This window comes from Miscanthus floridulus, chromosome 2 (assembly GCF_019320115.1).
Source record: "Miscanthus floridulus cultivar M001 chromosome 2, ASM1932011v1, whole genome shotgun sequence".
Taxonomy (NCBI): domain Eukaryota; kingdom Viridiplantae; phylum Streptophyta; class Magnoliopsida; order Poales; family Poaceae; genus Miscanthus; species Miscanthus floridulus.
In genome coordinates this window covers 26,849,055-26,920,754 of record NC_089581.1, presented here as the reverse complement: position 1 = coordinate 26,920,754, position 71,700 = coordinate 26,849,055, and the positions used below count along the sequence as shown (strand labels likewise).

The window sequence follows — 71,700 nt, the reverse complement described above, 5'->3', positions numbered from 1 at the left end:
GCTCAGCCTAGGAAGACAACATATAGTTCATGGGCTGGCCCAAGAGTCTAAAAACAATGGGCCGGAAGGGCAGTCTGGTCACCGACCGGAAGCTCTACCCATAAGAACAAGTGTCTGTTCATCAACTTCTTCGGCCCACCTCTCCGACCAGAGCACTCGCTTCAGGCACCAGCTGTCTCCAAGCGGTCTCTCCAATTGAAAGGGCTGGCCCAAAATGCTACTTCCTACTCCGACCCCATGACTCCGACCTCATGACCGGGGCTCATGGGAACACTGCTCACCACTCTTCTCCGACCAACGCACTAAAAGCTGACCGAAGTCATCCGATCGGGGGCACCCTGTTCGGAAGGAACCAGAAGACGTGCGGAGAAAGGCAAGGCATGGCTCACAAGTCAAAACCACCAGGGACCATACCCTACATGAAACAGTGCTCTGTAGCCACCCTGACACAAAGTATTATAGGGGCCGCTAAAAACTCCCATATGGTAAGCCCCCGCGTGTCTCTGGACATCGATCGCAGTATGGGTTCTAGGATTTGCCATACCAGGTGAACATAGCGCGGCTCCTCACATGCCGCTAGGCATCAAGAAGTATTTGCAGGTACCGACGTCCATCCTTCCTGAAGAAGATAGCTTGACCTCCCTTGCACATCTGACATTCTACAGTGACATCAACAGTGTTGAGGGCGCCTACCATTATCCAGTCTTCATCAACGTCGGCAACAAGGCTTAGAAACATCCATACTCTCTCCCTCTCACCTGTAAAGACATCCCCTTCATCTATAAAAGGGGATACGCTCCCTCCTACAAAAGGATAGAGTTCTTCAAGTTCAGACTCACTAGATCGACATCAACACCTCCAACCACAAGACCACCAAGTTCCGATCACAACCCTTCCAGTCGGAGCCAACCGGACCTCTTGAACACCCCTCCTTTCTCCTTCTTGTTTGTAACCCCACTACAGACTTTGAGCACCTAGGCTCAGGAACAAAGTCACCAACCGACCCCGACTAGATGTAGGGCACGTTGCCCGAACCTATATACATCCTATGTCATCGAGTGCTAGGCCACCTCCGATCATAACGTACAGCAAAACTACAAATATTCATTAGTTGGTCATTTTCTGCACCGACAGTTGGCATCGTCCATGGGGAAGACATTGTATGTTCAACACTTTTTGTCATCGGATGGCCCACCTTTCTGCTAACCGCACCGTGGCGGGCTCAGATGATACGATTCACTTCGGCTCGCTGGAGTTTCCCGCGCTCTCATCCACTGGGATACGGGTTCCACCCGTCTTCGAGCCATCCCAGGCCTTCTGCTTTGGGAGCCTGGACTTTGTCGCCGATCGCCTCGGCGTACTCCACCTCTGTGAGGAGACTCGCAACCCGGCACCTGTCGGAGGGACATCCTCCACTGACTCTGGGACGCATGACTTCAATGGCGCGGTGGTTGCGCTTCATTCCGAGCAAACTCTCAGCTCAAACCCCACTGTGAGTAATATACATGTTGTTGTTTACTTACTACGCTCTATCTTCCACCAAATACCCAGTGGGTTACTGTTGTCCCCATCACAGCCGTCATACGGCCGGTTCCCCTATGGCCTCACGTCTTCCACGGACGCATATGCCCAGGGACTCCAAAAGGTGCTGGTGCCGCACCCTCTCATGTCTGAGTTCGTGGGGATGGTGAGCTATGCTCCCACCTATTTCCTTGACATCATGGATGATGACGTCGGGAGTGACGGCTCTAGCATCAGAGACGTGGCACCTAGCCACCGTTGGTCCTGGGAGTACACTATAGCAGACGCCCTAGAACAGTCACTAGGGGTAATGGAGTCCTTCCGGACCCACGCACCGTCAGGCCCTCATGCGGAGACCCCTGAGCTCACACGTGAGCATGGGGAGGATCTACGACGACAGTGGCCGCATCAGCCACCAACTACACCAACACGCTCAGCATACCACACTGCACCCCGTGTGCATAGACTGGCGAGTGGCGCTCGGGGTCACACCCATCAGCCCCAGCGCAACGCCCTAGTTCGGGAGACCGACCCCCCATAGTTCACTCAGGCCAGTCAGAACATTGCCATAGCGGCAATGCTCCTACGTAGTTTGTCCGAGCCAAACGACCCTCGCGAACAGGCGATCCACCGGAACCTCCGGGCACTGGTGGAAACCGTCGCCGTTCAACAAGCGGAGTGCTCCGTATCCCGACACCGACTCGCGACCTTGCTCCCCATCCGAGGAACAGGGACATAGTAGATGGGGCACTACACCCTGTCACCATCACAACCATCGAGTGCAGCATAGGAAGCCGCAACCGCACCTCATCTTGACTTGACGACCGCCCCGTGTCGACCGCCTATCTACGCGTGGCTTGGGCTGAACCGAGACGCGCACAGTGTCGACCGAAGTCCTAGCCCCGACTGCCTGGGACCACGGACCTTTGTCCAACTGCTCCAACAAGCGTCGCTCCTACCGCGCTTCAACAGAGGCCACAACAAAGGTAAGGCCAAGCGCTAGGATCAAGACGAGGGCCCCTCCACACAGAGAGGAAAAAGAACAGAAAGGATCGCCGCCGACCGGCCAACTCCGCGTTGGCCACCGCGATAGATTATGCAGGCACTCAGCCCCAGCAAGACCCTCTAGGCCACTTTCACGAGCTCATGGAGAGCTCGTGCACCAACCACAACTATCCCATCAACCATCTCTACAAGGACTGCCAGCTCCTCAAGAGCCTGCTGAGGTAGGCTGGCAGGCCCAAGGGAAGAAGAAGGCGAGGAACCAGCAACCAAAGGTAGAGGTGTAGCGGGCAAGGATCCAGATGACTAGAGCATGAAGTGATCCGACCAAAAGCCTACCGACTAAAGGACAACGACGACGACGCTCTCTTTGAGGAACTTGGAACAACTATGTCTTTTCTTCTTTTCCTAAGTTTTAGTCTTACCTTTACTTAGTGAACGCTCCTATAAGAGCACCCGACCCGAACACTTTTCGGCTCAGGGCACTCGGGGGCTCCACTAGGGGGCTCTACTACCCCTCTAGTTTTCTTTTTACCTTAAGTACTCTTTTACTTTTGTATGGAGAAAACTCCTTCCTACCCGAATGAAAGGGCAGTTCGTTCCTTTGATTTACCTTACGTAACTTTGCTTTAGAACATTCCAACTGATCGCACCCCGCCTTTTCCTACGGCTACAACCAACCGAGCCTCATGGGTCATGCCCCGGGCTTGCAAAGTTGCAGCCTACAGAACAAACGGGTAGGTATGAGAAAGAAAGAAATTTAAAACAAAATTATGCTAAGGGAGGACTAAGGAATGAAAGGGAACAAGCTTTCCTGAACGGAGCAACTCCATCACAAAAACAAAAACCGATTGCAGTCATTAAAACACACACAAACATTTTACACAGGGGTTTCCCCCCCATGAACTTAAACTTCTTACATTTACTAACTACTTATATTTAAAAAATGTATTAAACTGTCTCGGCGGCATCTGCTGACGGCGCAACCGACGAAGGTGTGGGCTGCTCGCTCCCCGGCAGCATGACATTTGGCTCGATCAGGGCCGAGGCAATGTTCCCCCCCCTAAACTAGGCTCCGTGCTATCTACAGGCTCGGAGGCATCCTCTCCATGCATGCTTCGGTCCATGTCTTGACGGCGAACATTCATCACCCACTCGGCGGAGACTTGCTCTGACACTAACTGCGCGTGCGGCAGCAAGCTCACCCTGATTGACTGGATGTCCTCCATGCTCAGGCCTTTGGCATACCCACCGTAGATAGTGGCAAAGTCTAGATTCAGGTGGTACATCGCCACCAAGGTCAGCACCCCCGATGCTCCATAAAATAGCCCGCTCTTGACAAGGTCCTTGACCACATCCGGAACATCCGCCAGCTGAAAAGTGGGCGCGCTGGTACTTGGCGCCGAACCAAAGACTTCTGAGATGACGAGCTGGGCAGCATTGTGGATCTAGCCAAGCTCCCCTTCGAGAGCACATCGCTCTTCATGGGACTTGGCCAGCTCCTCAACATTCCAGCTGAAGTTTGCCTTGGTCATCTCCAGGTCTCGCTCCAGCACCTTCACCTTTTCACCCAGCTCTGCAAGAGGGGCGACAAGCTCAGAAACAGGCTGGGTGAAAAATCAACACCACGAGAAAACAAAAAGGTATGCACCGATGCAAGAGGCCTCAAGGGTGGAGAGATCCTCTGCCTGCCGAGCTGCCTGATCATGCAACCGAGCACTCACATCCTCCATCCCCATCACCTGGTCCCAGAGCGTGAGCACTTCTCGATCCGCTTCTGACCAGACCCTCTGCTCCACCTCCAAGGCCTTCTGAGCTGACTCCAGGGTGGCTCGCTCTAGCTCAAGGGCTGCCAATACCTCTTGGAGCATCGCCTCGATGTTTGCCAGGGACATCCACAGCCCCGCCTTAGTCTCTGCCTAGCGGACCTTTGCTGCCTTGAGCCCTCGCTCGGCAGCAGTCACCTGCTCTGCCGCACGCTGCTCCTCCACCCATGCCATAGCCACCTCGGCCACCTGGGCTTCGGACTTGTGGCAAGTAGACTCCACCCGACACTCAAGCTCGGCCATCCGGGCGTGTTCTGCCTGGAGGAAGTGAGACTTACGGTACGACACCTTCCTTATTTCCTGTGGAAAACAGGCATTATAAAAACAACGGACGAAAGATTCAAAAAGCAAGGAGAAGTACCAGAAACTCACCTCTACGGCAAGCTACAGGTTGACCTCAACTAGCTGACGGGCAAACTGAGCCTGCTTCCGGGTGCTCTCCAGCTTCATGGACAACTCGGTGAGCTCGGACACTGTGGCATGCCCTTGCCCCCCAAAAATGTCCCAGAGCTGGTGCTCCTAGGAATCCCGGAGGACAAACCTCGCCTTCGATGGGTCCTCAGGGAAGGGCCACTCTAGGTCACCCTTTGATGAACCGCCGGAGGGCCCAGCCTCCAACCGGACCACCGCCAGCTCCCACAGCAACACCGCCAGCTCCCACGGCAACACTGGCAGATCTGCCACAGTATTCGCCCCATCGTTAGACGGGATCTCCACCACCATGTTCGCATGGGATGCCACCTGGCATCCCAACTCTGTTCTAGCCGTGCTTCCCTCCCACGACTTCGGCTTCGACAGCAAGGATGGGTCGTGCAGCCCTCCACTCGGTGAGGTGGGGAGCTCGCCCACCTCATCTCCTCCACCGTGACCGGTGGAGGAAGGGCCGCAAGAGTTACCTCCGACGCCACCTCCTCCATCGGCATTGGGATCACCGCCAACAACGTTGTCGCCACTATCATGTTACCAGCAGCTGCCCCGGGGGACACCACCCCTAGGAGGGAAAGCTTCGCCGCCGCCACCCTGCTACACCCCTCGCTCACCGCAACGCGCTATAGAGTGGGCCTCCAAACCTCCTGCACAGAGGCTAGGGCGATGCTCAACTCTAGCGTCCCTCGGTTGCTAACAAAAATTGTGGGTAAGCCACACTCCAAAAAGACTCGACCACCAAAAGTCAAAGAAGCAACAAAAGGAAACATACCGGGTGGCGAGCGGCACTACTCTGAAGATAGGCTCTGATGATGACAGGCCCATAGGATGAGGACCACTCCCGGACTGTGACCTGTGCCTCCTCACTTCAAACAAGGTCGGAGTCGACCCAACCCGCTCTTGCCCGGCCTATGGGTCGCTACGACCTCCGGCTTGGGGCTCCCTGGCCAGAGCAGCGGGTGGGGCATCCCCCGACTACGAGTCGCGCATCGATCGGGTGCTAGTCTGCCCCTCAGACCGTGTTTGGCCACACCCACGGCAGGCAGGGCCTCCTCCGGCTACAAGTTCGGCGTTGACACTAGCCCCGTCGCCGCACAGTCACCTGGCCGCTCCTTGGACCACCCGGCTTGTCCAACCGCATCCGCCATAGGCGATGATAGAGCTAGCAACGCCGCCAAGGGGTGTAGTGACCACATCCGCTTCACCGCTCGCTCACCAACAGCATTCGCGCTAGCTGCACGCTTCCTCGATGCAGGAACCTACGCGCGCCATGTGGCCTCCTGCTCCTCACCAGCATACATCGTCGTAGGGTTGTGACGCACCGCCGAGGTCACAACGACCTCCCAACTCTCCTCCTCATCGGAGAAGATCGTGTCATCTAGATCTGTAGGATCATCCAATGCGAGTTCCGACTCGATGTCGCTCGCACGTTCCCTGGCACTCACGTACCGGGCGACCTCCTTCTTCTTCTCTTCTTTTTGATAAACCTCCTTGGTTTTCTTCTTCTTTCGGGCGTCTACCTCCTCCTTCTGGGCTACCTATCGGGCCCAGCCCATTGGCCCCTTGGGAAGGTGTGGTCGGGACTTGTACCTCCCAAGCCCTTACAGAACGAATGAACCGAAATCAAAAAAAAAGAGGGGCAGAGGAAAAAGCACGAGCAAAGTAAGGGAGCATACCAGCGAGGGCACGATCAAGGCATTAAACGGTATGGGTTTTCCCACCACTGTCTCTTTGGGCCTCAGCTGCAGCACTCGGCTGACGTGACTCCAGATCTCATCGTCCAATAGCTCCTTAGGCGACGCATGGTCTGGGTCCGACCGGCCGTCAAACTTCCACATCGGGTGCGTCCTCTTCGCCAACGGTGCGACCCGGCGGCGGTAAAGGGTGTGGAACACCCGCACCCCGTCGAGGCCACCCCTTACAAGCTTCCAGAGCTCCTCCTCGATGGATCCACCTTGTGCTTCTCCACGTGGGTGCCGCCCCACGACCAACTCTTCTGCTTCACCAGCCTCCCGCTGGTAAATGCTAGAAATGGCGCCCTCGCCAGATTCCTAATGTAGAACCACTCCCTATGCCATCCCTGGTTGGAGTCACATAGGGAGTACGTGGGATACGAGCCTCCCACACATGGCTTCCTCTACAGGGCAAAGCCTCTGACCAGAGTGATCTTGGCCGAACTTTAGTCCGCCATAGCTCTCCTAGAGAAGAAGAGCTAGAAGGGGTCCACGTGCAGCTCCATCCTGAGGAAAGCCTCGCAGACGGTGACGAAGCCAGCGATGTGCAGCACCCCCATCGGATTGAGGTGCTATAGTTCTAGACCCCACTCGTTGAGGAGCCCACGTAGGAACCAGTGCACGGGGTATCCTAATCCATGCTCGTGGAAGCTAAGGAAAGAAACCACCTCGTCAGGACGAGGTTGTGGGAACAACTCCTCCTCCCCGGGGACCCTCCAGTGTGCCACCTCCTGTGGCGGCAGCAACCCCTTCGCGACGAATGCCTCTAGCACCGACGCCCTCATGGTGGACGACCTCTAGTTTGACATTTTGGTGAGTTCCTCTCTTCTCCCTTGCTCTCTCCCCTTCTTTCCTAGAAACCTTCGTGGCTCTCAGGAACGCTCACGACAAAGAGGAGTAGAGAAGGCGGCGGTAGACGAAGAATAGGCAAAAGAGCGGAACGAAAACCCTCTCTCCTCTCCTACTTAAGGAAAAGGGAGCAGTGGTTACGGAGGGACACGCCGATCGGGGAAGCCAGAACGACGGAGCGAGATTTTCTCTTTCTTTCATTTAATGCAGATAAGATGCACCCTGCTTGATGGAACGGCTCCTGATCGGACAGGACATGGCCTGGCCATGGCCCACCACTACCGCATGATCAACCACTACCACACGATGGGCACAGGAACTAAAGCGCCACCGCACACGGGTGGCTCCCCACTTCCCCAGGCTAGACCTAAAGGAACCTAAATGATAGGTAAGGATAGACACTAGATGGTAGGTAAGGAAGCCAAGGGGCACCTCATGTAGGCCACACCGACTCCATCGTGGACGATGAGCACAGGTCCCGGTTAGACGTTTCTGACTGAAGCTCTCTAAACCCCATCACTCAGGTCATCAAGGTCCCAATCGGACTTTTCCGACTAAGGCTCTCTGAGCCCCATCACTCTAGTCATCAAGGTAAATACTATCAAAACCCCTCTATTTCATTACAAATCATTCATACATCCATATGTGCATTCATCTCATATGCCTGAACCCCCTAGACGATTAGGGCATGAACCGCCCAAGGGCTCGGGAACTAAGCATCGCACGTGCAGCGAAATGCACCAGAACAAAGCGGCGGCTTGCCTCATTCGACATGAGCAACCAAACAGAGCTAGGGGAGAAAACCATAGATGAGCACCGTGTGGCCCTTGCCTGGTCTGGCAAACCGGGTCACCTCAACCTTCTCGTTTAATCCTGAACCTCTCGCCAGACCCATAGAATCTCCATCGAGGGGAGGCCGTTAGGCCACCCGGTTCGGTCTCTGGAACGACCTAGGCATCTACTGAGTTGTAGGTAAAGGAGTAGTGGAATGCCACAAGAGGGCTATGCTGACCTTGTCACGAACAATGGACCCAGATTCCACTCGATCACACCCGTTAGCGAGCTCACTGAGCTAGTCTTCGAGCCCGAGCGATCAGGATAGGCGACGAAACTCAGCCCCTCTAGTTGTGAGGAACCAGATGGGGTAGCGCAAAACAACTCACATCGACCCCCATGAAGGCCCGATAAGGCTCGGGGGCTTAAATGCCATGGGACCGTGACTTCGAACTCGCGTCGACACGATTGGCGACATCCGGTTATGGCTCTTGGGACCGTGACTCCAAACTCGCATCGATAGGATCGGTGACATCTGGCTATGTCTCTTGGGACCGTGACTCCAAACTCGCATCGACAGGATCGGTGACATCCGGCTACGGCCCTTGGGACCGTGACTCCAAACTCGCATCGACAGGATCGGCGACATCCAGCTATGGCTCTTGGGACCACAACTCCAAACTCACGTAATGGCTTCACTAACTGAAACTAACTAAAACAAACTCTCTCGATCCATGGTGAGCACCGACGCCTAGGTCTACTCACGACTCCACCTTGCCCGATCCCACGGCGTGCATTGACGCCAAAGATCAAACTCTATTGTATCCAAACTAAGCTATCTCCGTTCATGGTGCACACCAACACCAGGGCTTGTCTCAAACTAAACTTCCTCGCCCGATCCTCGGCGCGCACCGACACCGGGATCAGTAAGTTTTGTCTCAATCCAATCCCCGCGCTTAAAAACACCTCTACTGCACAATGACGCCATGGTTAAACAAAATTCCATCTCAAAACTAAAAACACGCACACCCACGGGTATGCTCGCGCGCACCCTCTGACACAACACAAAAAAAAAACCCAGCCGGTTCTGCCCGAACCACCCGAGGGCTTGGGGGCTACACCCGTGGGTGCGCTCACGTGCACCCGCTAGCAAGACAAAAAATCCCCTAGGCGATTCATCTCAGATCGCCTGGGGGCTTGGGGGCTCCTGTCGGGTTCATGAACCCGGGGTCCCTCGAGGACCGGCTTCCATGCCCGGGCTTGGCCTAGAAAGACAACATATAGTTCATGGGCCGACCCAAGAGTCTAAAAAACAACGGGCTAGAAGGGCAGTCTGGTCACCGACCGGAAGGTCTACCCATAAGAACAAGTGTTTGTTCATCAGCTTCTTCGGCCCACCTCTCCGACCAAAGCACTCACTTCAGGCACCAGCCATCTCCAAGCGGTCTCTCCAATCAGAAGGCCTGGCCCAAAATATTGCTTCCTACTCCGACCCCACGACCAGGGCTCGTGGGAACCCTGCTCACCGCTCTTCTCTGACTGGCGCACTGAGAGCCGACTGGAGTCATCCGACTGGGGGCACCTCATTCGAAAGGAACTAGAAGACGTGCGGAGAAAGGCAAGGCATGGCTCATAAGTCAAAACCACTGTACCAGGGACCATACCCTGCATAAAATAGTGCTCTGCAGCCACCCTGACACAAAGTATTATAGGGTCCGCTAAAAACTCCCATACGGTAAGCCCCCCGCGTGTCTCTAGACATTGATCGCAGTATGGGCTCTAGGATTTGCCACACCGGGTGAACATAGCATGGCTCCTCACATGCCGCTAGGCATCAAGAAGTATTTGCAGGTACTGGTGTCCATCCTTCCTGAAGAAGATAGCTCGACCTCCCGTGCGTATCTGACATTCTATAGCGACATCAATAGTGTTGAGGGCGCCTACCATGATCTAGCTTCATCAGCGTGGGCAACAAGGCTTAGAAACATCTATACTCTCTCTCTCACCTGTAAAGCCATCCCCTTCATCTATAAAAGGGGATGCACTCCCTCCTACAAAAGGACGGACTTCTTCAAGTTTAGACTCACTAGATCGACATCAACACCTCTAACCGCAAGACCACCAAGTTTCGACCGCAACCCTTCTGGTCGAAGCCAATCGGACCTCTTGAACACCCCTTCTTTCTCCTTCTCGTTTGTAACCCCACTATAGACTTTGAGCACCTAGGCTCAGGGATAAAGTCACCGACCGACCCCAACTTGACATAGGGCACGTTGCCCGAACTAGTATACATCCTGTGTCATCGAGTGCTAGGCCACCTCCGATCACAACGTACAGCAAAACTACAAATATTCACTAGTTGGTCATTTTCTGCACCGACCGTTTCTTACTTGGTTACTCCACTACTAGCAAGGCTTATAGAGTTTGGAATTTAGCTAGTGGTGCTCTTGAGGAGGTTTATGATATGGAATTTGATGAAACCAATAGTTCCCAAGAGAAAGATGAGAATCTAAATGATGTGAGAGGCACTCAATTGATCAATGCAATGAAGAACATAGACATTAGTGATATAAGGCCTAGAGAGATGATTAAAGTTGAAAATGACAAGAATCAAGTGCTCTCTAACTCAAACGTGCAAGCTAGTGGTTCTCATAATCAAAATCAAGCAAGTGCAAGTGATGACAAAGTGCAAGATCAACAACAAGTGGCTAGTTTATCATCTCAATCAAATGATTAATCAAATACAAGCAATAAAGTGTAAGTGCTTCAACCAACCAATGTTGCAAGAGATCATCCTTTGGACTCCATAACTATTGATATCTTAAGAGATGTGTAAACAAGATCAAGATTGGCATTATTTTATGAACATTTCTCATTTATATCATCTATTGAACCAAAGAAGATAGATGAAGCTTTGAAGGATGTTGATTGGGTCAATGTTATGCATGAAGAACTAAACAACTTCATAAAAATCAAGTATGTGAGTTAGTTGAGAGGCCTAAGGACCATAATATGATTGGAACAAAGTGGGTCTTTCAGAACAAGTAAGATCAAGATGGGATAGTTATAAGGAACAAAGCAAGATTAGTGGCTCAAGGTTACACTCAAGTTAAAAGTCTTGACTTTGGAGAGACATATACCTCGGCTGCAAGATTGGAAGCAATTAGGATCTTGTTAGCCTATGCTTGTGCCCACAACATCAAGTTGTACCAAATGGATGTCAAGAGTGTATTTCTCAATGGGTACATCAATGAGCTAGTGTATGTTGAGCAACCTCCTAGTTTTGAAGATGAGAAGAAGCATAACCATGTTTACAAGCTAAGAAAGGCATTGTATGGTTTGAAGCAAGCACCTAGAGCATGGTATGAGAGATTAAGAGATTTCTTGCTCTCTAAAGGGTTCAAGATGGGTAAGGTTGACATCACTCTCTTCACCAAGAAGCTAGGCATTGACTTGTTTATGTTGCAAATCTATGTTGATGACATCATATTTGGATCAACCAATCAAGATTTTTGTGAGGAGTTTGGAAAGATGATGGCAAGTGAGTTTGAGATGTCCATGATTAGAGAGCTTAGTTACTTCCTTGGTCTTCAAATCAAGCAAATGAAGAATGAAACATTTGTGAGTCAAGGCAAGTATATCAAAGACATACTCAAGAAGTTTGGCATGGATAAAAGCAAAGCTATTAGTACACCAATGGGAACAAATGAAAGCTTGGATAGAGATACTAGTGGCAACATGGTGGATCAAAAAATATATCGGTCTGTGATTAGAAGCCAACTCTATGTGACCGTATCAAGATCGGATGTGATGTTTAGTGTATTCATGTGTGCTAGATTTCAAGCCTCACTAAGAGAGAGTCACTTGAAGGCAATAAAGAGAATATTAAGGTATTTAAAGCATACATAAAATGTTAGATTGTGGTATCCCAAAGGAGCTAGATTTGAGTTGATTAGATATTCGGACTCCGATTATGCGGGATGCAAAGTTGAGAGAAAAGAGCACATCGGGCACATGTCAACTATTGGAAAGATCACTTGTGTCTTGGTCATCAAAGAAGCAAAATAGTGTAGCACTTTCAACCGCTGAAGCAGAGTACATTTCGACCGCTAGCTGTTGTGCTCAATTACTTGGATGAGGGCTACTTTAAGTGGCTTTGGAATCAAGTTCAAACAAGTGTCATTGCTATGTGACAATGAGAGTGCCATGAAGCTCACCAATAATCTGGTTCAACATTCAAGAACAAAGCACATAGATGTCCGTCGTCATTTCATAAGAGATCACCAACAAAAGGGGGATATTTGTATTGAGAGTGTGGGCACCGATAATTAACTTGCCGATATCTTCACCAAACCACTTGATGAGAAGAGTTTTTACAAGCTAAGGAATGAATTGAACATACTTGACTTCTCCAATATGTGTTGATGCAACCCCATTATATGACATGCCTCTCCTTTGAGCAAAGCAAGGTAAAGTTGATTGACATGTCATTCATCAATTGTTAAGGACTTGTTTAGTGTATCCAGTCACTCTTCATGATTAAATAGGCTCATTCATGAAAATCAAATAAATTTGATGATTGTATGGTACCACTATTTCTTGTATGCTTAAAATGATCTAGTGATAGCATATGACATGTTTGTGGGCTTGTAAACCTAATGTTTGATCTAGAAAATGAGGTACAAGTGTTTAACTCAACATGGTGCATGATAACCCTTATTTGGAGGTGTGAAGAAGCTTGCTCTTGGATCAAACCGAGTTAATATCTTTTGCAAATGATCTAGATTGAACCAAATTGAAAAAAATGGTCCACACTTATCATGGTTTCACACAACCTATCTAAAATTTAAGCTCACCTTTTGTGGTCATTGATGACAAAGGGGGAGAAGTTATTCCCAAATATAAGCAAAAGGGGGAGAGAAACCAAAGATAGTAAAGGAAGGGGATCAATTAAAATTTTGAAGCACACAAGTAGGGGGAGCAAGCTCATAAACTTATATGTTGTATTTGAATGTGCATTACATATGTTTGCTTGCATAGCACAAGTTTTTAAAATTCCCTATCCATGCTTGTATGGTGTATGCTAGATCATAGAAAATGATTGATGAAATAAAAACTAGCATGCATAGGAAGAGTAACTAGACTTGTGCTTATCATGTAAAAACTAGACTCTTTCATATAATGTTGATCTCACGGGGATTTCTAGTTTTTATGAATGTCTAGTTACTAATGGTGCTAAAAATGATGTATATTGGCAACTTTGATTGGTATCACGCTTCAAAGGTCCATTCTTTACACCTTAGTATAATTTGGTACCTATTGCTCTCCCAAACTTCTAATCCATGCATATGTGCAAGCTTTCAAATCCAAACTCTTAGCACATATGTAGGGGAGCTAATACTACCAATTTCGGGTTTATGAAACTTGTCCATAATCTTTACACATGGTAATATGCTTGGGCAACCAATATAAATCCAAAAAGATTTTATTAAATATCTTTGTAAATAGGTTGTCATCAATTACTAAAAAAGGGGGAGATTGAAAGCCCTAGTTTGGTTTTAGATAATTGATGAAACCTAAGCACTAACCTTTGTCATGAGTGATGATATGAGCTAAGTTGGTGCAATCCAAGTGAGGAGCATGGTGACACTCAAATGGTGATATTGATCACATGAAATGATGAGATGGCCACATGTGATGATGATCAAGTGCTCAACTTGGAAAAGAAAAAAAAGAGAAAAATAAAATCCTATGGAGATCAAGGCAAAGGTATAATTAGGAATTTTGTTTTAGTGATCAAGACACTATAGAGAGTGTGATCACATTTAGGATAGATGGCCATACTATTAAGAGAGGTTCTTAACTAGACAATTTGGTCATCTAGTGCCACTAGGTGTTGGACTTCATGCATTGCATTTAGGCCTAGTGTATATCGGAGAGCAAGCAAAAATATTTATGGAAATTTTTTAAAGAAATGTTAACTTGGCTCTAACATGTTTTTAGAAAACACTTTGAGAGTTAGCATCGCTTGCAAAGTAGTGTTAGACTGCTTATGGATCGAATCAAGAATCGAAAACGCAGCTAATAGAGGTTTTTGCCTCGGGGTGGTCACCGCCATGGGTGCGGTGGTGCACCGCCCTAGCCTGTCTAGTGACTGGCTGACCAAGGGAAAGAGCAGCTGGTTTGGAGTGGTCAACGCCTTGGCCTACTCGGTGACAGGCTGGACATGGCAGAGAGCAGCAGCGCTGGGGTGGTCACTGAACGTGACTATGTGCACTGCCCCTGGCATGGCAATGCATTGTCATTAGCTGTCCGGTGCCACCACCGCTTTTTAACTAAGGCTGGGACTTGCTGGAGTTAGGGCCAAGAGGGCACCGCCCTGGTCACCGCCATGGGGTGGCGGTACACCGCCCTAATTATCTAGGGAGGGGTGTTTTTGGGCTCAGCCAGGGTGGCACCGCCACCCCCTGTCCGGTGCCACCATCACCCCTGTTCGGTGACTAACTAGTCGTTGGTCAACTATTGGGGCACCGTCACCACTTGTCCGGTGATCGCCCACCCTGTCCGGTGCCCTCGCAGAAAGCAGCTCCAAGGGGTAACGGCTCTATTTGCTTGTGTGGCTATAAATAGAGGGTGCGGCCAGCCTTGGCCACTCTCTCGGTACCTCATACACTTGTGCACACCCTTTGGAAGCTCATCAACACACTCCACTCACTTATTCACTTAATTTTCTCATCTTGAGTGAGATTAGAGAGCCTCTAGTGCATTGCATTGCGTTGTATCATCTTGTGGCACTAGGTAGGTGATTTGGGCTGGTTGTGAGCTTGTTACTCTTGGTGTTTGCTGACACCTAGATGACCCGATGATTGGAGGATCATTGAGCGGAGTTGGTGATTGTCTTCGGCCTCGATCGGTTGCTTGTGAGGGGTCTTGTACCTTCCCCGATGGAGCGCCAAAGGCAACTTTAGTAAATTACTCGTGTCATTGAGCTACCTCACTTGTGGGTAGGTTCTTGTGGCGCCTCTTGTGGTGGGCTAGGTGTGTGATACCTATTTGCCACCGAACCACCAAGTGTTGGTCGACACAACTGGGATTAGCGTGCCAGCAAGCACGTGAACCTCGGGAGAAAAATCTTGTATCTCTTGTGTGATTGGATTGTCTTTATCTTGTGATTGGTTCATTCTTCGACGCGACCATTAATCATCATACTCACTCTTTTATATTTCTTGCATACTAGTTGCCAAACTCTTTAGTGTAATTAGTTTTGAGAGCTTGTTTTGCTTGCTAGTTTAGTATCACCTAGTAGAGCTCTTCAGTGTAGACTTGTTGAGAGCTTTTAGTGAGTAGTGACATAGCCATTGTTTGTGCTTAGTGATCATAGCAACTAGAATTATTGGATAGATAATTTGCAACTCTTATAGAGCTAGAGCAAAGTTGTATATCGCTATTTATGTTACTAACAACTTGCTCTAGCATGTTTGTAGAAATTTTTTATAGGCTATTCATCTCCTCTAGCCATTTAGGACCTTTTACAAAGTACTAGTGCATAGGTTTGTATGACTTTACTCTAGAATTAATTAGGTGAGCTCTAACCAGCCCGTCACATTTGTTGTTTAATTAGGATATTTATAAGGTGCTTGTGAACTTAGATAGAGGGGTGTAGTCTTAACTAGACTGATAGTTTTAATTCCATATTTATTTCAACTATTCGATGCGATTAATTTTATAAAAGACTATTCATCCTCCTCTGGTCCGCCATCTTAACCTACAGCGGCGAGGCTCCGAGGCAGCCGTAAGCCACGCCTCCTACCGACCGATCGAGGATCTCCCTCTACCCATCAGCATCGGGGCGAGGAGACCTCATCGTGATATTGTACTTTCTCTACACGATTAACAAAAATGTGTATACGGTAGACTAATCTTCTGAAACTTCACAGCACACAGCATACACATAGCCCGAACCTTTCCATCTTTTTCAACAACTTCCGCTTCAACTCTTCCAGCTTCTCCTAGAAGACACATATAATGATATATTTTAACGTAGCATTGTTCTAGAATTTTTTTTTTAACCAAGGAAGTATTTATTTTAGAAAAAAAAAAGATAGTTAGCATGGAGTAGTACGTTGTACGTACTAGAGCCCAGGCACGTCGCATAGCAGGCTAGCGTAAGTAGGTTAGGTCAAGAAAAGAGATCGATCGGCAATTCGGCGTCGCACTGCGAGTGTTTCATTTCATCTACCCTGGTAGCCTGGTGCGTCCGTCCACCCTCGTACCAGCAGTCCAATGCAACTATGCAAGTCCATCCAATACTGCCGCTGTTCTGCTGCTGTATGTGTATGTGCATGCACACAGCTAGAGCTAGCCATGTACCAAGCGTACGTGACCACTGACCGCCCCTCCAACTCCAGTGCATCAGATTAATTCATTCTATATTTAGTCTCAAAAAAAATCGTCCTATATCAGGATGCATATAGATATATGTATGAGTGTGGATTTTTTAGGAAGGGGTGTAGCTGTGCTACCTTTACAATATTCCGATAAAACACTTGTAACATCCGGTTGAAAAATACCTAAAATACTTGCAATATCCAATTAAAACATTTACAATATCCACTTTGAAACAGCTGAAACACTTGAAACATGTCAGAACAGAAACATGCATTATTACTATTCAAACATATGGTTCGTAGCTACACCCCGTTAGGCACTGTTCTCTGCACGATGTTCGTTACGATATATCGACACATGCCTGCCCGCCCCCGTGTAGAATTGGACGTTAAGTTGGGGATCCCTTGCTACAGTACCCACCCAGTTGCTGATATCTTCTCGTCTTTAACCATTTTCATTCCCACACTGCTGCTACTGAATATGAATAGTGAACGGTACCCCCCATGCTACCTCGTCTCTAGATCTGAAGACAAGAAGTATCATGGAGGGAATACTTACCAACTCCAGTCAGGTTTAATTTGCTTGATCTTTCAGACAATAACATTATTCCGATTCAGTTGAAACCCTAGAGGGGAGTGTTTTTTCTACTTGATTTTGTTGTCTGAAAACCTCAAATTAATTCAGTTGACTACACAGGGGGAGTGTTTTTTCCTCGCATGCAATGCATTATTCCGATTCATCCGTCTTTGGCGCTCGTATATCGTATGACAGTACGTCATGCTCTGAGTTAGCATTACCCATCCTTTCGGTCAGCAATCACATGGCATGGCAGCTAGGAGTAGAGTAGAGGTAGAGCTGTACTGGATCTCATGCATCTAGATGTGCAGGGGGTCGTACGTACGTGATTATTTTCCCACTGACAGCTTGCATTGTGCAGTAGTAGATCGACACGATCCAGTAACTGGCGATCGATGCTAAGGCCTTTTAGATGTCATCTAAATTCCAAGTTTTTTTATTCTCTCTTCGTCACATTAATTTTTAGCCACTTGCATAAAGTATTAAATGTAGATAAAAAAAATAATTAATTACACAGTTTAGTTGGAAATCACGAGATGAATCTTTTGAGCCTAGTTGGTCCACAATTGGACAATATTTGTCAAATAAGACGAAAATGATACTATTCATCGGGTTCAAAAAAAAAAAAATTTGCAAAGTGAACGAGGCCTAAATGAATCCGGCCGCCGGTGATTAATATCAGGATTTTCCCAAGCTTATATATTAACTATACAGCCCGTGCATCTGGATCCATCGGAACATCTCATCAGTAGGAGACTAGTACATTTGAAAAGCTCACATGTACACGTCCTTCCCTAGGAGTAATGACTAGCTAGGTTACCTTGTGGTGATTAATAAGATCGTATTTCTGTCACTAGATTCTCATTGATAGCAATACACTTTTGACCCACCGGCCCCCAGATGCAACTGAGTAACTGGCCACTTCCCCAAGTCCCCATTGTTAGTTTTTGTTTCTCAGATCAACATGTGATGCACAGAATTTGGAAGAAATTGAAGGTTCAGGGATTGCATTTTATATTAATGTACTTGCATTACTATAAAATTGATTTCCGGAGACATGTTTTTTTATTTAATTAAAGAGGTGGTTGTCAGAAAGTACTGTCTCTGAAGCTCATTGGGGCACTTGCCACCCACACCCACTTATGAAAATATACAATTTATTCGGATATTACCCCGATATGTCTCTATAGCTCATTGGGGGCACTGAACACCTGCTAGAACAACTGGATACCACTCGGATTAACCTGTTATTAGCTCAATGAGGGCTTGTTTGATACCCATGTATCCATTTAAGGCCCTGTTTGGATGTTATCGGATTCACCTTAATCCACATGTGTTTGGTGGATTGGGGTGTAATTTAGTTTAAATTTTACTCCAATCCACCTCAACACATGTGGTTGATGCGAATCCGACTACATCCAAACAAGGTCCAAATCCATTTGTGTTGGACTAGTTATTTATAGTGTGGAATTTAGTTTAAATTACATACCAAATCATTTTAACACATGAATTGAGCTGGATACATGCATAGGTACGCAAACAAGGGCTTACAGGATATGCTTCCCCAAGATGCATATTACTCTCGGTCAAGTCTTTTTTTTCCCGGTACTCACTGAGTCCTTCGTGACCTTCCTACAAGCAACGAAGAGGAGCACCCATTAGGACATAACTTGATACACTTGTTCAACGGAGGAAGCTAAAGCATTCGGCCTAGGTCGAGACGACATCAAGGCTATAACAGTTCGATCGCGAAGGACTTGAGTTCTCTACTGGTGGATGATACTTAGCAAGTAATGGATAATATTTGCAGTCTACAGAAAAGTTTAACACTATTAGCCCCCTCTTGAATTCCCTTCACGCTCCAAGTACGACCTTCGGGTATCATCATTGTAGACATATCCGGCCCTTTAGACATAGGGTGACTAAGCTAACTACTCAAAGTTGTACATCTACACGGGGGTTCTCCATCGACTTGTTACACAAGGCATAGGCATGTACCTTTCCTGATCTATTGCAATCCTTACTGTAATAGGACTAGGAAACCAATCTTAGGCCTTGTTTAGTTTACATCAAAATTCCAAGTTTTTTCACTCTCTCTCCATCACATCAATTTTTGGACGCTTGCATGGAGTATTAAATATAGGTAAAAAAAATAACTAATTACACAGTTTAGTTGAAAATCACGAGATGAATCTTTTGAGCCTAGTTGGTCCACGATTGGACAATATTTACCAAATAAGACGAAAGTGCTACTATTCATCGGGTTGAAATTATTCACAATCTAAACAAGGCCTTAATAGAAAAGAAAGCCAAGCAACCTTATAACTCTACACATAGCCTATATAAAGAGAGGTAGCGGTCCCTAGATCTGATCGATAACCCCAACAACCATCATGGCGACGTCCCCCAAAGCCTCAACACTCCATCGTACAACCCGCACATAGCGGACAAGCAATACAACTATATACATTGGAAGTAGCGCACCATTTGCTAAACTAGCTAGTATAACTCTGTATCCTGTGTGTGCTACCATCTAGATTTGCGAATCGCATAATGCTCGATAATCATAGTCGGTAACAAAAGCACCAACAAGTTAGAAAATAAACGGAGGGTGACCGAGCAAAAACTAAATAATTTTGATTGGTTTAATTAGTTGTAGGCACTAAACACGAACTTCACTACTTGTGCTTTTATAAGGTTCTAGCCCTTGCAGGAGCATGGGTTCATGGATTAGTACAACGTTAATTAATTAATGCTTGGCCAATGCATTCAAAACAACCATGAATGAATAGCAAAGTAGAACGGCCCTAACTTTGTTCTCGATCTCTTGGAGTTAAAATTGATTTATTCTATAGTCCGGTGCAATCTTGTATGGTTCCCACAAATTGCTAATGCAAAGTAGTCACCGTAGGAACTGGGGAAAAAACTAAAATTCCCACGTTCGAATCGGAGCGCTACAGATGTTGAAATTTCAATGTTACGCTAGACGTGGACGCTGATATAGGTCAGACTCCGGTGATGTCTTTGTCTACTAGGCAGCCCTGATTTTCTTCGAGTCTCCTTTCAACTTTTGGGGATAGCTGGATAGGCTTTGCCTAATCGCTAGTAGTATCCTATCATGGACCGGACCTACACGAATGAGAGGAGGATATGGGCAAGTGGTACACACTAGCACAAGAAACATACATAGCCCGTGCTTGGCAGCATCAAGAAGTTGATGGTTGTTAACTACTCTCGGGGATGATGACAGGTGGTGGTAAAGGAGGAGATATGCTACAAAAAAGGCGGTTGAGATTACCCTCTCACTGACTACCTTTATATACATAAGCTACTCTGTATGAATACTTTTATACACCTCATAGTTAATTTGTATGTGGCAGCATGGTCTTTCGGAGGTGCTCATATATAGGGTTAGAGTTTGCGAACATATGTTCATAGAGGTGAGTGTGCGCATGTATTGAGCGTTTGCGTATGTACTTGTGTAATTAGCAAAAAAAAAACGTGTAAAATAATGGAAGGACCTATTTTAGAACTCCCAATTGTATACAAAATGCACAACTTGGCACTATCCATATGGAAGTAACCAAAACCTTCAGTAATTCACATAGCCAAAATGGAATATCTCATGAACCATTATTCATCGACTTCACTTAACAAACAATTCCACGCGACAAAAAAAAAACATCCAGTGAATGTGAAGATATCCTTGGTTCTGAGAGGAGCTGCACTGCACTGCACATCATTGGACTTTGAACCTGCTGGACCACAATTTCGAGCAGTACCTCCCCCCAAGTCAGAGAAGTGCAGAGGCGGACATGGACCTGGCTGGCACCGTCCGGTCAAGCCCGGTGATTGGAGCTCAGAACTTCGAGCCCCATCGCCATCTGCCCACTAGGGCGCCTGCCTGCCGTAGTCGAGCTTTTACGAGGCTACCAAAATCTTCTAAAAAAAAAGTGTTTGGTTTTATCTCTTAAAATTAACTAAAAACAATAAATACACTAGCAAATAGATCATACAACTCTCTTCTTCAGAAGCTTTTAGTGGATAGAACAATAAAGGAGGGATAATGGGGATCTAGGATGGACTTTAGGAGCTTCTAGGAGGAAGTGGAACTCCTAAAGTTTTTTATGCTAAAGTTTTTAGAAGCTTTTAGGAGGAGGTGTTTGGTTTTTTAGACAAATTCTATTCAGATTTTAGCTCCTAAAACTTTTAGAATGAGTAACCAAACAGAACCTAAGCACAAGTCTAATTAAGTTTAATAAATTCGTTTCGTAAATTAATTTTAATCTATATAATTAATTTTATAATTAATCTATATTTAATACTCTATACATGCGTCAAATATTTGATGTAACCGGAACTAAATTTTAGCCGGCGGAACCAAACACCCTAGATATACTAATCCCTCGTCCCTGCCACCCTCACGACATCACGAATTCAGTCGAAGCGTAACCAGCGGTATCTTGACCAACAACACGCCGAGGTCATTCAGAAAAACAATAACCAAGTACAGTACACTTGTACTAGTAGAGTGATTAGCAGACGCACTCCTACAGGAATAGGAATACCTTTCTTGACCAACAGCAAGCCGAGGTCATTCAGAAAAAAACAATATTAACCAAGTACAGTACAGTATACTCCTAGTATAGATGCACTCTGTTGGCTCGATTGTATTCGCTTTATAAGCCATGACTCATCAGCTAACGAACAATATTTTTCTCTCACATCAAATCAACCAATAGTATTTTCAACTATAAGTTATAAGTCAAATAATTCCAAACAAACAGAAGGTAGAGTGATTAGCAGTCGAGTGAAAGTGTGAAACGAGAGAATCTCACTCTCTGTGTCGGTGTGTGAGCGAGACTGGGCAGAAAATTGCATATAAACAATGCGCTTCGCAGATTCAACGTTGTACTCTTGATTTCCTTGCTATTCGGTGTATTTCGTCTCTTTTTTATTCCAAATACGTGTATTTTCCGTCGTTTCGTCTGCACGCCGCCGCCCGCCCGATCCCTTCCTCGACGCGCCGCCCATGGAGGACTTCGACTCGCCGCCGCCGGATCCTGAAGGGCCGCCGGCGTCTTGCCTACCCGGGCCGGCCGCGTCAGCCGTCCTCTGGCCTCGCCCCGCCGCCCTCAGGCCTGGCCGCGCCGTGCCAGTGCTGCCGCGACACGCGAAGACGAAGACAACGGCGGGGTTGCCTGTGCCTGTGCCTGAGAGTAAGAACTCGTTCTTATCTGCCGCGATGCCGACCTCTGCGAGAGACGAGACGATGAGCCTCTCCTTGGGCAACGCGAGCCTTGCCGTTCCGGCCGCTGGCGCCGGAGCCTTTGTCGCGCTCAGCGACCTCCTACTCATCCACGCGCGGAACGAGCCAAAGTGCCAAACGGCACCGACGACGAGCGCAACCTTGACCGCCTGCTGTTGGCGTCCTGCTGCCCGCGCCTGCGACGCCTCCATCTCCAGCACATCGCGGGGCTCTCCGCGCTCCGCTGCGCTGCCCTGTTATTTATTCTAATTAATCAAATAAACTTTAAAGTCCTTATAATTATTGTTAAGTGGAAAAGTGATTAGTATCATATGGAAAATTCACTAAAAAGATTATCAACTTAAATAGTGAGTCTTAGGACTCTCACATAAACAAGTTGAGAGGGAGAACCGGGAGGCCACACGCGCCGCCGCCGCCGAGCCGCCCGCCCGCGCACGCGCCGGGCCGGGCCGTGGGCGTGGGCGTGGGCCATGGGGGGGGCGCCCCTGTTCCGGTGCACCAGACCCGACTCTTCCTCTTCCTCCTCTCCGCAACATCTGAGCGCTGAGCTGTTCGTTTGCATCTCCGACCAGAGTTTCCTGCGCGCACAGGGAGCTTCGGTAGCAGGCCTCCGGAACTTCCCCCGTCAAGCGTACCTGCACGGGTAGGCGGGGAATCAAGTTTTTGTGGAGCGTCGGCTTCCCGGTGCGACTGCTGCCCCGTCTGTATTTTCCTGTTCGGGGGCTTCTGCTTTCTGACGGGAGAATCTCGTTCTACTGCTACGACACCGCACCTGCAGGAGCTTCCCGTGCTACTGCTTCGACACCGCACCTGCAGGAGTCTCCCGCGCGCGACCTCCTCGGAGCTTCCCGTGCCACTGTGCAGGAGTCTCCCGGCGCGACCTCCTCTGCAACATGGTGGACACGAGGAGGACTGGTGGCCGCACCAACACCAACGACGGAGAAGATGGTGGCTCACTGTCCGCGGGTACCGGCAGTCCCACCCTAGGGTATAAATTTAATCCCACTGTGCGCTATTGTTCATATGCTATTCTGTTAGCATTTTTAGCATACTTGGTTGCTGCACTATTAAATACTATCTGCAGTAGTGGTGGTGTTATAGTATGGTTAGTTGTACTGTTACTATTGTTTAAGTCGTATTTATGGATTAATGTAAGTCGTAAATTGACCAAATGTTCAACAATCCAAAAACTTGATAGGTCATTTTCGGCTGCTAGTTTTGCTGCGTCACTAAAACCACCACCATTGAAAGATGATGGATCCAACTATAAAGTGTGGCGTATCCGCTCCAAGCTGTGGTTCACTAGTATACGTTGTGAGCACGTGATCAAGGGAAAACGTATTGAACCTCCTTTCTCTCACGAGGAGATTAAGTTCAATGAGACAGATAACTTGTTCAAGGGGGGTCTCATCAGCATATTAGCTAAAAGCATGGTGCAAGTGTACATGGATATGGACACTGGCAAGGACATGTGAGATGCACTTGAGGCCAAGTTCGGTGTTGCCGATGCTAGCACTGAGTTGTACATCATAGAAAAGTTCTATGACTACAAGATGGTCGATGACCGATCTGTAGTAGAGCAGGCTCATGAGATACAGATGCTGGCAAAGAAACTCTAGAACAATGAGTGTGAGTTGCCTGATAAGTTTGTGGCCGGCGGTATCATCGCTAAGCTGCCACCTACTTGGTCGAGCTTTGCCACTACTCTAAAGCACAGGAGGCAAGTGTTCAGTGTAACTGATCTCATTGCTACTCTTGGTGTGGAGAAGAATGCTAGGGCAAAGGACACTCATGGCAAGAAAGCGCATGAGGAAAGTTCTAGCGCCAATCTGGTACAAAAGAAGAACTTTCATGCCGCACAGAGGAAGAAGAAAAACAAGCCTACAGTCAAGCCTAAAGCTGCAACTTTTAAGAAGAAGGGCAAGGAAAAAGAAAAGAGACTTTGCTTTGTCTACGGTGCATCTGACCATTGGGCAAAAGAGTGCCCTGACCGCAAGGACAAGCAGAAGAAGTCCGCAAACATGGTTGTTAGCGAATCTGGAGGATCTGGGTATGATAATCATCTACCCACAGTTTTTTCAGTTTGTCTCTCGCCTGAGTGGTGGGTTGACACGGGTGCTAACATTCATGTTTATTCTGATGTTTCTTTGTTTTCTTCTTATCAGGAACAAAGAGATTGCTCCTTGCTGATGGGAAACGGTACGCATGCTGCTGTACTTGGTGTTGGTACGATCAATCTGAAGTTTACTTCGGAAAAGATCGTGCAGCTAAAGAACGTGCAGCATGTCCCCTCCATCAAGAAGAATCTCGTTAGTGGATCTCTATTATATAGAGATGGCTTTAGACTTGTATTTGAGTCCAATAAATATGTTGTATCCAAGTATGGAACCTTTGTTGGAAAAGGCTATGAAAGCGGAGGCTTGTTCCGCTTCTCTTTAATGGATTCTTGTGATAAAATTGTGAACCATGTGAGAAATGATGATGAGTCTAATGTTTGGCATTCCTGACTCTGTCACATCAATGTTGGTTGTATGACGCGCTTAGCTAGTTTAAAATTAATCCCTAAAATCGATCTGGTCAAAGGGTCTAAGTGCCATGCCTGTGTTCAAGCGAAGCAACCTCGCAAGCCTCACAAGGCTGTGAAAGAGGCGAGAAATTTGGCACCACTAGATCTCATTCATTCTGATCTGTGCGAGATGAATGGTGTGTTGACCAAAGGAGGAAAGAAATATTTCATGACTCTTATTGATGATAGCACTAGATTTTGCTATGTGTACTTGCTAAAAACAAATGATGAAGCAATGCATTATTTCAAAATCTATAAAGCTGAAGTAGAGAACCAATTGGAAAGAAAAATCAAACGGTTGAGGTCTGATCGTGGGGGAGAATACTTTTCACATGAGTTTGATTCATTCTGCGAGGAACATGGAATTATTCATGAGAGGACGCCTCCATACTCTCCCCAATCCAATGGGATTACCGAACGAAAGAATCGCACTCTAACTGATTTGGTTAACGCCATGTTAGACACTATGGGACTTTCCAACGAATGGTGGGGTGAGGCTATATTGACGGCATGTCATATCCTGAATAGAGTTCCTACAAAGAATAAAGAAGTAACACTATTCGAGGAATGGGAAAAGAAAAGGTTGACTCTCTCATACCTACGCACTTGGGGATGCTTAGCCAAGGTGAATGTGCCAATCATCAAAAAGCGCAAACTTGGACCAAAAACTATAGATTGTGTGTTCCTCGGTTATGCTTTACATAGCATCGGCTATAGATTCCTAGTTGTAAGCTCTGGAGTACCTGACATGCGTGTTGGTGCAGTGATTGAGTCCAGAGATGCTACATTCTTTGAGAATGAATTTCCTATGAGAGGAAATGAACCTAGCACATCTAGTCAAAAACCTATTGATTCCCTCGTGGCGCCAACAGAATATCTTGAACAAACATGTGTTGAGAATCCTGAGGAGGATAATAGTGGAGCTACTCGAAAGAGTAAAAGACAGAGGACTGTAAAGTCTTTTGGTGATGATTTCACTATATACCTCGTGGATGACACTCCAAGCACCATTACTGAGGCATTTTCCTCTCCCAACGCTGACTACTAAAAGGAAGCAGTGCGAAGTGAGATGGATTCAATTATGACCAATAGAACTTGGGAGATTGTTGATCATCCTTACGGGTGCAAGCCTGTAGGATGTAAATGGGTGTTCAAGAAAAAGCTTAGGCCTGATGGTACGATTGAAAAGTATAAGGCAAGGCTTGTGGCTAAGGGTTATACCCAGAAAGAAGGCAAGGACTTCTTTGATACTTATTCACCAGTGGCCCGATTGACCATAATCCGAGTACTGCTTGCCCTGGCTACGTCTCATGGTCTTTTCGTTCATTAGATGGATGTTAAGACGGCTTTCCTAAATGTGGAGCTAGATGAGGAGATCTACATGGATCAGCCTGATGGCTTCGTAGTAGAAGGTCAAGAAGGAAAGGTGTGTAAATTATTGAAGTCTTTGTATGGCCTAAAACAAGCACCTAAGCAATGACATGAAAAGTTTAATAAAACTATGACATCTGCTGACTTTGTTGCGAATGAAGCCGACAAATGTGTGTACTACCGCTATGGTGGGGGAGAAGGAGTAATCCTATGCTTATATGTGGATGACATACTAATCTTTGGGACAAGCCTCAATGTGATTGAGGAAGTCAAGGACTTTCTGTCAAAGAGCCTTGACATGAAGGATTTGGGAGTGGCTGATGTGATACTAAACATCAAACTACTAAGGGGAGAAAATGGTGGGGTAACACTTGTACAAACTCACTATGTAGAAAAGATACTGAGTCGCTTTGGTTATAGTGACTGCAAGCCCGTGTCCACTCCCTATGATCCAAGCGTGATCCTGAGAAAGAACCAAAGAATAATGAGGGATCAGTTGAGATACTCCCAAATCATCGGCTTGCTAATGTACTTGGCTAGTGCAACGAGGCCTGACATCTCATTTGCTGTGAGCAAATTAAACCGGTTTGTTTCAAATCCGAGAGATGATCACTGGCGTGCTCTTGAGAGAATATTGCGCTATCTAAAGGGAACGTCGAGCTTTGGCATTCACTATACTAGGTACCCGAAGGTACTCGAGGGCTATTGTGATGCAAATTGGATATTTGATGCTGATGAGTTAAAAGCCACAAGTGGATATACATTCACACTTGGAGGTGGCGCTGTTTCCTGAAAGTCTTGCAAGCAGACCATCTTAACAAGGTCAACAATGGAAGCAGAACTTGCAGCACTTGATACTGCTACTGTTGAGGCTGAATGGCTCCGTGAGCTCCTTATGGATTTGCCGGTGGTTGAAAAACCTGTGCCCGCAATTTTTATGAACTGTGATAACCAAACAGTAATTATCAAGATAAACAGTTCAAAGGACAATATGAAGACCACTAGGCATGTAAAGCGGCGGTTAAAATCTGTCAAAAAATTGAGAAACTCTGGAGTAATAGCATTGGACTATGTCCATACGTATAAAAATCTGGCAGATCAATTTACTAAGGGACTATCATGTAATGTGATAGATAGTGCATCGAGTGAGATGGGACTGAGACCCACATGAAGTTCTATCGTGGTGGCAACCTGTCCTATGTGATCGGAGATCCCGTGAATTAGGATGGTGAAACAAGCTATGGATAGACTGAGGGAAGAGACCCTTTTTAATAAAGGTCAATCTCTTGAGTAATGCACTTCTCTTCCTATCTGTATAGCAGGTTGGTAAATACCTCAATGTGATCCGAGTGGCTTAATGAGAAGCAAAGATGTCGACCTACAGGGCATCTTAAAGGAACACACCTATGTGAGTTCGATTGCTAGTCACAATCTATGAGATTTGGGTGATCTCTAGATACTCATGAATAGGCCAGGAGTATGACTTATATGCTCCAACCAGAGGGGATGCTACAGGCAACCTAGTATCAGTAAAGGAATCGAGTAAGCCTCACTTTGCACAAAACTGTTAATTTAAGGCATAGTCCATTGGTCAGTTGTAAATGAGTGTAAACTCCTTTTCTAGATGGATGTTCAACTTAACAGTCTCCATCGAAACACTGGTATATTAAACAAGCTCAGAACTGAAGACATTAATTATGGACTTCTGAAGTTTGGTGGGGATTGTTAGATTAATTTGGGCCAGGCCCATTATTTATTCTAATTAATCAAATAAACTTCAAAGGCCCACAATTATTGTTAAGTGGAAAAGTGATTAGTACCATATAGGAAATTCACTAAAAAGGTTATCAACTTAAATAGTGAGTCTTAGGACTCTCACATAGACAAGTTGAGAGGAAGAGCCGGGAGGCCACACGCGCGCGCCGCCGCCGCCGAGCCGAGCCGCCCGCGCGCGACGCGCCGTGGGCGTGGCCATGGCCTGGTTTTGTCGCTTGGCCCAACCGTTTGGCCTGGTTTTGTCGCTTGGCCCAACCGAAACCCTAGCCGCCGCAGCCAACTCCCAACGTCCAACCACCCTGTCCAGGTTCATTCCCCCGACAGGGCCTAACGGACAGATGGGGAACTGCGCGGCTATAATGAGGGGGGGCGCCCCTGTTCCGGTGCGCCAGACCTGACTCTTCCTCTTCCTCCTCTCCGCAACATCTGAGCGCTGAGCTGTTCGTTTGCATCTCCGACCGGAGTTCCCTGCGCGCATAGGGAGCTTCGGTAGCAGGCCTCCGGAACTTCCCCCGTCAAGCGTACCTGCACAGGTAGGCGGGGAATAAAGTTTTTGGGGAGCGCCGGCTTCCCGGTGCGACTGCTGCCCCGTCTGTATTTTCCTGTTCGGGGGCTTCTGCTTCCTGACGGGAGAGTCTCGTTCTACTGCTCCGACACCGCACCTGCAGGAGCTTCCCGTGCTACTGCTTCGACACCGCACCTGCAGGAGTCTCCCGGCGCGACCTCCTCGGAGCTTCCCGTGCCACTGTGCAGGAGTCTCCCGGCGCGACCTCCTCTGCAACATGGTGGACACGAGGAGGACTGGTGGCCGCACCAACACCAACGACGGAGAAGATGGTGGCTCACTGTCCGCGGGTACCGGCAGTCCCACCCTAGGGTATAAATCTAATCCCACTGTGCGCTATTGTTCATATGCTATTCTGTTAGCATTTTTAACGTACTTAGTTGCTGCACTGTTAAATACTATCTGTAGTAGTGGTGGTGTTATAGTATGGTTAGTGGTACTGTTACTATTGTTTAAGTTGTATTTATGGATTAATGTAAGTTGTAAATTGACCAAATGTTCAACATGCCCCGCAACGCTCGAGGAGCTCCAGCCAAATACATGTACACAGCTTAAAAAAGAGATGAAATACGCGTAAAGTGTGCACGTTTGGAGACTCATTTTTATGATGTCGATGTTCGGAGTCCCAAATAATCCCATATATGCAATCTTCTAGTCGAAAAAAAAGAAGAAAAATGCAATTTTCTCGACCGTGAGAGGGGGAGCGAGAGAGACAGAGAGCGCGCCACTTTAAAGCACCACCAGCCACCTCGCTCGTCTTCCACCGCCTCCTCCTGCACTAGTGCACTTCCACGGCCAGCCAGCTCCGGCGACCGAAACATATACTGATGGCTCTTTAGCAGGTTCCTCCGGTCCGATCCACCTCCAGCTTCCGGCGTACCAAGAAAGGACAGGTGGCAGAAACAGCGGGTCGATCAGCCTGACAGCCATTATGGGGGAAGCACAGGAGGGCTGCTCGGCCGGCTGCTCCTTCTCCCTCATGTGCCTGGAGGACGGCGCCGACCTCGACGCCGCCGCCGGCTCCGCGGAGAGCGCCGATGACGCCGGCAGGCTGGCCGCCTTTCTTTACAGCGACGCCGGGGAGGAGGACCAGGAGGAGTACATGGACCACCTCGTGTCCAAGGAGAGCAGCTTCTGCTGCTCCCCTTGCTCTTCCTCCTCGCCCTCGTCCTCGCCCTCGCCCGTCTTCTGCGACATCGCCGGCGCCGAGCCGTGCCTTTCGTCCACGGCATCACCCGACGACTGGTTCCGTTGCGCGCGCCGCGCCACCGTCGAGTGGATCTTTGAGGTGATCGTTGGTTGATCGATCGAGCCATCCGTCTTTAATAATCTTCCATTTCTCTGACCGCCGCCGGCCGGCGCCATTTGCAGAAGCGGGCTTACTTCGGCTTCTCCCACCGCACGGCGTACCTGGCCATCTCCTACATGGACCGCTTCTGCCTCCACCGCTGCATGGACGTGCGTCGTCCATCCATCCATCCCATCGATGATCGATTTCACTGACGACGACGCCGATTAACTGACGCGGCGGTACGGTGTGCGTGCAGAGGTCAGTGATGCCCTGGGCGGCGCGGCTGCTGGCGGTGGCGTGCGTGTCCCTGGCGGCCAAGATGGAGGAGTACCGCGCGCCGGCGCTGTCCGAGTTCCGTGCCGACGACGAGTACGACTTCAGCAGCGTCTGCATCCGGCGCATGGAGCTGCTGGTGCTGTCCACGCTGGGGTGGCGCATGGGCGACGTCACGCCGCTGGACTACCTCCCCTGCCTCTCCTCCAGGCTACCCCTAGATGGCGGCGGCGGCGGCGGCGGCCTCGTGGCCGCCAAGGCCGCCGCCCTCATCTTCTCCGCCGCGGAATGTAAGCCAATTGCTGCCCAACCGCATTGGCGTCCATCGCGTGCGCATGCCTGGGAATCTGACTATAATGCGTCCGTGTCCGTGCTCTGTTCTTGCAGCTGCGAGCGTGCTCGACTACCGGCCGTCCACCGTGGCCGTCGCCGCCGTCCTGGCGGCGGCCCACGGCGCCATGGCAAAGGAGGCGCTGGAGTCAAAGATGAGCAGCCTATCTCCGTCCTGCCTGCTCGACAAGGTCAGTGCACGCACGCACTCTGTATCCGACACGTCTTGAACTCATGAAACCTCACATCATTTGTGCAATTTCTCCCGGTGATCAATCAGGACGACGTGCACGCCTGCTACAGCACGATGCTGAGCGAGAGCTCGTCGGCGACGCCGAGCAAGCTGGCGGCCAAGAGACCGCCGCCACCCACCAGCTCCGGCTCGACGACTTTCTCATCCGTCGACGCGGCCTCCTCGTTGGAGGCCGCGGCGGACAGCAACAAGAGGTCGCGGCTGGAGCTGCCGGCCGTCGTCGGCGCATGAGAAGCACCGCCGGGACACGACCGTTTTTTTGCCGGTTGTCCTGTGCTGTGCCGACTGCCGAGGGCCGGGACCAATCTTCTTCACTTTTGTTGTCAAAAAAAAAAATCTTCTTCACTTCCAAAAAAGAATGTAGTTTTTTTTCTTCTTCCAGCTTTGACTTTTCAGTTGTTTGATTGATCACGCGCCGCGCGCACTGCTGGAGAAACGGTGACTAGCAGTGCCGAGGAAAAAGTCTCGAGCTTTCCTGAGGAGACGAGAGGAGAGCTCGAGAAAATCCCGAGCGCGACTGCGCGTGTGCCCACAACCACGACGCAGCACGGCAGCAGGCAGCACAAGGCGGTGAGCTCCACCACCACTACCACACGGGATGGGAAGCCCGAAGCCGCGCGCACCGCGCTGCAGCAGTAGGCCCGCCGTCGCCGGCCATTCTGCTGCTGCTGGCCGGCCGGGTGCTGGTGGTGGTAGCTGCAGCGTCGCAAGCGAGCGCCATGGCCCATGCCTGCCGAAAGTGGATGTGTACATGCCCTGTGCGTGAAGACGGTGACCGAGGGGTGGTTTCCTCCTCGCAGACCTGTACCGCGCTTTACCACGTGATTCTCTTGCTCTTTCTCGCTGCTGCTGCTGCTAGGTTGCTTGCTACTAGTACTTGTGGTGTTACTGCACTGTCTTGATCTGTAACGAGTTGTAACTGTAACCCTACATGGCTCTGAGAATTCAGACGCATTGGGTATCAGAATTCAGACTTGCCTTGCTTATGTAACGAGTCTGGTCACCGTCCTCTGCTACATCTGGGGTCTGAGCTACTAGGGGTCGATGGTGCTCCATGCTACTACAGCATCAGCTGGCAGTGCCGTCCAGCTCAGAACTCAGGACCTTTCTCGCATCCTCCTTTCGTTGAGCGGATGGCAGCCAGTATCCAAAGCGGCTTTTCTGCAACCTGGGTCTGCCATGTTTGGTTGATCAGTGATCATCATGCTGTTACATGCGATGGTTGGTCGCAATGCAACCTTCAGATGAACAGTGGAGCAGCAAGGCTTTTCAATGTACTTTCGGTATCTCTGGGGACGGCGCCCGCTCACGTGGGGGAAACAATGCAAAGAATGAACCCATCGTCCGCAGTGGATGATCAAGTTATTGTTGGGGAAAAATAGGGAATTCAAGCTGTTCTGCTAGGCTGTCTTTTCCTTTGCGAACTGTGGATATTCATTCATTAAGCCAAACAGGTTACAGGGCTTGGCAGCTCTAGTGTCTCTTTGAAAGTTGACATGTGCCAAGCGCATTGAACAGGACCATTCGCCATCCTCCCTCTAGGCGTCATCTCGATCCTTTCCATTCTTAAGGATGGGATTACTCTCTTGTTTTCACAAACACCAAATCTCCCAACCAACTCACTTTATTTCTATGCAATGTTGCACCCATCTTGATAGAGCATCATACTTGTTGTGGTCTTGTGCACATGGACCTTGAGTATCACCAAGGAAGGATTATCCGGAAGACAAAAATAGGGTAGGACTGGACCCAGGTTACCCTACATAAGCTACAAGGATCCAATTAGATATGCATCTAGATATAAGCCTCACCAGGCGACATCCTCTCAACCATGGACTTTCTATGGGGACATCATGCATCAACATTTGACAACAAGCGATGCAATCCACCAAGCATGATGTAAGCCTTCTCATGATGGACTAAACTTGTATAAATCTATGTCTTGTGTCATTATCAAGCATTAGATCTGGTGCATAGTCCCCTAATCATCATAGGGCATACCTGCATGAACATTATTGTTGGTACAAAACATCGATAATACCTATACTCAAGATTCAAATATAGAAGTTATTTGAACCGCTTGAGCTTCAATATATCTTCAAATGTGTCACTTCTCCAACTTTTCTCTTCATAAAATATGTAAATATGAAGGATCGAAACGGGTGACCAGAGGGGGGGTGAATGGTCGCGGAAGCCAAAAATAATTTCTAACCCTTCCCCTAAACACAAAACCTGATTAAATCACGTTTTTCAAATCTGGCCAGAACTCTATGTACCTAGTAAACCTGATGTGGACAAAAATCCGTAACTCCGATCGACCTAAAAATTTGTCAGATTAAACTAGATGAAATTACGAAACTAACCCAACTGGAATCACGTCAATCGGACTTACGGATCTTGAGATAAAAATAAAACAAGCAGACTATGTCAGATGCTGACGAGAATTGTAGAGAACCAATCGAGATGCACAAGATCAATCATTATAGATGAAAGATTAAATTGAGTAATTGAACTTACAAAAGTGCATCTAGCCTCCGCCCGAACATCCTCCCTCTCTTAATCGGAGAGATCAACAAAAACCTCTCACTAGAATTCAAACCCTAGGCTAGACCGGAGAGAGGAAAACTAAACCGGGGAACCCTGGGGCACGAGTACTGTTCACGGGTACTGTTCACGCGTGAATAGTAACTCGCCGAGAGTCCAAAACGTTCCGCACCCTTCTCAACCCTAGGTGCCACATATTTATATCTCCAAAGGGTGGCACGACCTATTTTCACATAACCCCCTACGCTAAATAAATCCAACGTAGGGGTGTAAATTCCAATTACGTCCTCCATGGCAAATTCCGCGATGTCCACGATCCCTCCATCTCCGCGATGTGATCCTCACGATGTCGCCGCACGACCATCCGAAATCGTATCGCGATCGCCATAATTTCCATCTTCGACCAACGCACGCCGCACGAGCGTCCCGGTACGATGCATGGCTTTGTGGCTCAACCAGCGAACCCCGGATTTTGTGGCATAATCCGGAAACCTCCCTCGACGTCCTCCCGCCATGTAGCCAGGTACAGTAGACGTACACCGCACGATCACCTGTCCCTCGAACGCAAGCCTCGATCCGCCCTTCTCCGCCCCCGCGGTTTTTCGACGCGGCATCCTATCTTCGTTCTTCACTCGTCGCCGCATGTACCTTGTCTCCACCTGTCACCTGCAACCACAACCTGCCAAGAGACACGTCACACGCACACCGTGTTGTCAATCGCTCATCACCAAGGTGCTAGCCCACTGGCATCTCAATCTCCCCCTTGATGAGTGCATTGACAACACCACACCGCACAAATTTATTCGTACTGAAAAAGAAAAATAAAAAGAAAGAAAAAGAAACGATCTTAATCCCCAAAGACATGGGCTAGCGAAAAAGCTAGGCTCGACACAATCAAGACAGAAATTCACTCTCCCCAAAGTGAATCAAAAGCCATATCAATCTCCCAAAAGCAATCTCAGCAGCAAAACTCACAAATTTCAGCAAAACTCCCCCTCAACCTCTCAAAACAAGCATGCCAAGTCTCAGCAAAAATGAATTCAAACTCCCCCTGCAAGAATGAACGAACTCCCCCTGCAATAATGAATTTGTGCGCTACTCACTCTCCCCCTTGTTGACAAAGCACTCCATCAAGATAAAATGCAAGGAACCAATTTAGAGAAAAGCATGTGAGAAAGCACAAGTTGAAGCTTCTGAGACATATGCCAAATACTTATAAAAGCTAACCAACAACACTAGCTATCCAGAGAAGGAACAATACAATGCCATGACCAATAAAAATTTAGAACTGAAATCTGTTTGAAAACTAATGTGCCAGGCAAAAACATGCACATTCCAAACTCAGTGCAAAGCTGAAGACAAAACATATAGCGAGCTCACACGACAGATACACAGCTTCAGTCAAAGTTCACTGCAACGCCCACAAATGCATTCACTTGTCATATTTAATTCTGACTTTTGTGAGCATGATAAGCAGGGATATGGGAAGCAAGAGTTGTGCCCAGCCAGTTTGTTTAATTTTGTTTATGAGCGAGAACCAGCAGGGACATGGGAAAAATAGAGTTGCGCCCATATTTAAATTTTCAGTAAGGCAAGCAGATCATGAGCTAAATAGCAGAGATATGGGAATTCAGAGTTTTTGCTCACAACCATACTATGCACTCCCGAGTTAAAACTTGTATTGTGAGTTACATTTGCAGTGAAAACCCATTAAAAGAAGCTGACTACCGAACCATGAGCAAGATATATGTCAAGTATTCAACAAGTCACTAGATCCAGAAAAGCAAGCATAGCCCAACATAATTTTTTAAGTATATATCTGTGCTGTTTTCAAAATAAAAATTGGTCAAGCAAAGCATTCAAACCTCTCCAAAAGCATCGATCGCAAACTAGCCAAAACAAGTATAAGGCATATGTAACTGAAGCAACTTACAATGGTACTAGAATGGGTAACACACCCCGAACTCACCACGCAAACATGCAAACGTGGTTTGATCGAGTGGTTTAGTCAGAATATCAGCAAGTTGCTGACTAGTATCAATGTATTTAAGCTTAATATCACCCTTCTCAGCATGATCCCTCAGAAAATGACGACGAACCTCAATGTGTTTCGTCTTAGAGTGAAGCACAGGATTCTTTGCAACACTTATAGCGCTAGTGCTGTCACACAAGAGAGGAACGCGAGAAAACGACAAACCAAAATCGCGAAGGGTAGCTATCATCCATAAAAGCTGAGAACAACAACTAGCAGCAGCAACATACTCAGCCTCTGTAGTAGATTGAGCAACATTAGATTGTTTTCTAGAGGACCAAGAAACAAGCGAAGAACCCAAAAATTGGCAAGTACCCGATATAGACTTTCTATCCAAACGACACCCAGCAAAATCAGCATCCGAATAACCACACAAACTGAGAGTTGAAGCAGCAGAGTACCAAAGGCCAAATGCAGGAGTAAATCGAAGATACCTCATTATGCGCTTCACCGCCTGACGGTGAGAAGTCCTGGGGGATGCCTGAAAACGAGCACACATACACACAGCAAAGTGTATATCTGGCCTCGTAGCAGTCAAGTACAGCAGCGATCCAATCATGCTTCGATATTCCTTCTGATCCATGGGCTCTCCGTCCTCATCAGCATCCAAAGCAGCGCTAGTCGGCATGGGCGTAGAAATTGGCTTCGCATCATCCATCGCAAACTTCTTCAGGACATCCTTCGTGTACTTTCCCTGATGCACAAATGTACCTTCCGAAGTTTGTTTTATTTGTAAGCCAAGAAAGAAATTCAGCTCGCCCATCATAGACATCTCAAATTCTTTACTCATCACATCTGCAAACTTTTTCACAAGAGCATGAGAGGAACCACCGAAAATGATATCATCCACATAAATCTGAACTATTAAAGTGTCATTTCCTTGCCTGAGGAGAAAAAGAGTTTTATCAACTGAACCCATTTTGAACCCGTTTTTAAGCAGAAAAGTTTTCAATCTAGCATACCAAGCACGAGGTGCTTGCTTCAAACCATATAAAGCCTTTTGCAACTTAAAAACACGATCAGGAAAATTGGGATGTTCAAAACCAGGCGGTTGTTTAACATAAACTTCTTCTTCTATAAAACCATTCAGAAAAGCACTTTTCACATCCATTTGATAAAGCTTATATCCACGTGAAGCAGCAAATGCAAGCAAAATACGAATGGCTTCTAAACGAGCAACAGGAGCAAAAGTTTCACCATAATCAATACCCTCTTTTTGAGAAAAGCCCTGAGCAACCAGCCTAGCTTTATTTCTAACAACATGACCATCTTCCCCTTGTTTGTTCTTAAAGACCCATTTAGTTCCAATTGGTTTACAAGAAGGAGGAGGATCAACCAAAACCCAAACCTGATTCCGTGCAAAATTTTCTAACTCCTCATGCATGGCATTGACCCAGTTAGAATCAGATAAAGCATGTCCAACATCTCGGGGTTCAAAAGAGGCAACAAAGGCAGTATGCGCAAAGACACAATAATTTTTATTTTTCATACCTCTGTTCCTTGTCGTGTGTTCATCCAAATTACCTATTATGTTCTTGGTAGGATGACGATTCTGAATGTGTCGTGGTGCTGTACGTTCTGAAATCGCCTCCCCCTCAACTGCAGCCGGTACATGATCAACAGCCGATGAAGCTGCAGGCTTTGCTATAGATGTACGTGTCGGCGATGGTCCATCCTCCAAAGTGGTGGAGGGCGCCTGCTCAGGCTGGGCGCCAGGCTCCCCCTGCATCGCAGGTTGGGCATCATCGTCATCGTCGTCATCACATCCATCTTCCTCTTTCTCATCCTCAAAAATATCCTGCCCGATCTCATCATCACCTGCACACTCAAAAGCAGAAGAAAAACAAGGCATTGTCTCGTCGAAGGTGACCTCACATGTCTCATCGATGCGGTTAGTATCAAGATTAAGCACACGGTACGCTCGCCCTTGCAAGGCATACCCCAAAAATAACCCATCGGAAGAACGCGATTCAAATTTATCCAAATTTCCCTTTTTCAATATAAAACACTTGTAGCCAAAAACTCGAAAGTGGAAAACTTTGGGAGGTCGACCAAATCTCAACTCATAAGATGTTTTTCCCAGAAAAGCTCTCAGAAAAATGCGATTAGCAACATAGCAAGCGGTGTTGATAGCCTCAGCCCAAAAACGTCTAGGAGTTTTATGTTCATCAAGCATTGTCCTAGCCATCTCAACAAGCGTACGATTTTTACGCTCAACAACACCGTTCTGGGGAGGAACGTAAGGTGAGGAAAACTGATGATCTAAACCTTGTTCTGAACAAAAAGCCTTCATGCGAGAATTCTTAAATTCCGTACCGTTGTCACTGCGAATTGCTCTAACGGCATTATTTGACAACTCATTTTTCAGCTTCAGAACAAGATCATGAACATATGAGAAAGCCTCATCCTTAGATTCCAAAAAGAACACCCATGAATATCGAGAAAAATCGTCCACAACGACGAGCACATACCACTTCCCACCAGCAGACCGAACACGGGCTGGACCAACAGTGTCCATATGTAACAGTTCACCCGGTCGTCTCGTCATCACCTGAGTCACAGGTGCATGAGAAGCAGCAACCATTTTTCCATGTTTGCAGGGAGCACAAATCAAATCCTTTTCAAACTTGAGTTTCGGTAAACCATCAATTAAATCCAATGAACTCAAACGACAAAGCAAATCAAAGCTCAAGTGGCCCAACCGACGATGCCACTTCCAAATCAGGGGGGAACCATGAGCAACTAAACAGCGAGTTTCACCAAAAGATTTAGAAAAATCAGCTTTAAAAATCCGTCTAAAAGGAGAAATCTTGCAAACAAGGTTACCAGCAGAATCAAGAACACGTGAATTTCCTTTCTTAAAACGAACCTCAAAATCATCCTCAAGAAGTTGCGAAACAGACAGCAAATTATAATGCAAATTCTTTACCAATGCGACGTCCTTTAACGTGTATTTATCTGTTACCTTGATGCAGCCATGCGCCATTACCTTACCTTGACTTTTATCCCCAAAAGTGATGTTTTCCTTTACGCTCGTGGGGGTGAGGCTGGAGAACCATTTATCATCTCCGGTCATGTGGCGCGAACAACCGGAGTCCATTATCCATATGTCCTCCTCGCCTCCAACCTGCAATCAACAACGAGAGCGAGGGTGAGCTAATGACTCAACACTGGGGTTAGGATAATGTAATGAAAACCAGTGCTGAGCCACTTGCTCAAAAGAAGCGTTAGCAAAATCAAAGCTCTCAAAAAAACGATGAGAACCACGAGGGGGAAAACGTGGTCTGTCATCCCGATGTTGTGCAAGAGCATGAGTACGTGAGCGAAAACCAGAAGAGCGAACAAATGGCTCACGTCTCAAAACAGGACGATCATGAGTACCACGTACAGGGTACTGCTCACATCTAAAAACACGACGATCATGAGTACCACGTGTGGGGTACTGCTCACGTCGTTCAGCACGCATCCTCCGATAACAGAACTCATAAAGATGACCATCATGACTGCAAAAATCACAATGATAAAGCTTGCGTGCAGGAGCGAAAGAAGCCTCAGCATTAGAACTAGAAGCAACAAAAACAGGCTTAGCAAAATGATCACAAGAAGAACCATTTGGCTTAGTATTTTGTACACCCTTGAAGTGTTTTGGCTTAGGCACCCAAACCTGCTTTTTAGGAGCAGATCTAGATGTCTCAACCAGCAACCCATCAGAGGTGACACCTGAACCCTTCCTAGGAGGTGGTCCAGTATATTTAGCCAAAGGTGGATTCTTCTCATCAACAGGCGGTCCACTTTTTTCACCAAAAACATGTTTCAAATCATAACCGGGACCAAAACGCTCACCCCGTTTAATTTGAGCAATAGCCATACCAATTTGAGGCTCACGAATAGAACACCAACCAAGAATAGTTCTCAAATGCTTATTTTCTTCTTCCAAATCAGCAAGTTTGGCCCTTAAATCATTATTTTCAACAACAAAATTAGGACAAGTTAGGCATGAAGGAAGAACCGGACAAGTGTGTTTTTCCAACTCAACAATATGTGATTTAGCAACATTTAATTCAGATCGTAAAGTTGGACAAATTAAACAAACCGGCAAATCAGGACAAGTGTGTTCTTCAAAATTTTTTACCCGACATAAAGCATTATCCTAGTCAACTTTCAGAAGCGGGCAAGAAACACAAGTACCAAGCAAATTCGACCTGAGAACGAAGTTCATTTAGTTCAGCATAAAGTTTATCTCGATCATCAACAATGGAAGAATACTTGGTTTGCAATTTAGAAAGCGAAATCATATGAATTGAGCATTCTTCACATTCATCAGGTTCAACAGGATTAGATGCAGCATTTTTGAGAGTAGCTAGTTCAGCACAAGTTTTATCATAATCAGTTTTAAGTTTAGCCAACACTTTATTTTGCTTATGAACAATTTTAGTTAAATTAGCTATTCTTTGTTCTGCAGAAGTATCTACCTCATCATCAGAAGTTTCATCGTTGCTGTCGGTTGATGCATCACCCTCCAAGGCCATAGTACATATCCCACCATTGATGCCGGTGTCAGTGATGAAGCAAAGTCCGTCTGTCTTCTTCTTGGGTGTCTCATCCTTGGAATCTGAATCGCTGGAGTCTGACGAGCCACCTGAAACATACTGTCCAAGAGAAGATAACAAAACATTTGCAGCCTTAGCGACTTGCTTGTCAGAGTATTTTTGTCCGCCTTTCTTCCATTGCTTATCCTTCTTCTTCTTCCTCTCCCTAAACTTCTCCTGGCGCCTGGAGGAGTTATTGCCCTGCTCAAAAGATCTCTGCTTGTTTGGGCAATCAGTAGCAAAGTGTCCTCGCTCACCACAGTTGAAGCAGCCATCTGAACGTCTTCTATTACGCCTGTTGTCATACACATGCTTAAACTTGTTGGAGAGCAGTACAAGCTGATCATCATCTAGCACCTCCAACTCCTCATCTGCAACATGACACAAAGAAGACAAAGCAAAACTAGAAACATTTGGATTAGCATTAGTGTTAGTCTTATTTGCAGAAACCAAAGCCATTGGAACGTCAGAAGAAGAAGCAGCTGTGGGATTTTTCAATTTACGCTTAGAAACAATTTCGATCTCTTTTGATTTGAGCTTACTGTAAAGCTCATCAGTGGTGAGAGTCTCATAACCTACAGATTCAACGATCGCCTCAACTTTCATATCCCATTCATCATTAAGTGAATGTAATAATCTGAGAGCCCTAGCATGATCATCATAAGGCATATTGCTATTCATGGCCTTCATCTTATTAACAATCACTTGAAAACGTGCAAACATGTCATCAATAGACTCACTAGGCAATTGGCAAAAAGCATCAAACTCTTTTCGGTGAATCTCAAATTTTCGGTTTTTCACAGTGTTTGAGCCTTCATAATATTTTCTAAGTTTCTCCCAGATCTGATAAGCGAGATCTTCACTAGAAACCCGATCATATTCAGTTTTACAAATAGAAGCTTGTAAAATAGCAACAGCGCGATGATTTGTTTCAAGAAGCCCGATCTCAGCGGCGTCAGTCGGTTCCTCAGCTGAAATCACATATGTGGCATTTTGTGTGATTTTCCATAGCTTCAGCGACTTGCCTTTGAGATAGTTGGTCATACGTGCCTTCCAGTAATCATAATCAGTCCCATCAAAAAACGGAGCGCGAACATCAAACTTTTCATTGGTCGCCATAGCTTTCAGCACCGATTAAGGTATAGAAAACCGAAACCGGCTCTGATACCAATTGAAGGATCGAAACGGGCGACCAGAGGGGGGGGTGAATGGTCGCGGAAGCCAAAAATAATTTCTAACCCTTCCCCTAAACACAAAACCTGATTAAATCACGTTTTTCAAATCTGGCCAGAACTCTATGTACCTAGTAAACCTGATGTGGACGAAAATCCGTAACTCCGATCGACCTAAAAATTTGTCAGATTAAACTAGATGAAATTATGAAACTAACCCAACTGGAATCACGTCAATCGGACTTACGGATCTTGAGATAAAAATAAAACAAGCAGACTATATCAGATGCTGACGAGAATTGTAGAGAACCAATCGAGATGCACAAGATCAATCATTATAGATGAAAGATTAAATTGAGTAATTGAACTTACAAAAGTGCATCTAGCCTCCGCCCGAACATCCTCTCTCTCTTAATCGGAGAGATCAACAAAAACCTCTCACTAGAATTCAAACCCTAGGCTAGACCGGAGAGAGGAAAACTGAACCGGGGAACCCTGGGGCACGAGTACTGTTCACGGGTACTGTTCACGCGTGAATAGTAACTCGCCGAGAGTCCAAAACGTTCCGCACCCTTCTCAACCCTAGGTGCCACATATTTATATCTCCAAAGGGTGGCACGACCTATTTTCACATAACCCCCTACGCTAAATAAATCCAACGTAGGGGCGTAAATTCCAATTACGTCCTCCATGGCAAATTCCGCGATGTCCACGATCCCTCCATCTCCGCGATGTGATCCTCACGATGTCGCCGCACGACCATCCGAAATCGTATCGCGATCGCCAGAATTTCCATCTTCGGCCAACGCACGCCGCACGAGCGTCCCGGTACGATGCATGGCTTTGTGGCTCAACCAGCGAACCCCGGATTTTGTGGCATAATCCGGAAACCTCCCTCGACGTCCTCCCGCCATGTAGCCAGGTACAGTAGACGTACACCGCACGATCACCTGTCCCTCGAACGCAAGCCTCGATCCGCCCTTCTCCGCCCCCGCGGTTTTTCGACGCGGCATCCTATCTTCGTTCTTCACTCGTCGCCGCATGTACCTTGTCTCCACCTGTCACCTGCAACCACAACCTGCCAAGAGACACGTCCACACGCACACCGTGTTGTCAATCGCTCATCACCAAGGTGCTAGCCCACTGGCATCTCAAAATACTTCTTCTTTTCGAGCACTTCCTCTTTGAGCTAGTGACTTGGGGATCTTCAGCGCATTTGATCAATACCCATATTCAAGTCTTAAGTCACCTTAAGTCCTCATGATTCAACGAAGATTGATGTTTAGCCACGTACTTGTCCCTACTCACAAATTAGATCATCCACCCACACCATCCTAACACTTCTTGTTTTCTGTTGTGTAGATCCTTGAGCGGTGTTTGGACTTGTCCAATGCATTGTCCTTTGCATCAAAGTTATTGCTAACCCTTCACCATTTTTGCCATCTTGAATCTGGGTTAGCCTTGCTATCACAATTAGGTCCACATTGAATACCGTTTCTTCATTGATTTGAATTTGGCTTCACTTTACTTTATGTAACAACAATCATGTTACCAAGTCAACTCACCCAAAATATATTCCTTCATGTTCAAACCCCTTGGCCATGCATATTTCCTCAAATATTGCAATATAAACAAGTATTGATGCACTTTTCAATTTCTCTCTTGTTTTGTACAACAGTGCAAGCAAATAATCATTAAGACCATTCCGTACAATTTTAACCTTGCATCTACTTTTTTCCATGTCATCTCTTCCGTTTATGCATTTTCAAGGGACATTTTCTTGTTTTCACACTATTTGAGACCACTAGGTCTCCATAAATTACCCGCTCATACACTTGTTCATTATTCATTCACAATGTCTTCATGGACTAATTAACTGCTCATACACTTGTTAAAATTGTTATTTCCTCATATCAGATCCCTAGATGTAGTTCTAGATTGGCATGTTACTTCATTGACTCAGGCAATGTCGGGCATGCCATTCCTGATCAAATCTTACACTAACTACAATCATGTTAACTTCAGTCCCACGGGCGGTCGACACTCAACCTAAATAACTGATTTGACATGGTCACTATTCACTACTATGTTGTTCCCAAAATCATGCAATTTTAGGTTTGATAGAAGTCAAACTACCTTAAATTTTACTAAGTTTATAAAAATAGTATCGGCATTTATGACTCTAACTAGTAACTAGGTATATAATGAAGATGTGTTCCATAATTAATCTAATGATACTTATTTTGTATAATAAATATCAGTACTTTTTGTATAAATTTGGTTAAAGTTAAGATGGTTTGACTTACAACAAAGATAGGACTGCATTCTTTTTGAGGAGGATGGAGTAAATTTCAAAATAACCATCGCAATCCAAGGTACGTTTTTAAAATATGAAGGTGGATGGTGATGGTGTAGAACAAATTCATTTTTGATGTCCCGTGCAGCAGCGGCGGATCCAGGAAATATTTTAGGGGGGACTGAACAGCACTGCTGCTCGATCTTAAGTCTCAGCCCCCTACACTGTAGAACTTTGCCTAAAAATTCATAGGGACTCTATAGTAATTTGCACTGATTCGGTTTGGGTAGGGGGGCTTGAGCCCCCCCCCCCCCCCCCCCCCCCCCGCCCCACCGCTGGATCCGCCCCTGCCGTGCAGGATGTGGAACTAGGATGCAGGCGTCGTGGGACACCAGCCCAGCAATGCTAGACAAGAGGAGCTAGCCAACCCCTACACCTCCTCTTATCCGCCTTCACACCACAAAATGCGACCCTCGAATCATCGGTCCCTTTTTTTTTTGCGAGGATTCATCAGTCCCTTGAATAGTGAGTTGATGGTGTTGTTGGCAACTAAAATTGGCACATATACCTGATACCTGGCAACGTCCGTTTGCAAGCTAGATATGATGTGCTCACATGACGTCGTGTTTTAATGTCAATAGGTACTATGTTAGAATAGAAGCAAATGGAATAGAGCAAAGATAAGCAATTTTAATTAGGTCTGGCCTCAAGTTGATCTATGAAATTATGACGAATATATATCCTAAAATTACTTGATCATGTAGTAGCAAAGTTTGATGGACTAATTACAAAGTTCAAAAAAGAAGACTAGTTAGCTCTAAACTTTGTGCTAGAAAACTTTTTTTTTAGCGAACATGGCTTAGCAGTTAGCACCACTCTCTCCGTTCATAAGGATGTAATTCTCTCTTTTTTAAAGTCAAACGATTTGAAGTTTTACAAAAGTTATATAAAAAGGTACTAACATTTATGATATATACAAAACAAGTACCAAAATTAATTGTAATATATTCACAATAAACCTAGCTAGAGAAGTAATGTTAATACTGTTCACTGTAAACTTGACCAAAGTTAAGCTACTTTAACTTACATAAATCCTATAGTTGCATTCTATTGTGGATGGGGAATTATATATTTCATTAAGAGGATAATAGAAAACTAACCCTTACACTTAACATCGTAAAAATCAAAGGTATTGTACTTTTTTTTGTGCAAGGAAAAGGTATCGTACTATATGGCTTTGGAACGCCAATAAGTGGCCGACAATGGTACGTTTTGATGATTTTGGTGTATCTGGACACCTCATAAAACCTTATTCTGTTTCTTAAAAAGGACGGGAGGAAAGAAAAGATACCGCGGCCAATGCTCAAACAAAAGAGTAAGGGCCGGTTTGGATGCCAAAATTTTTGGCAAACGCTACTGTAGCGTTTCGTTGTTATTTGGTAATTAGTGTCCAATCATAATTTAATTAGGCTTAAAAGATTCGTCTCGTGGATTTCGTCTAAACTGTGTAATTAGTTTTATTTTTTATTTATATTTAATGCTTCATGCATGCGTCTAAAGATTCGATGTGACGGAGAATCTTAAAAAAATTGGCATTTTGGGGTGCAACTAAACAGGGCCTAACTAACATATAAGTACTGTACAACCTTAATCTGATCGAGTGAACACTGACGGCGTGCATTATTTAACTACATACTCAAAGGACACCAAATACTACATCTAAAAGTTACAAGTGGAATATACTATTGTCTGTTCTGAATCTGAATTAGGATTGATTATGAGAGATAGATATGGTGATCGGAAGGAACAATAGTTTAAGCAAAAAGACAATTATATAATATGTAGCTGCTCAGTCACCAATGCAGTGGGGGGAAAAAAACAACCTTGGAGACACGGTTTGGTGAAACTTGCTAACCCAGAGGAGAGTGAGGTGGGTTAAAACAATACCCTGGCTTTTCTGCATATGACTTCTATCTACTACATCCAATACTGTAACTAGTGCCACTTTAGAAACTAAACAATTCAAATTTATATAAAAACACACTAGTACTACTCCTATGCTGCATGTCTCTCTGAGCGTGCAAGTGTGAATCTGCCGAGCAGGATGAAAGAAAACGCGAGTCTATATACAGCTGTAGGTCAAAGGCCTGAAGTCTGAAGTCTCAACTGAAAGCCTGAACAAAGGATAGCTTGCGTTGCCGCTGCGTGCATCAGCAGCAGGGTATGGCCGTATGGATGGATGGCCCGTGCATCAAGCGCACACCCACACACTGCACTGCACTGCACAGGCAGCTGGCACTGGCAAGGGATTTTGGTGAGCACTGAGCAGCGGACATTATTATCCGTAGAATTCTCAATTCTGGTCTGGAGGGAGTGAAGGACAAGGGAGAGGCACAGCCAAGAAATTAAAAATACAGAGGCCACGTCCTAGAAGTACACCACACGCCGACTCTGCACACAAAAGTACAGCATGGCATGCCATGCAATAACCCTCTGACGAGAGACGACTGACATGGTCAAGGAATCATTGGTGTCCTTTGCTCAAAGACAACAATTTCTCTTCTGAGTGACGGTCGCTCTGCCTCTGCGTGCTTGCATTGTCGATATAATTCACGTCGTACCACTGGGCGGTGGGCATTAATACTACCACTCTGCAGACCTTATGGTTGAATCAGTAGACTATATGATGATGATTATCACATCCTCTTCTCTGTTTCTACCTTTTGTGTTCTAAATCGACCTGCACAATAAGGTTGAGTCAAATAAGGAACCGCACAGAGGAGTAGTGTATATGAAGTGTTTCTCTTCTTCTTTTGATATTATGATCTTTTTGGCTTTTGGGGACTTCAAGTTCAACTGAGCTGGCTGGGCCTGATTAATCGGTTGCTGTACTTGGTAGGCTAGCTAGTCAACCACACAATCCATCCACTCGCCCGGACGATACCTAGGCCCGGTTGAGTTGTCGAAAATTTTGGCAAAATGACACTGTAGTATTTCGTTGTTATTTAACAATTAATATCCAATCATAGTCTAATTAGACTTAAAAGATTCATCTCATGGATTTTGTCTAAACTGTGTAATTAGTTTTGTTTTTTATTTATATTTAATGCTTTATACATGCGTACGTACTTAGCGGTGGCAGCAGCTTTTGTTGTTGTTGCTGCTGCTCGCGTCATCTGTCTCCACCACTCCCCCATCGATCGGCCTCTGCTGGACTGCTGCTCTGCACTGCACTGCACTGCACTGCCTTGTGAGTCTGGCAGTCTGCACAGTAACAGAGATGCTGGCTGGCTGGCTGGCTATTTGGTCCTTGCAAGCTTCGTGGCCCCGTTCGGCTTAACCGTATTTTTGGTTTTTTTTCCCAGTCAAAACAGTATTTTCTCCGTACCATCATTCAGCTAGAACAGGGTTGTGTTTTTCAGTATTAGTATTTTTTTCTCGTAACAACTCAGAACAGTATTGCCAAAGTTCAGCCGGCCGAACGGATGCTGCTGCTGCTGCTACCTTCGATCGGTTTCTGCATGCAACGCGTTGGTAGCGGTAGCAGTAGCCAGTAGTAGTAGGTGAGACTGGTTCTGGTTCGAGGATCAAACGCCGTGGCTCACGGGGATGAAATGGAATGGAAGGAAGGATCACCGGCGTCCGGGTCGAACAGATTGTGCTGCCTGTTGCGTTGGATTCTCTCATCTCAATTCTGTTCTGCCAGCGGCACTGACTGGCACCGGTAGTGGATAGCACTGTATAGACCATGGAGCGAGTCAGCGAGGGATGGAACAGAAGAATGACCCACAGGCCACGGTCCACTGACCAGATTCTCGGACGGACGACTGCTGACTCCCTATCATCGATGAATGTTTGACATACATATGCATAGAGTATTAAATATAGACTAAAAATAATTAATTATATAATTTGTGATTAATTTACGAGACGAATCTTTTAAACTTAATTAGTCTATGATTTAACAATGTGGTGCTATATTAACACATGTGCTAATGTCAGATTAATTAGACTTGATAAATTCATCTCGCAGATTAATGACGGATTCTATAATTTGTTTTTTTATTAGTATCCAAACACCCCATACAACACCCTCGTATAACACCCGACATAACATCTCAAAACTTTACACCCTAAATTTAAACAAGGCCTCAATCAAATCAGTTGATCAGGACACCCGGCCCGCACTCGTAAGGAGATTGCAGTCGATGGATTTAATGCGAATAAATATACGGGACCGAAACCAACCAATCAGTCACCGTACAAATTCAATCCTTCATTATCGAGATGAAGAAGAAAAGTAGTCTTATATTCTCGTGGCTGTCAGGTTCGAATAAGAGGTATTACAAGGGCTGAAAGATATCAAATGACGATTATGGCATGCACATTAGCGCCGACTTGTAGTTGTAGGTGGTGTAATTCAGAGACAACTTAGCAGACAACATGTAAAATGAGTTGTGTTTTAAGTTGTCTCATATATAACAAATTCAAAAAAAAATCCTTAGTTTGTGCATAGAACAAAGTTCATTTGTGAGTTTCTATTTATGTCAACAACTTGCAGCCTGTTCGGGAGGCCGTATCGTATCGTGGATTATTTACTGCTGACTGGTTTGGTGTGAGAGAAAAACACTGTTCCCGGCTGGAAATTTACGATCGTTTACGAGCAAGCGAACAGGCTTGTACGATGATCTATGGCCATGGGTTACTTCGGTAGTCTCAAACTTTTGCTTATGAGATACTTGTTTTGCCAGGCAACTTTTTCTCTCGACCCCTCCTCTTTTCTCCAAATCATAAAAAAAATCCTACATGATACTGAACTAGACGGACCTATGATACTTTTTATTGTGTCAATGACTCAAAATGTTTGTCCTAAATTGTAGCGTAGGAGGGGTACACTAGCTCTTCAAAATAGTGAAAATCTTTTGTGGCAAAGAAATAAGGCAACTATCACCTACTCTTAGTTGTCCAAATCTTTTGCATGTACAAAATCATCTTCTTCCACCCTTTAATTTTGCCACTTCATTTCTTCCCACTTTGGTTGCTCCATAGTGAACTTGTCTTCATCTCAGTTCTTGACGGTCAACATGAGTGTCCACCTCCTCCACCGATCATCACACATGTCACCATTGTCTCCTTATCTCTCCCATTCCCTAGGACAGGGGCCATCGCATCGCCCCTCGTGCTGGGACGCTCACAACCGAGCTCCCCGCCACCCTCCGCAACCTCCTCCCTCAACCCTTAGCTTCCTCATTCGTCTCTTCTATGGTAAGCCCATCCACGGGTGTCGGAGTGGCTTCACCTCAATCCCTAGGTGGACGCGGAGGACTCTGAGGGGGAATCTCACTGTCATTCACCGAGGTGGTTCCTGGCAAGGGAAAGCAGGTTGCCTTCGCTTCGTCCCCACCAAGGTTGCATCAGCTAGGCCAGGTGGATGCTCACAGGTGATCGGCAAACAGGTGCCTCCTGTTAGGCCTCAAGCTCATCTCAAGTTCGAGATTGCGGGTGGTGGATTCCCCACCGCCAGGGATGGCTGGGTGGAGCTCATCGGCAGCAAGAAGAAGCGCAAGCTTGGCCGCGAGCCGAGTCCGGTGCCCTTGGCTTTGGTGGGACGGTGTTCTAATTACTTTTGCTACGGACCAAATCACCACTGCTTTGCACAACCAGCATGATCGGCTATGATTTTTAGGTTGCGGGTTTAGGCGTGCAGTTGTATGCTGTTATAGAAATAGTAGGAACCTATTTGTTGTTTGCAGACACAATGCAGCTACAAAAATCTGCAACCAGCATGCCAAGTTAGCATTGATACCACTTGTAACGGCGGGTATCCGCCAGCGTCGCGTGTGTGTTCCCTGCGTGCGCCGCAACGGTGGCTGGTTGCCACTCTCCTGGTTCGGATGTCATGCAGGTGTGTTCACTAGGGGCCCGTTTAGTTTGCAAAATTTTTGGCGAAATGGTACTATAGTATTTTCGTTGTTATTTGGCAATTAGTATCCAATCATAGTCTAATTAGGCTTAAAAGATTCGTCTCGTGAATTTCGTCTAAACTGTGTAATTAGTTTTATTTTTTATTTATATTTAATGCTTCATGCATGCGTCCAAAGATTCGATGTGACGGAAAATCTTAAAAATTTTTGCAAAACGAAGTAAAACTAAACGGTACCTAGGTGTTGAATTTCTTTGCCAAAAATTTATACGCCTCCGTTGCCTATGTCATCTCGGGTTGGTTCCTCGATCGAGGTGATGTTGTTCCAGGGTGTACCTTTGCATGGTCCCCCACTCAGTGGAAATATGCTGCAAAGGCAGGCCGGCCCTGAGGGCGGGCGGACGGGGCAGTCGCCCTGGGCCCCAATTTCCTGGGGCCCCATCCCAGGTATATATACTGTATATTGCGTGGTTAAGAGGCTAAGAGCTTTAAGCAGCGAATAGTTTCCATCGTCGCTACCTGCAGGTATGCTGCCTCTCGCTGCAACTGCAACAACCTGACGATTCTCATGCGAGCTATTTTTGTGAAGTCGTTTGGTTACTGCAGATAAGCGCGGTGGGTCCTGATGGCTCCAACATATAATTTAGGCTCAGTTATTATATATATAATATTATATATATTATTATTCTTTATTAGAGATAGCACATTACGTTGCATTTCATGTAACTCGCTGCTAACTTGCTTTCTTCATCTTCTTCTATTAAACCAAAATTTACTTTACTGCAATTTGCTAGCTTCCTTCACTATCTTCTTGCATCTTCAAAGCGCACATGATTATGCATGCACCCGTACAGTAAAATCTTAACCTGCTTCTTTTATTTCTTTTTTAAATATTTTGTACAAAATCTAGTCAAACGGAAAAAATAAAAAATGAGTATGAGTAGATGAATTAATACAATCACACAGAGAGATTTATAAAGAAGTTTTTTAAGAGTAATTCAAGCGCTTCAAGAGATCCAAACAAGATGGTGATATGGTTGTCAAGGAACCAGAGTATACCATCATTATAGTGACAGAAAATTTGAAGGTATATATATATATATATATATATATATATATATATATATAGGGAGAGGCTATTCAGTAGCCGGCTACAAAATAAGTTATTCTGTAGCCACCTCCATTTACTATAATTTTATATACTAATTTACCATAATGTCAATACATATTTACGATAGTTGGGTTACTATAACACATGGGGATATTTACCATAACGTTATATTAAACCACTTAGTAAGGAGTTACTATAATCTCGTAAATTAACATAGTAATTATCATAACTCAAAGTGGCTACAGAATAAGTTATTCTGTAGCCAGCTACAGGATAGTAGTTATATATATATATATATATATATATGTGTGTGTGTGTTGTTTCTTTGAATATCGCTTTTGTATATGTAGCTAAGCGTTTATCATTAACTATTTTATACATATAAGTGTTTAAGCATGTGTATATAAGGGCCCCCTAGATTTTGGTTTTGCTCCGGGCCCCTAAAAACTCAGGGCCGGCCGTGGCGACGTTGCTAGCCCTTGTTGCTACTGTTGGAAGCTCTAGGCCACAGGTCTCTCGGAGCATCTCGATCTACTTTGCCACGCCAACTGATGAATATCACGATAAGCTTTTCACGTGAAATATACGCTAAGGACTCATCTAGTTTCTCCCTCTAAAATCTACTCTTTTATCTCATGATTGATACATGCATGGAGTATTAAATATAGACAAAAATAATTAATTGCACAGTTTACGACTAATTTGCGAGACGAATCTTTTAAGCCTAATTAGTCCATGATTTGACAATGTGGTGCTACAGTAACACGTGCGCTGATGACGGATTACTTAGGCTTAATAAATTCGTCTCGCGGATTACTGATGGATTTTATAATTTATTTTTTTATTAGTATTCAAACACCCCATACAACACCCCAAACTTTACGCCCTGAATTTAAGCCGGGCCTGAGATCACGCCCAACGCAGTGGCCTCGGTTGTGACTTCACAGGTCCAGCTACGTTCAAATGCCACCATGTGCATATATTAGGTGCTCCGCAGTTACCAGTGTAGCTTATAGAGGCTACTATTGCCTGAGGAGAGAGAACGTGAGGACCTCAGGTTGAAAGCAATGGATGCGAGAGTGAAACCGGCAAAAGAAAGCATACTTCATCCGTCACAAAATAAGTGCACATCTCATACTTCGAGGAGTCAATAAATTCTAAGTTTGACCAAGTATATACACAAAAGTAATGTTCTTGATACCAAATAAACATTATTAGATGATTTACATTATATATTTTTATAGTAAACATATTCAAAGATACAAATATTAATAGTATTTTCTAAAAATCTAGTCAAACTTGAGAATTTTTTATTTCTCCATGCTTATTTTTGGGATGGAGGGACTATTATCTTGGGACCACAAAGGAAAAGTGTTGTAACTTGCAAAAGGTGAAGAGTAGTCCTGGATATCCATTTCTACTTGTGGGAATCTTTTTGCATGAGTCTCACACCGCTATGTGCCCGCGTTGAGCACGGCCTACACCCCTCCTGCATACTTCAGCGTGGCACACCTCGCCATACCAATACGTCCCGTAGGAGCTAATATTTCAGGATTTAACAGCTTTGGATTTTTAGTGGTAGGCAATTTTTCAGTCGACAGCAAGGTGTTTACGGTGACTACGTCAATCTCAAAAATTTGTTAGCCCAGTCTTTGAAGGTGTTCACAGGTTTAGAGTTTACGTGCGTGTGTTTATTGAGGTAAGTGTACGTGCGTTGTTAGCGTCAGCGTTGTACCATGTAATTAAAAAATATGTACGGTGTAGTATGTGCCCTGTTACGGCCAAAAGATTGGACAAATTCGGATAGGTTTATTTTTAATAATAAATTATAATTTGAAAAGATAAAAAATAGAGAAATGGCACTGGGTCTCGGCCCGCCTCTCCTGGCCTTCTATGAGGAAGCCCGGATCTGTGTTCACGTTTGTCGCTGGCCTCGTAGCCCATCACAAACACGTGGGCTCATCACAAGCACGCGGTCGATCTTTACGGACAGCACCGCCTCGTAGCCCATCACGAACAGCCCACTGGCACTACAGCCCGAAAGAGCCCAAACCCACCACGTGCTCTTCCCCCTCTAGTCCTCGTCGATCCCGCGCACCATTTCGAAACCCCACCACGAAATCCCCATCGTCCCCGCCCAATGCCGCCCGCGCGCCGCCGCCCCCGCCGTGGCGCGACCCCCGCCGGCGGCGGCGACAACTCCGTCCCTTCCTCCGCCGCCGACCTCCTCGCGATTGCCGCCACGCTCATCCCGGCCGCCGCCACCGCCGCACTCAAAGCCCCGCCCCAACTCAAGCAGCTCGTGCACTCCCTCCCCGTCTCCCACCCGCTCCTCCTCTCCCTCCCGCAGGCACTCGCCCTAGCCCTCGCTCCCCCCTCCGACCCCGACGCCGGCTCCACTTCCGACGCGCCCCCGCCCCCACCCACTCCTCCGCGCCCCGCCTCCGTCCTCCTCCACCTGCTCGTCACACACCCCACCCACCCGCCACGATGGGACGACCTCATCTGCCCGCTCGCGCTGCTCCACGCCCGCCTCGCGCTCCTCGCCAACGCCGACCCGCCGGTCGCGGCCCTCGCCGCCTCCTGCTTCGAGCTCGCCTGGCGCGCCGACGCGCCGGGACGCGAAGCCCTCGTCGCGCAGACGCTGCCCTACCTCGTCGCCCTGGCGCTCACCTCCGGCTCCAGCGCCAGGCCGGTCCTCCGCCGCCTCTTCGCGTTCCGCGACGCGCTGCCGCTGCTCGACTACGACGACGACCAGAGCATCTCCGACTTCAAGATGCTCCTGCTGCGCTGCTTCGCCTCGCCGCTCTTTCTCAAGGCCGAGGAAGGGAGGAAGTTCCTCGCGCTCGTGCTCGGAGTCAGCGAAGGGATCGCCAGGGAGGGGCTGGAGCTCATCAGGGCGCAGGTGGGGTTGACGGGGGGCAAGCGCGCCGCGGTGGTAGCCTACGGGGAGGTCATCTTCAGGGCGTGGAAGGACGGTGGCTGGGTCCGTGGGGAGGTCGGCGAGGCGTTCCTGCAAGGGATGGTGGAGGGCGCCGTACACGCCGGGAGCAAGGAGGTGGCCAAGGCGGCCAGAAAGATCCTGTCGCCTTTCGTCGAGCAGAGAGCGGTTGCTGGGGTTGAAAAGTTGGTGTTCCGGCTTGCCGAACCTGTGCTGTTCCGTTCTTTGCAGGTATATATCTTGCCTTGTCTTTTGTCTTGTGGTGGTGGGCAGTGTGTGTGACTACTAGTAATTCCAGCAGGAATGGGATAAAACTGTCAGATAATAGAAACACTGAATGGAATTGCTTACTGTGTCGATTATATGTTATTACCCTTCAATTGAATTTAGGCAGAATATTAATAGGATGTGAAGTTTTGACATAATGTTTTCACATACTAGCCTGCTCTGAAGAATACTGAAGTAACCTATGACATAACACGTCCCATAGTTTACTGAACATTGCTGATGCTTAACTTCCATATATAAACATGGTTGACCACAACAGAGTTCTTAAAGGCACTATGTGCTAGTCTGATAGCAGGGTGGCATCTAGTGCCTAATCGCGTTCCTAGGAAAGCTAGGTGTTGCTGTTTTAAGATGCCTAATCACATGCTCCATTCGTTTTATCACATTTTGTTATGTTCCTGACTTCACGCATTAAGAAGCTGAGAACTCATTCTTTATTATGATAAGCATTAAGGAGCTGAGAAATCATTCTTTACTATGATTAGGTTTATTAAGAAATGTAGGATATTATTGGTTACTATGGTACACTACATGCTCCATTCGTTTTATCACATTTTGTTATGTTCCTGACTTCATGCATTAAGAAGCTGAGAACTCATTCTTTACTATGATACGCATTAAGGAGCTGAGAAATCATTCTTTACTATGATTAGGTTTATTAAGAAATGTAGGATATTATTGGTTACTATGGTACACTAATACTCTGTAGTGTATTATATTCCTCTCATGTCCCCAATAAATCATGAAATGTCAATGCCATGAAAAACTCGATAAGCTTAAGTTGAATTCAACTTGATTGTTAAAAACTGGACTAATTATTTGTTTAGTTTTCTGCTTTACAGTTCATCATTGAGCATATATTATGTTATATTAATGATAATATCTGGCTATTTACATTTAGCCAGATTTCTTTGCCTTATCTGAACTGGATACTGCTTGGCAGGTCGCAAACTCCAATGTGCGCCATAATGCTTTACATCTTCTATTAGATTTGTTTCCCCTTGAAGATCCAGATGTGACAAAGGATGTTAATGATCCTCTTCTAGAGAAGCAGTTCTTCTTGATAGACAAGCTCCTCATGGATGAATACCCAGAAATAAGAGCAGTTGCAGTTGAAGGAATCTGTCGTATTCTTAACCAATATTGGGAAGTTGTCCCTGCCCCCACTATTTCAAAATTTCTGAGTAAAATTGTTGACGACATGTCCAAGGATTCTTGCAATGAGGTTCGGCTATCAACACTTAATGGTCTCATATACTTGCTTGACAATCCACAAAGTCATGACATACTGAAAGTTCTACTTCCAAGATTAAGCGATATGATCTCAGATACTGCTATGTCTATCAGAGCTGCTGCTGTTGATCTTCTTTTAGCTATTCGTGATCTTCGATCATTCCAATACAATAAGGTATGGTACTTTTTACAAACTATGCTACGAACTTAAATAACCTAAAGATCTATAATTTGTTCCCTTCGAGCATATTAGAGTGTTCTTTTTATATCTTCAAGAAGGCTGTTTATATTCCCTTCTCTGTTGCAGGTTGTTGGTCTGGGTACTTTATTGTCTTCACTTGCAAATGATCATCCCCGCATTGCTCAAAAAATTACAAAGCTCCTCGTTCCTTCTTATTTTCCATCAAAGTTGAGCCCAAAAGAAGCATGTGCTCGCTGCATTGCACTAATCAAGAGGTCACCAACAGCTGGGGCAAGATTTTGTGAATTTGCTCTGTCTGAAGGGTCATCCCCAAGGTCTATTGTTGATCTAGTCAAATATTCAATTACTCTCGCATTATCACAATCAGGATGTAACTCAGATCAGATTGATGGCCTTATTATTGCTTCAGTCAATCTTATAAAAAGCTTATCCGACGAGCGCTCTAGTTTGGCTGCTTTGCGAGAATTCTTTGCAAATGCGAAGTTAAGGTTGGTCCTTCAAATTGCTGTTTCTGAGGGTGCTCGGGCTGCCCTTCTTAGTATAGCTCCAGTTGTTTTACCTGATGATCTATCTGTGCTGCATGAGGAATGCATGGATATAGTTGTGAATGCTGCTAGGATTTCAAAGCAAGAAGAATATCAGGAAACAGTGCTGGAAGCACATAAGTTGATAGTTTTGGGTGACTGGTCTGATGAGTTGTTTGAAGCCTTGACTAATACTCTGCAATCTAAAGCCTCTGATTTTGCTGAGATCTATGGAGTTGAACCTCCTCCATGCCCTGTTGCATCTTCAAGGAGGAAGAAAGGCAAGGCACTTAAGAAAATACCGGTACGTGACAGTGTTGTTGGAAAGGGGTCATCCAAATCAAAAGTCAGTAATGAAGAGCTTGCTGTTGCAGCGGGGGCAGCATGGCAGATCAATGAAATAGTAAAATCTAAAGACTTGAGAGATGCCTTTCTTCAATCTTCTTATTCAGAGATTGCATTGTCTTCCCTGAAGGTCATTTCTCAAGTGTTCGTTGAGCAGTGCCTATATTTGGACTCTTTAGACCTTGCACCTGTATTGGCCTATTTGAGTCTGGCTACATGTAATGACCTTCCAGATGTTAATCAAACTGGAAGCTGCTTGGAGGTAAGTTCCAAATTTCCACCACACTTGGATCTCAGTTTCTACTAAAATTTTGATAGCCAGTAATCATCAGTTGGAATATCATTGTGAACTGGTAATAAAATTTGCTAACTGCACTTGGGTTGATAGCTTTCCGACAGTTATGTATCAATCATATTTTCCTTTTCCATTCTATTGTTAAAGGTCTACTTTATTTGGATATTTTTTTTTACTATAGGAAATTTCATTGTTTCAGTCCTCAACTGCAAATCAGTCACTGGACCATCTGCTCAATTGTTTCGACAAACTTCTAAATGGAACTGTTAACAATCCACCATCAAAATCGAACAAGAATGGAAAAGCTTCACGATCAAAAGACCAGCAGAAAGGAGAATCTGAAGGTATAGCTACACCACATTTTACAATTTCTGATGTGAAAAATCTATTAAACTTACTGTTACATTAAAAAACCAGAATGTTTGTATTATCTTCTGAAAACATGCAAAATAATGTAATTAACCTATCTGTTGTTACCAATATCTGTGTATAATGTTACTGCCGGCTAAGTGGGTGATGTACGTAATGCAAATGCAGTGAAAGGCATGTTTAATGCGATTATGCTGGGCGCTTCAATTCTCAAGTTTATCGTTGACACAACTATGAAGCCAGTCAATGATGATAAAATAAGGTGCCTCAAATTTGCATCATCCTACATAAAATATGCAATATCATCCATCAAAAAGCATCAGGAACAGAGTTCGTCTTTCAAGGGGGATGATCTGAAGGACGCTTTGTTGCTTGTACGGAGCTCCTTTACATACGCAGCCAAGCTACTTCATTTGGTCTTATCAAGCTCACCTGAGGAGTCAAGCCCTCCAGAGGAAGCCTTCTTCCTTGCAAATGATCTTCTTGATCTTGTGCCAGCTGTCGAGTCCTTTGCTGGCTCAAGATTTGCACTCAGCATAGTTTCTATTCTGAAGCAATGGCTGCCTCTTCTCTTGTTGGGTCTTGTATGCCGGTGGCTAATTGGCCCACATAATGAAATGGCACCCAACGTCTTCCACTTTGCTGACTCTGTCTTACCACTGTGGGTCACTGCCGTGGCAAAGAATGAGATTCTTGATTCCAAAGAGCCTGGCCAGGACAAGCAAAGCAATCCGGCTGCAGAGGGTGAGGACTCACCATTATGCAGAAAGCTAGCAGAAATGATGGCGATCCTCCTGAAGAAAGGAAGCCCCAGAATCCTTGATTGCGTGAGCGGAGTCCTTCTGTCCACTTTCCAGTTGACGCTGCAAAGATCAGAGTATGACATTGTCTTGGGCATGACTCTTTTCGTTTGTGACAAGTTGCTAGGGAACAACACCCTAGCATTGGAAAAGCTGCAGCTTACTCGTGACTTTCTTCGTGAGAATTTCCTTGAGATTGATAGGTATGTCAGCGATGAGCTTGTTGACGATGACGATTCGAGGCAGCAACTGGAGAAAGCAAAAGCGCTGATAAGATCGGTTCTCACCGATGTCTGATTGATGTACATACCAGTTGTAAGCAACAAATTGGTGACTTGCAACTGGATAGTATTACTTAGGCATATGCATCTCTTTAAGCGTGTATATTCATTTGCTGTAATGGTACAGCCCAGGGGCTCATTTGCATCACGCTCTTTTTTTTAATAACGGTGTCATTGCTCGACAAAGGCACTGCAGTGGCCATGTGATTGGATAGAAGAGCATTTCCAGTTTTCCACTGACAAGTAGAAATCAGAAATGAATTGTTTGAATCAAGCTAGAGATATAACTGCTGTTGCATTCAAATTTACAGTCTACTTAGAACTGACACATGTATAACTTATGGAGGCTTTTATATGTATGCCATTAAAAAAGTTTGTAATTACACACAAGCCGTTAAAAAAATTGACTGCACACAAGTGTTATTGTTCTGAACGTCTTTGCTCTCCAAGCCATTCTGTTGGTGTTCTGTTCGTTTTTTACCGTTACATGTGGACCCGGTCAGTATAAAGGTCCAAAATACCCCTCATCCTCCCGTCAGGGTCCGCCACCACGGAGGAGTGCGCGCCGAGGCCCGAGACGTCGCATTTGTCCACCGTCAGGAATGACTCCACTCTGGCCGCAACCACAGCCTCCACCACCTCCATGTCTCTCTCTGTTGTGAGACCGACCAGGCACTGTGCGTGTGCGAGCTCTCACTCTCTCTCGTACTGCACACTGTGCACGGCGTGCCAGCTCGAGCAGCAGCCGCCGCCGCCACCACAGTGCATCCGTCCGATTCCTCGCCCCAGCAGCAGCTTCTCCATGGCCTCGCCTTCACCCCCGACCTGAAGAAGCTGCCATCCGCGCAGGTAGCAGCCCGGGCGGACCTCCGCCGTGGACATGGGCGGCGCCGAGCAGTGCTCGCCGTTGCTGCGCCGGTGCTCGGAGCCTCGACGGAAGGAGGAGCGGGCACGAGCTAGGAAGAGCGGCAGCGTGCGTGCCGGGTGGTCGACAGCGGAGCTCGCGCTCGAGCTCGCGGCCGCCATCCCCTCCGTCAGCGCTCGTGCTCGCGGCCGTGGGCGTGCCCGCCGCGCGCTCCGGCCCGGGCGAGGTGCAGGCGCACCTCCCGCGCCGCCGCGGCCAAGAAGGAGATGGCGGTGCTGCTGATGGTGGCCGCTCTGGCCGCGGCCATCCTCAAGGTGACCGCCTCGACGCGGCTGCTCTGCGCAGCTGCCCAGCCTAGCCCCGACCGCCGCGAGCGTGGGCGCGGGCAAGCTCCGCCCTGGCCGTCGCGGGCGCGCGCGGGCGAGCTCGGCCCGGCCAGCCGCCGCAAGCGCAGGCACGGGCGAGCTCGGCCCCGGCCAGCCGCCGCGAGCGCGGGCACGGGCGAGCTCTGCCTTGGCCGCACGCACGAGAAGAGAGAGTTTGAGAGAGAGAGAGGACAGGGATGAGAGGGGTATTTTGGACCTTTATACTGACCGGGCCCACATGTAACGGTGAAAAACAAACAGAACACTAACAGAATAGCTTGGAGAGCAAAGAAGTTCAGAACGATGGCACTCGTGTGCGGTCAATTTTTTTAATAACTTATGTGTAATTCTAAACTTTTTTAATGGCATACGTATAAAAGCCTCTAACTTATGTGCCAATCCACGTTATTGTAACCCACCAGATGCCACGTCATAATACCGAATGGACGCTAGTGTATACAAGCCACAAGGCACTATTTGTAAGGAAAAAAAATGGACAATTCAATATACAATTTAGTATGCCACCGAGAACCAACCCATTCTGTACTTATGGTGCAGTCAAACTAACTGTTTCTTCACAAATTGGTGCTCTGCTCCTAGTCTTATGCATTAGGTAAGGGTTACAATAGTTAGCAGTTGGTGAAACTGATCTATTGCTCTTGATCTACATGATTATGATATTCGTCCATCGTCTCCATGAGGTTCCACAGGAATCAGTTTGATGGCAGCAGCAATGGGCATCCCGAGGAGACCAAAGAGAATGCTGACGAACCATTGGAGCTGGGTGAGAGGTGTGGTGTTAGCAAAATCTCCCAGGAACTGGACGAGGATGAACTGGAAGATGATGGTGCCAGCGAGGATGCACAAGAAAATGGAGTTCTGTGGCAAGCCCTTGATAACATTGATCTCCTCCATGTCTCTTGAGCTTATCTCATTGAACACCTACATGGTATACACAGATTCAGCACTGGAAAGCTATATTGTTAGAAACCAAAAAAAAAAAATGCATCATTATCCTGTCTTTCCAACTCTTATCTGTTCTGTTCCTTGTCCTGTACTCTAGAATGCTAAACCAAGGAATGGCCTCCTCATTTCTGCCCAGTTTCTCTTATCTCTGGTACTTTAGTCTCTACTGAATAGACTATGGTAGAAAACTAGGTAAAGTGAGGATTTTGTGATGGTTGATTTACCTGGCAGAAGACGAAAGTGTTGAATATGATTGTATTTAGAACAGTATTAGCTTCAGAGCCTTCAAGCCCAAACAAGTATTCCCCTTGAGTTTGTAGATACCAAATGACCACAAACTGGAATATTGACTGCCCCACAATATTCCTCCACATCACGTTTGTGATGAATTTCCCTGCCCTTCCAACTGGTGATTTCTTCATTAAGTTATCATCAGGTGGTTCAGTTGCAAGTGCAAGCGCTCCTAGGGTATCCATGATCATGTTAACCCAAAGAAGTTGAACAGCTGTCAGTGGAGCATCTCCTGGCATGAGAACATGTATATCATGAGATGGAGAGGTGATAACTTAACACTATTGAATAAAACTTCCTCTGATCACATTGAGACCATTAACACGGTCTTCAATATGACACGTTGACTAACAATATCTAGAAAAATATATTATTTTAAATGGAAAGAATTATATTTATAGAAGTATTTTTCTTAGTGAATCTAGCATTGTCAATCTTTTAATATCAATCTATATAAAACTTTAACATCGATATCAATAGTAAAAGTGTAAAAAGTTTAACTTAAAACCTAGATGGACTTATATTTGTGATTATAGAGGAAAATATACCTGTAAAGCACGCGGAAGAGAAGTTAACCAGAAGTGCGACAATATTAACAGTCAGCTGGAACTGCACAAACTTTTGGATGTTGACATAAACAGATCGTCCCCATTTGGCTACTGTTACGATGGTGGAGAAATTATCATCAAGAATAACAACATCAGCGCTCTCTTTTGCTACCTGCGTAAAGCAATTTACAGAGTCTGGTAGTAAATGTTTGTGCTCTGGAACCTATTCAGATCATGGAGGATACAGAAGAGCTTATTTTCAGGGTGAAAAAGAGCCCCCCGTCTCCCAACACACACATAAAATGGCAACCACAACCAGTAGAGGATATATCACCTTTGCATATGTTTATTTTATTGAATTGTTATCAGAAATTGCATTAAAACCCATATTGTACTAGGAACTACTAGCTTTTGGTCACAATTAAAAGTCATTGATGTTTGTAATTTTTAAGGTTTCATAAAATATTGTCCTAAACAACATGTTCTTGTGACTGGAGGAAGTAGTTGAACACTGATAACAAGCCATACAGGCCACTGTTTATTTGCATCAACGTTGCATTACATCATATGTTGATGAAACACACATCATATGTGTGGCAGACTCTATGAATTTTGGTGGAGGGCCTTGATAACAGAATTTGAAGATATACTTCTACCCATGAATGGGCTTTCCTCTAGGAAATTCTTATTGAGAATGCAGCCATTACCAATGAACACATGTGCAAAGTACATACTACTGATCAATCAGTCGTGGAGTAAATAGATGTGACTTCAAGGAGGAAACCAGAGTATGAAGTCAAGATTCAGGTCTACTTAGCTTGCAAAATCTTGCAAGATTATATCTAAAAGATGAAAGATTTGTAGGCTCCAAATATCTCGAGGATATTATACTCATTGCTTAGTGATATTATTACCTCAGTCCCTGCAATTCCCATGGCAAGTCCAATATCTGCCTCACGTAGTGCTGGTGCGTCATTTGTACCATCACCAGTCACGGCAACAACCTCATTAAACGTGGTACGCAAGTGTTTCACAAGTGTAAGCTTATCAAGTGGTGACGATCGAGCCAGAACCTTCAGGACACAGGCATACTGGCACATGAGGATTTCCTATATGGATAAAAACTTGCAAGCTAAAGAGAAATTATTAGGTACATGGCAAACCTGCATCTTTGGAATTAACTCAAGGAGTTCTTTGGGATTTTTCTCTCTGAACTCAGCACCTTCAATGGCAATACCATCCTCAGTAAGTATACCACATTCACGAGCAATTGCCTTTGCTGTATTTATGTTGTCTCCTGTAACCATTCGAACAGCAATGCCAGCAGACCGGCAAGTTGCCACAGACTGCCTGACACCTGGACGAACAGGATCTTTGATCCCAACAATACCAATGCATATGTATCCTTGTAGCGGTATTTGCTCATCAATGGAAAAGCTATTGTCCATTTCCTGATAAGCAAGGCAGAGTGTCCTGAGTGCTTCTTTAGAAAATGTTTCAATGATATCACTGAGTTTCTTTGTAGCTGTTTTATCAAGTGCAACAATAGTACCTCTGGCATCTATGAATTTATCACAGGCAGCCAAGACTACTTCTGAAGCACCTTTACAATGTGCACGGTATCCTCCACCGGGAAGCTCGAGAATGATGCTCATCCTCTTTTTTGTTGAATTAAAAGGCTCAACTTTAACAATCTTAGTTTCCTGCCATTTTTCTTTGAAGTTTCCACGTATTGACAATGCAAAGTCCAACAAAGCAGCCTCAGTTGGGGTCCCTAGTATCTGACACTTCCCATCTTGGTTAATCACCACTTCACCAGCAGTGTTGTTAAAAATGGATTCCAGAAGAATTTGCAAAGCAAATTCTGGGAGTTTGGAAGAAAAACTTGAAAGCACTGGTGGATTGGTCACTTCCATGATGTTTCCACATATGCAAGCCTTCATGACAGACATGCGATTAGTTGTAAGAGTTCCTGTCTTGTCACTACAGATGACTGTGGCTGAGCCCATGGTTTCACAGGCAGCTAACTGTCGTACCAGTGCCTTCTCATTCATCATCTTCTTCATTGCAAATGCAAGGCTCAATGTCACTGCTAAAGGCAATCCCTCAGGAACAGCAACAACAACAATTGTGACTGCAATGGCAAAATGTTCCAGTACCTCCAGCACGTCTTCTCCAGACCAGCTTAAAAGAAGCCCATCAACGTATTTCTGGCCCACTAGCCCTTGCGAGAGGATAACAAAAGTTAAAAGGGCAAAAAACAGACCAATATTTCCAATAGTATTTGCAACTCCATTTAGTTTACCCTGCAGCGGAGTTTCATCATCCCCACTTTCAGTGATGGCAGCCATTAGTTTGCCCCACTGTGTTCGCATCCCTACTGCTGTAACCAGCATTTTGCATGATCCATCTAGGACTTTAGTCCCTGACAAAAGAAAAGGGTTGTCTTCATTTATGACAACAGGTTCACTCTCACCAGTTAGGCTGGACTCGTTGATCAATACAGAATACCCCGAAATAAAGAGGCCATCTGCAGGAACCTGATCTCCAACAGCTAGGTAGACAACATCACCAGGAAGAAGATCATCTATCAATATCCTTTGTCTGAACCCATCTCTGGTAACCTGAATAGAAATTTTCCTTTTCTCTTTGTCCAGATCCCTGAATTGTAAAGACTGCTTATAATTGCTCGTTGCAGTAACAGAAACAACCAGGAGGATACTTGTAAAAATTCCAATGCCATCATGGGCACCACTCGGCCACCCTTCCGTGGCAACGCCGACAACAAAAGATACAAGGGCACATGCTATAAGAATTACAAGAGTAGTATCTTGCAGTGCCTCCCACACAAACTCCCATAAGCCGCGGACCTCACTCTCCGTGAACTTGTTCGCTCCATACATGTCCTGCCGTTGATTCAGGCTGCACTCATCTGTGGTGATTCCATCAGCTAACGACGTCGCCAACTTGTCTGCGATCCCATCCAGCTGGCCAAGCGCGGTCAACTTTTCAGTGTCATGATTTTCAACGAGTGATGCTAGGTCATCGGCAGAGATCTGAAACCCAGCAGCTTTGACACCTTCAGGAACGACACACTCACTCTGAAGTGAAACACCTGAGTAGATGTGGTTTGGGCAACATGCTTAGATAACAGCAGCATTGAGGACCTTGATTGAGGTCAGAAAATGTGACATCTTGGAGTCCAAGTTATGCGATGAAGCAAATGAACCATTGCACAATTACCATGTTCGCTCTGCAGCGTGGACTTCGATACAAGCACATCAACACGCAGCTTCTCCTGCCATTCAGGAAGAAGCCATGAGTTTTGGTACAGTAACAACTGAACATTCTTTGGGGTGATATGAAAGATTCTAAGAAAAATTTTCTAATGAGAATATGTGACACTAAGAAACCTCAAATAATTATTGGCATAAGCATAACATGCTACATATCATAGGTTATCCGAGGGCTCTGGGCCCATAAAAAAACTTATGATGAAACAAAAAGATGATAGATGATCATCAAAATTCAAAAAGCTATATGCAGGTTGAGAGATACGGACACGGTGGGCCCGCTTGCAGAGGTCGCCGGCGGGGAGGGGCCCGAAGCGGAGGCGGCCGTGAGGGCTATTTGGCCGCCGCAGCGCAGCCCCTAACCCCGACCGCGGCCATGGGACCCGGCGGCCGGAGCAGGGAGCTGGTGATGCGCCGGGGAGGGGGAGGGGGGGCCCCGGCCGAGCGTCGACGCCGCTGTGCATGATTGCCGTCTCCCCCTTCCTCCCCCGCTTTGAGTATGCTTGCTGAATTTTTCTGACCACGTGACGTGCAGGAATGACAGGCACAAGTACAAGCACCGGATAGTTCATTCTCTTGTCCGAAAAATCTCACTCCCGCTGTGGCCCCGTTACTTATTGGGAGGATATTCTGTTTTCTTTTTTAACAAAGGCACATAATTATCACTCCATTTATGAATATGACCAATACGTTTTGGATATCTACATGTATATAACAAGAAAACCATTAATTTGTTTTTGGAGAATAACCCTGACCTTGCTTTGCTTGTTTGGTCCTCTGTCCTCAACATAGCAAATTCAGATCCCTATCCAAAAAAAAAAGGAAAAAAACATGGCAAATTCATATGCACTTAACATACACGGTCCTTTTTTTCCTATGAACTTACGGTAATTTTTCTGTTCGGGAGCACATCATTTTGATCTTGAACTTCAATTCCCGTTCAAGAAAAGCGAAAAAAGAAGAAAAAAAAGAAAATAATAATTACTGGACGTCTTTACCTGAGAGTTGAGGTGATATATTTACATATTACACTCATCAAGAATAAAGTTACACGTACAACACTTGGCTAAGTGGGTAGCATACCCATCTTACAAGTTCTTATTCTTATTACACTTCGTGAAGAAAGCGTCAATTGGGATATGTTTTCCTTCTTTAGAAGACTTCAATTGGGATGTGTTGGCTTTACCAGCTAATAGACACACACCCATGTCGGGGACAAGCTTGAGTGCTTGCTAGTATTGTGGAGGTGTGGTAGTCCAAAGACTCATCTCAACAGGGCCGTAGCTTGTCGACAAGCAACTAAACCCCGGGTGAAAATTTCACTGTGTCACTTTCCCAATAGTTTGCCCTTACTACACTTGTTATTCAATTGATCATATTGTGCTTGTGTAGTTTTTAGAGTAGCTCGACTAGTTGAGTAACTATATGGAGTAGTTGTTATATTGTGGAGCTCGATTAGTTGAGCAATTCAATTTGAGTAGCTTGTGTGCATTATTTGCAATTTAGTTGATATTCTCGCTACTAGAATTGCATAGGAAGGCTTGCTTTGCTTGCTAGGCTGGTGCATAGAAATATTAAGGATTACCTTTTGTACTAATACTTGTGCCTACTTTTGTTTTTTTTTCCATTGAAGGTATTTAGTTAGGCTATATTCGCCTCTTCTAGCCATCCCAACAGGTTTTTTGTACTAATACGCTTTGTTTCCTTGAGAGACAGCCTAGAGCGGAAGGCGAAAACCGTCTTTCCAAAATCAGCATATGAATGTCGTTATATAGGGTCAAAATTATCAACAATAGTGAAAGTGCAATCAAGCCCTAATTATGGATTTTGGTGATAATGACCACGCAATTAGAGAACTAATGAGATTTATCAAGAGGACAAACAGGGAATCTATATTTGAGGATGTTATACGAAATGGAGGAGCCCCCTAATTACACATGTTGATGGCTTCAAACTCAGAGGAGATTTAAATTCTTTTATATTTTTTATTTGAGTATAGGAAAAGCCATACTATAAAGGGAGACACAATGCTTAAGCTAACATGTGCTACCAAGAGCCTAATATCTTCACATACATCCTCAGTTTCACAGCCAAGATAGCCAGCACTCCACCCTTACTCTTGTTGTCTTGCCTGGTGCGGTGGTACCGCACCTAGAGAGAGGCACTGCCGCTAAACAGCACTACCGCACTAGAGCCGTAGCACTGCCATGACTTAAGTGACTGTTGGAAGGCACGGGGGTATTTATACTTTTTTCCTTCCTCTCCAACGTCTCTCTCTTCTTCCCCAACGGTTTAGTTCGACCAAAAATAGAAAAGTGCTCTTCTCTCTCTCCTCCATTGGTGACTTTGAGCTCCCAAGCTTCTCCTTTGATTTTCCCATCAATCTTTGAGAGAAAAAGGTCCCAAACTCGATTAGAGAGCAGATCCTTTGATTCCCCAACTTGAAAGAGCACTTGGTTCACGTTTTGGCCGACAATTGTATTTATTACTCTTGGAGCTTTGCTCCTAGCTGGCTAGAGCGTCGCCCGTAGAGCTTGCCAACTTGTGTGGCAGCCTCGAGATGTTTGTAACCATCTTTTGAAGCTAGTAAACTCATATCTCATCTCAAGAGTTAAGTCTCTTGACTTGAGAATGAGGAAGGATTGTAAAGTTCTAAGCCTTAGTGGCTAACCTCAACAATGTGGACTTAGGTAAGCCTTGGTGGTGAGCTGAACTATGAGATAAATCCTTGTGTCATCTTGTGCTTAAGTTATTTCACTTGCATTTCATATTGTGTTGAGGTGATTTCTAGGGTTTGTGGTTGATCTACTTGTGTGTGGTGTTCCTACCACTTCTAGTTGTTGATCTATGTTACAGATACCTGTAGGAAGCTTAGAAATTTATCTGATTCAAGTTTCCATTCATAGTTTTTGAATTGTGCCATGAAATTGTCTACAGGTGTGGTAGTGCCACAGAGCGGTAGTGTTGTGGGCACAGCGCGGCAGTGCCACAGGTTGAATTTGATGAATGTTTGAGTGTTTTTTTAACAGGCCTATTCACCCCCTCTAGGCTAACCAGAGATCCTACAAGTGGTATCAGAGCAGGTTACCTCGTGTGCCCTTCACCGCGTGAGGTATGGAGCCTGGAGGAGGTACTAGTGGTGTGAAGCCGGTGGACGTTGATCCGAAGCGAGTTGAGCTGCATGACACCGACAGTAGTGAGCTCAGCGTGTCCATAGCGAGCAACACCATGCTCCCACATCTTGAGACCACCGATGCCGAAAGAGATCTCAATGATGAAGAAAGAAGAAGAAGGAAGGAAGCAAGAAAAGCAAAAATAGAAGAAAGAGAGAAGAAGAAGAAGGAGTAGCAAAGACTTGAAGACAAGAAGCGAAGAAAGGAAGAAAGAAAGCTCAAGAGAGAAGCAAGAAGAAAAAGAAGAAAAGCAAGGAAGAAGAAGAGAAGGCAACTAATGCATCATCAAGTGACATCTCAAGTAGTTTCAAAGATGGAGATGATGATGAGTCCTACCAAGTGTCAAAGGGAGGCAAGATGAAGAAGAAAGAAAAGGGCAAAGTCGACTCCAACAACAAATATGCCATCGTATCCTTTAATTATTCCTCTATGCCTATGACTAACCTTGATCGGAAGTCTTTCATCAATGTGCCCACGGGCAAGTTACCTCATTTTGATGGGTTAACTTTGCTAAGTGGAAACATTTGATGAGAGCTTATCTTATAGGTCTTTACTCTAGCATTTGGGAAGTTGTTTGCAATGGATTCGAGCCACTGGTTGATCCCAAGAATCCAACACTAGATGAAATGAGAATTATTCATCTCAATGGTCAAGCCACAAGTGTGTTGCTTGGTGCTTTGGATGGTGATGAGTACAATAGAGTTAATGGTGTTGATGTTGCCAAGAAAATATGGGATACTTTGCACCTTGCACATGAAGGGGTTGACAAAGTGAGAAAGGCAAGAATTGATTTGTTGATGGCAAAGCTTAATCGGTTTGTGATCATGGATGGAAAAGGGCCACAAGAGATGTTTGATAGATTAATGACTATGGTGGACAAGATTAGAGGCTATGGTTGTGATGAGCTAGATGATCACAAAGTCATGAAGATCATGTTGGAAGCTTACTCACCTAGAAATGAGATCGTAGTGGCCCTAATTAGAGACAAGAAGTTTGAGTACTTCACACCAAATGATGTACTTGGAAGGATCTTGACATTTGATATGCAAAGATAAGAAGGAAATAAAAGGAAAAGGCTTGGTGAGTTGCAAGCAAAGCTAGATGGCATAAAGATCAAGGATGTAGTTCTCAAGTCCAACAAATCAAGCAAGCATGACTCTACAAGCAAGTCCAAGATTAACAAGCAAGCTTCAACAAGCAAGCCCAAGGTGAGCAAGCAAGTTTAAGAGCAAGTAGAGACCACATCATCCTCAAGTGAAAGTGAAAAAGATAATGATCAATATGAGAAGGTTGATGATGTTGCTCTCTTTATGAAGAGGTTTCATAAGGGGCTAAAGAAGCAAGGCTACAAGGTAGTGAAGAGGAAGTTTCCAAACAAGAAGAAGAGGACATCCTACAATTGTGGTAGCACCGATCACTTCATTGCCAAGTGTCCATATGAGATCAAAGACAATAAGTACAAGAAGGACAAGAAAGAGGACAAGACCGACCGAAGAAAGAGCAAGAAATACATGGGAGAGGCTCACATTGGGCATGAATGGGATTCAACTAGAGAGAGCACAAGTGAAGAGTATGAGAAGGTTGCAACCATTGCTATTCACAAGTCATCCCCTACACCAAAACTCTTCAACAACATGTCTGATGATGACTACTACTCCCCTCACATTTGTCTCATGGCAAAGGGTGAGAAGGTAAAACCAAAATCCAAGTCTCCACCTCCACCTCCACCTCCTAGTGATATCTCTAGTAGTGATAGTAGTGATAGCTCTAGTGATGATGAATCTAGTGATGAAGAAGTAAACATGATAACTAAAAATTTGGATGGAAAGACCAAATTATTCATCACTAAACTAATGGAGGATTTAGAGAGTGTCCAAGCCGAGCTAGAATCTAGAGAGGAGACTCTTATCCAACAAGAGGATCTCTACATTGCTAGCAAAGAAGCTCTTGCATTAGAGAGAAGTGAGGTGGAATCCTTGCGCAAGGCCTTGGCCAAAGAGCAAGAGGACCATGCTATCATAAAGAAATAAAATAATATACTCAAGAAAAAGTATTGTGACTTGGATGAAAAGCACAAAGAACTTGAGCTGCAATATGGCATTCTTTGGGATAGCAACTCACATCCCTCTAAGACAAAGGAAACCTCTACTCCCTCCACTAGTCAAGTTAGTGGAAAATATTATAATCTTGATTTGAATGCCTATTCCACTAACCTTGCAAACATGAAGGCTATAAAAAAGGAGACTACTAGGCTCAATGAAATCATTAGAAAAGGGTGCATGGGTAAGGCTCAATTTAATGACAAGAAGAAGGATGAATCAAAAAGGCCACAATTCAAGCAAGGAAGGCATCCCTCAATCAAGCATGGGCTAGGCCACACAAAAGGGGCCAAGATAAATGGAAGAAAGATAGTGAATGGCTATGAGCGTGTGCAGTTTGAGAGGAAGGACAGAATTAGTACAAATTAGCCTGCATAGCCGTGGTACTACCGCACAGCGACATTGCTACGATGAAGGGCGGTAGTGCCATGCCCCGCAAGAATGAGAAGGCTACCAATTTTGTTCCTGACCAGACTAAGCCCATGAAGAAGGTGTTCCATCAGAAATAGGTTTTCCAGAAACCTAGGGAATCAATGTGGGGCACCAAGAACAAGTATGCCTATCAACTAAAGATCCAAGCACCTCGACAAAGCTTGACATCATGCTTTGTTTTGAAGAACAATAGCAGTGGAAAAGTGGTTGCCAAATATAACCAACATATATAGGAATACTTCTATTTGGGTTCCTAAGTTTCTTGTGACTAACATGCAAGGCCCCAAGTCAAGTTGGGGACCTAAATCAAGGAACTAAACTTGTTTTGCAGGCATACTCCTCTGGTGGATCAAGTTGGGTGCTTAATAGTGGATGTACAAATCATATGACCGGAGAAATGAGTATGTTTTCATCATATTCCCCCATGACACATTCAAATGAAAATATTGTCTTTGGAGACAATTCAAAGGGGATGTGATTGGTCTTGGTAAAGTCGCTATAACTCTTGAGCATTTAATTATAAATGTATTACATGTTGATTCATTAAGTTATAATTTGTTGTCCGTTTCTCAATTGTGTGAGATGGGCTACAATTGTCTCTTTATGGATAAAGGCGTGGAAGTCTTTAGAAGGGAGGATTCCTCTATTGTCTTTATGAGTCGATTAAAGAACAAGCTTTACCTAGTTGATTTCAACAAAGGTAAAGCTAAGCTTGAGACTTGTTTAGTGACAAAATCTAGCATGGGTTGGCTTTGGCATCGCTAACTAGCCCTTGTTGGGATGAGGAACTTGGCTAAACTTCTAGAAAATGAACATATCCTTGTACTAACAAATATTCACTTTGAGAAAGATAGGATTTGTAGCGCTTGTCAAGCGGGAAAGCAAGTTGGCGTACTTCACCCACCAAAGAGCATCATGACCACCAAGCAACCATTGAAGCTAATACACATGGACCTCTTTGGACCGGTCGCCTACCTAAGTCTCGGGGGTAACAAATATGGTCTTGTTATTATTGATGACTATTCCTATTTCACGTAGGTATTTTTCTTGTATGACAAGTGCCAAGTTCAAGAAAAGATGAAGATATTTGTTAGAAGAGCACAAAAGGACTTTGGTCTCCCAATCAAGAAAGTGAGAAGCATCAATGGGACCAAATTCAAGAGCACTCTAGTTGAGGAGTTTCTTGATGAAGAGGGCATCAAGCATGAGTTTTCAACTCCATACAACCCTCAACAAAATAGTGTAGTAGAGAGGAAGAACTGAACACTCATCGAGATGGCAAGGACAATGATAAATGAGTACAAGATGCCATACATTTTTTGGTGTGAGGCCATCAACACCGCTTATCATGCCATCAACCGCCTCTACCTACACAAGAAGTTAAAAAAGACTTCATACGAGCTTCTAACCAGTAACAAGCCTAAGGTGTCTTACTTTAGAATATTTGGGTGCAAGTGTTTCATATTAAACAAGAAACCCAAGACCTCTAAATTTGCACCTAAAATTGATGAAGGTTTCCTTCTTGGCTATGGATCAAATGAGCATGCCTACCATGTTTTCAACAAAACCTCCAGGAGAGTTGAAATAGTGGTAGACATGACATTTGATGAATCTAATGACTCTTAAGTGGAGCAAGTTGATTCAAGTATTGTAGAAAAGGAGGATCCACCTTGTAAAGCAATTAAGCAATTGGCCATTGGTGATATTAGACCACAAGAAGATGAAACTACTGAAGTGGAGGCTGAAAGGATCAAGATGCCCAAGAGGAGGGGGGGTGAATTGGGCTAATTCTAAAATTCTTTGCAATAATTAAACCCTACGGTTAGCCCACTTTACTAACCTATGTTCCAATCCTACTCTAGCATGGCAATTCTATAAATATAAAGACAAGAATTGAATTGCTCAAAGTAAATGTTTAAAGTAAAAAGAGAAGG

General features: G+C 45.5%; 3 protein-coding genes across 5 annotated transcripts; 2 read left to right on the top strand and 1 right to left on the bottom strand.

The window, feature by feature from the left end:
• Positions 1-29,370: 29,370 nt before the first annotated feature.
• Positions 29,371-32,233, top strand: LOC136538281 (cyclin-D5-1-like). The gene is made up of 5 exons (XM_066530258.1): positions 29,371-29,930; positions 30,014-30,100; positions 30,190-30,496; positions 30,594-30,727; positions 30,817-32,233. Exons 1-5 carry the CDS (start codon positions 29,574-29,576, stop codon positions 31,018-31,020), a joined length of 1,089 nt encoding a protein of 362 aa, XP_066386355.1. The 5' UTR covers positions 29,371-29,573; the 3' UTR covers positions 31,021-32,233.
• A 20,362-nt stretch (positions 32,234-52,595) lies between these two features.
• LOC136520522 (uncharacterized) lies at positions 52,596-58,144 on the top strand. Of its 2 annotated transcripts, none has more exons than XM_066514078.1 (5): positions 52,596-53,628; positions 54,629-55,093; positions 55,226-56,251; positions 56,484-56,628; positions 56,822-58,144. In XM_066514078.1, exons 1-5 carry the CDS (start codon positions 52,597-52,599, stop codon positions 57,748-57,750), a joined length of 3,597 nt encoding a protein of 1,198 aa, XP_066370175.1. In that variant the 5' UTR covers position 52,596; the 3' UTR covers positions 57,751-58,144. The 2 variants fall into 2 exon arrangements, with proteins under 2 accessions (XP_066370175.1, XP_066370168.1); XM_066514071.1 differs by having other exon boundaries at positions 56,466-56,628.
• Positions 58,145-59,320: 1,176 nt separating this feature from the next.
• Positions 59,321-64,626, bottom strand: LOC136520512 (calcium-transporting ATPase 3, plasma membrane-type-like). Of its 2 annotated transcripts, none has more exons than XM_066514058.1 (7): positions 64,332-64,626; positions 64,013-64,067; positions 61,933-63,884; positions 61,684-61,842; positions 60,770-60,941; positions 60,155-60,453; positions 59,321-59,906 (listed from the first exon to the last, which is right to left on the bottom strand). In XM_066514058.1, exons 1-7 carry the CDS (start codon positions 64,524-64,526, stop codon positions 59,637-59,639), a joined length of 3,102 nt encoding a protein of 1,033 aa, XP_066370155.1. In that variant the 5' UTR covers positions 64,527-64,626; the 3' UTR covers positions 59,321-59,636. The 2 variants fall into 2 exon arrangements, with proteins under 2 accessions (XP_066370155.1, XP_066370164.1); XM_066514067.1 differs by having other exon boundaries at positions 59,799-59,931.
• Positions 64,627-71,700: the final 7,074 nt, after the last annotated feature.

Coding starts and splice junctions, on each gene's coding strand:
- LOC136538281 (XM_066530258.1), top strand. CDS start 29,574: ATGGGGGAAGCACAGGAGGGCTGCTCGGCCGGCTGCTCCTTCTCCCTC. Junction 30,497..30,593: donor CATCTTCTCCGCCGCGGAAT/GTAAGCCAATTG, acceptor CTGTTCTTGCAG/CTGCGAGCGTGCTCGACTAC. Junction 30,728..30,816: donor CGTCCTGCCTGCTCGACAAG/GTCAGTGCACGC, acceptor GTGATCAATCAG/GACGACGTGCACGCCTGCTA.
- LOC136520522 (XM_066514071.1), top strand. CDS start 52,597: ATGCCGCCCGCGCGCCGCCGCCCCCGCCGTGGCGCGACCCCCGCCGGC. Junction 56,252..56,465: donor AAACTGGAAGCTGCTTGGAG/GTAAGTTCCAAA, acceptor TTTTTACTATAG/GAAATTTCATTGTTTCAGTC. Junction 56,629..56,821: donor GCAGAAAGGAGAATCTGAAG/GTATAGCTACAC, acceptor ATGCAAATGCAG/TGAAAGGCATGTTTAATGCG.
- LOC136520512 (XM_066514058.1), bottom strand. CDS start 64,526: ATGCACAGCGGCGTCGACGCTCGGCCGGGGCCCCCCCTCCCCCTCCCC. Junction 61,843..61,932: donor AGTTAATTCCAAAGATGCAG/GTTTGCCATGTA, acceptor TGTGTCCTGAAG/GTTCTGGCTCGATCGTCACC. Junction 59,907..60,154: donor ACACTTTCGTCTTCTGCCAG/GTAAATCAACCA, acceptor TATACCATGTAG/GTGTTCAATGAGATAAGCTC.